At 42.5% G+C, this 71549-nt stretch overlaps 1 protein-coding gene across 1 annotated transcript; it reads left to right on the top strand.

The window, feature by feature from the left end:
- Positions 1–11601: 11601 nt before the first annotated feature.
- LOC114069309 (polypeptide N-acetylgalactosaminyltransferase 9) lies at positions 11602–26525 on the top strand. Its single transcript, XM_027906001.1, has 5 exons — positions 11602–11786; positions 15023–15160; positions 17793–17888; positions 24255–24422; positions 25392–26525. The coding sequence occupies exons 1-5, from the start codon at positions 11622–11624 to the stop codon at positions 25536–25538; spliced, it is 714 nt and encodes a 237-aa protein (XP_027761802.1). The 5' UTR covers positions 11602–11621; the 3' UTR covers positions 25539–26525.
- The last annotated feature ends 45024 nt before the right edge of the window (positions 26526–71549 follow it).

The following is a 71549-nucleotide window of genomic DNA, read 5'->3' as shown; positions in this document are numbered from 1 at the left end:
GCAGCAATAAGGCATTTAAGCAGAGTGAATCACTAGGAAGTAATAGCACTTTCCTCTGTGAAAATTCCTTTTCTCTGCTCTTTTTTTCCTTTAAGGTATCCACAAACCTTTCCAGACATGTACTGTCTGAAAGTCAGAGAGGTGAAGTCAAAGCATGTTGTAACAGACTCACCAGAGGGGGGTTATTTTTGCATTTTTTCACGTTCTTCTTGCAGCTCAGGAAGCTGCCAGGGCTCCCAGTGCCTGGGCAAAAGGGCAGCGTAGGCAGAGGCATTTTTCAAACCTCTGAGACACGTCTCAGGTACCTTATTCCTGTCATTTATGGGCAATGCCCCTCCTTTGGCACCTTCCCATAGCACTGGGAGCAGAATATTAATCATGGGGTTGTCATCCGAAGTAAATAAGCATTCCCAGTGAAAGCCATTCTCACACACATCTGCATCTTATGTTTATTAAGGATTTGGCACTTACTGTGTGAAACAGGACGTTATCTGAATTCAGTAATCATGTGTTGATTTAGCAAGCAGGTGCTCATTCCCACCAGATGAACTTGTCCATTATAAGCAGGTGATGATTTGTGGGTTTTTTAACGTAAATTGCATGTTTAGTTCGCTGATCTGATTTAGAATGGGTGTGTGGGAAAGGATGTCTGGAATTACTATAATGATTTGTTAGTGCTTCTGCTGGCAAACCGAGTTCTTTCTCGTTGCTCACCTCTGATATTTGATTCATTATCCTCCTAGAGATCAGGATAAATTCTATCTCCAGCTTGAGTCCTGCTATTCAGAGGACAGGGGAGAATGTTTTAATGCAGTGTCACTGTCCTGGCTGGGTTCTGAGTGCATGAGAGATGGGTTCACAGCATTCCTTACAGCAGGATTATCTCTGCTGTGCTCCTAAAGCACCGAGACTTAGCCAGATTTATAGAACTATTAAGAGGGAGCTATCAGGAACATCTCCTGGATGATAACACTCCTCGTTCTGTGTTTGGGAAGGTTAGAGAGGGGGGAACAGGATGGAATTAATGCCTTGAAAAACAAAGAGTACCCCCCAAGGGGGAATTTAGAGAGCTCCAACAAGAGCTGGAAACTGCCCCAGCTCCCAGAGTGCTGAGCACCCACCATGAGGACTTGAGAGTTGCTTCTGCTCCCTTCTACCACTTTCCCTGGTTTTGCCTTGCTTTCTTTCCTGTTCCTCTTGGCAGAAGAACCGCCCTGGAGATGGTTATGGAGCAGGGCTGTGGAGAACTCTCACCTCTCCTCTCAGGCATCTTCCTTCAAAGTCCCAGTGAACCAACATCTCTGGGGAGGCTTCTCTGCTGCCTGGGTGTGTCAGGTGCCGGTGCCTGAACAAATCAAGTCTTTGGCAGCCCAGCCACCGAGAAGCCAACTGACAAATGTGCCTCTTTGGATGGTTTTGGAGCTCTGTGACCATCCACTCTGTGACTGCTTTGAGTCCTCAGCACTTCTTGTAGCCATGTTCAAAGCTGAGCTTAAGCTGAGACACCAGATGTTTTAGTGGTCTAGAATATTAGTAATTAATCTGAGTTTGTGGTGTTCCTGCATTAGAAGAAGCTTTTACTGTAATAGCCTTTTTTTTTTCTTTTTTTTTCTTTTTTTTTTTTTTTGAAAATGTTATTCTAAGTAGATCAGCATGCTAAAATTTGCATTGTAAAAGATTGGTTTGGAACAAAGCAGGATCTAATGAGCATATAGTAAATCCCTTGGCTCTGCAGCAGAGCCACAATAAGCATAATAGCTCTCACTGAATGAATCCCTTGCAGCCTAAAAGCTTTTTTCTTTAAAATGAAATAGCAACCCTGCAGGATTTAGTGTAGACAATATGCAAAGATCACTTAAGGGGCTGCTGTGGAAAGAGAAAACAAGTGAGGATGACTCCACTTAGGGTCCTTTGAAAAGACCCTTTGTGATCACTTCATTAGTCAGTCTGTTTCAATATTTTCTTGCTCAAGAATGACTTTATTCTAATTGAAGCATCAATAAATTCCACTCTTTAGTCTTCCTCCCTGTGGTCTCAGCTAAAATGTCAGGAAGCATTTTATCATTTTTCAGTGTTTTTACTGAAGATTGAGCACACAGTAAGTATTCTTTCATTAGCAAAAGACTGAAAGTGTGAAGTAGTGGTACTGAACCAGGTGACCTGCAGAGGTTCCTGCCATTCTGTGGCTCTGTATTTCCCCTGCCACATGCACTGGTGTACAAGACTCTAAACTTGACATATGATTTATTTCTCTTGTTTATTTTCTGAGGTGAAAAATTTTACATTTGAAATTTAGTGATACGAATAAAACAACACCAGGGATTTCCAGAGTGGGCGTTTTAATTCCAGGACCTGGCTTTGGTCTTGGAGGCTTTTAATTTTGCTTCTGGGTTGAAAGTCTAATTTTTGCTTTAATTTGCTGGAGGAAATAATCCCTATTCACCAGAGATACCAAATTAAAATGAGAAGGGGTTTGAAACATAAACCAGCTCTTCCCCTCAAATGCTCAAGACTGTCCTCATTTGATCACAGATCCAAAGCCCAAACCTGAACCTAAACTAGGTGCATGCATAAATATCACAGTCTTTGGCTTTAGCTCTGTCTGAGATGTGCTTAAACTAGTTCATGTGAGGGGATTTAATCAAATACGGTCCTCTCTGCTCACCAGTTTTTTGTTTTTTCTTTTTCCCACTGGGGAGATGAGTTTGTTGAAGAGAAGTTGATTCCTGGAGGAGCTGCTGCTTTGTGAGCAGTGTCCATAATGAAAGCCCTGGCAGTGGCAAAGGTGGGATTGGCCTCAGGTCAGGAGCAGCTGCTGCATTCTCTGAAGGACTGATTGTTGTTAACACAGGGCCTTGTAATCCTCACACTGGGATGAAACCACTGCAGGGCCAAAGGCAAACGCTGGCCAAGTGCCAGTTGCTGTTTTTAGGTAAGGCTTTCCAAGAGGAAGCCAAGGGTTTGCAAAGCCATCCTGCAGTATTGGCACTGCTGATGGATTGAGTATCGCAGTTTGCTCAGGCAGCGATGGGGCAGCTGAAGGATTGAGGATTATACAATCCTGATGAATGTCAGTGGAAGCTGAGACAGCAGTGACAAGTGTGGTCAATGCAGTTGTTTTCCTAAGGGATGTGTTTTGGAAAGTGCCCCAGCTCTGTTCTCTGGGAGTTGGGTTTTCTTCTCTCCCAGATGCTTTTACAGAAGTGTCTTGTGAGCACCTGCGTGTCAAGAAAGGCATCCCCGCTCTGACCTTTGGTGTTCTGACTGATCTTCTCCTGGCACCTGGCAGAGAGCTTCAGCATGGTTTGGAATGCTGCCACACAGCTCTGCTAGTCTGGAGCCTCCTTCAGGGGGTGTCCAAGTGAGCACTGGCCCATGGCAGTGGGTCTGATGGTTCTTGTGCTTCAGGGGAACCTTCTGAGTGGTTTGGTGCAGGTTAATGAAGCACAGCCTGGCAAAAAGAGGTATTTTCCTAAGAACTCAAGTGTTGCAGGGGCTCAGCTGCAGATTTTCTGGTGTAAGCTTAGTGCATGCATGACTTTATCCCTTGCTGAGATGGGAATTTAGAGGGAGATTTTCTCTATGGTCCTTTGGGATAAGTGAGGAGAAACAACCCAAAGCAATCACAAGAAGGGCAAGTAAGGAACAAGAATGACAGGCTGGTGTTCGATGCTGTTTCATGTATCCTGTGTAAACTGTATTTTTGCAAGGCCAGTTTGTTGAATTCCAAACACCATCTGTGCTGACAGATTTACAGAAGTGATTGACAGTGATTCTACTGATTTGGGGAAAAGTTGAGTAAACCTGTACGAAAGCAGAAAATTATTCCCATAAACCCCATTCTTAAAGAATATGTTATGAGAAACATCTGCCTGGGACAATTACCAAACTAAATTAAGATACCAAATCGCATTTATTTCGTACGGGAAAAATGATTTGTAGTTGCGAAAACCAACATATCTGGTATAGACCAGAAGAGGAGATCTGCAGCCTCTTTCAGACTCGAGGAGAATTCAGAGAAAGTAGAGTTATTATCTCTAGTCTATGAAGTTTAAGGGTTTGCCTCAAAGCAGTCTCTTTTCCGTGCCTGTCATTTATGTGAGAGGAGCTGTTAACATCTCCTGGAGCATTTTGAGGCGCCAACTCTCATTAATTTGCCACGAAAAACAAGCCTTTGAAAATTAAAACCTTGCCCTTAGGCTGTCCTTTCTCCCTGTTGCCATCCCTCAGTGCTGCCAGGCCCTAATGCCATCCCTAAGCAACGGTGTCAGAGAGACTGAAGGTGGATAAACAGTGTTTATCTGCACCTGAGGTCCGTGAGACAGAACATCCCAGTCCGGTGATGGAAGTCTGGGAGCTGCGTAAACTCTCCTGACATTTCTTTGAGCACAGCCCTGGCTGTGTTACACCAGCACTTCGGCCTCGTGCTCACACATCAGCTTCTTCCCTAGATGTGCTTTTTTTCCAAGTTGCTTTATCCCTTTGTAAAAGTTGGGCAAAATACGGGTTTATGGAGATGGGATTAGTGGTAAAAGCATATGGGACATTTTTAAAATCATTTTAAATCCTGTCTCCTCCCTTGCATAGCAACTACCCTATTAATTTATCAGGCCTAGTTCTTTACACACAAAGTTTATCTTTACAGCCAGATAGCAGTTGCTGAGTGTGAGTTTCTCTGGAACATGTTTCAATTTCTCCATGCTTATCTATTTTCTTCTGTGGGAGGGTTAACAGAAGTGTTTTATCTTCTTGCTGTTGTCACATCTCAGATCTTAACTGGCTCGAGGTTCTGTGTAACCTCTAAGAAATATGTGAAGGACAGCCTCTAAATTTGCTACTGAAGAGCCACTGGAGAAATTTAAAACACGCATCAGTTGAGTGTCTCGTTGCAAGAACATTTATCATTACACTGCCTTTGTTTTCTGAAAGCAGTTCATCTGTAAATATCAGAAAACCCCAAGGGAGCACAGCTAAGAGGTCAAACTCCAATCAGTTCTAACTAACTTTGAAGGCTAATCAAATACCTGTGAAAAAATTGTTTTATTTTCCTATTAAAAAAAAGGTGCCGTTTTGAGTCTGCCATGAAACCTCACGTTAGGTGACTGTGCAAGAGGATCTAACAACACTGTTGTCATAATTCTGGGAAAAGAAGCAAGCTTCCAAGTATTCAGCGTTGGGGTAACTGAAATATTGATAAAAATAATAATCCTAAAGCAATAATACTGGTGCCAAAGATATTCTAAAGACTCGTGTGACTCCACCTACTCTAATCCTCCATATCTCTGCTTCTCTCTTCAAATTAAATTCTTGCTGTTTGAGCCAGGAAAAAAAAAAAAAAAAACAAACATGGGGAGAGCCCTAAGTGAAATTCAGCCCTCTGAGACCATCAGTCCAACCCTGCTGTGTGTTCCAGCCTTCCAGGGCAGCAAGAGCAGGGGGAGATGTTGGCACAACCAGGATAAGAAGACCTGCTTAGTAACAGAATTAGCATTTTTTTTCCCTCTCCCTTTACATCTGTTGTGAGCAGATCATCTGCAAACTGCTTTTAGCAGGAGTGGAGAGCAAAAAGGAAGGATTGTAACAGGGGCAGTGTCGGGATCAGTCAGCCAAGGAACCTTTTGGGTCCGGTAGTTTGAAAGCGTTGGTCAGAAGTTCGTCCTGAAACCTTTGACAAAACAAAGTTCTGTGGATCTTGAGATGTGATTTTTTTTTTTTTTCCTTTTTCCAACTCTTTTTTTTTTTTTTTTTTGGCAGCTGAAAGTCTCTCTGATGTAAGATGGTTTGTCCCAGCATGGGAAGATTATTGCTCTATAAGTGCACTATTAAATAGCACAGGCTATTTTGAGAAATGCGAGTTGGGACTTTTTTAAACCATAATTATGGCTGCCTTTAAGGATGGTGATAAAAATGTCGTTGATGAACAAAACAAGACCATGTGATTAATTTTTCCATATGATGTGTTTGATTATGACAGCTCCCCAGTCTTTAATAGCTTCCTATGTGAAGTGAAAAACAGAGAGAGAGCACTTTATCTAGCCCAGCTGATTAAATATGACTCTCTAGGCAGCTCTGAGAATATGTAGAAGCAAGAATATCCATAAAGACCCATTAGAAAACAAGAAAATGTCAGGCTATAAATTACTTTGAAAAATCAGTTTTCAGTGAACTACGTAAATTGTCCTTATCAGAAATGCAGGAACCCTAAATGTGCTATATTCATGCTAATTTTTTTTCTTTTATTTTTATCTAGTGTGGGCACTAGAAGAGTTGCCACATCCATTAAGGGCTGGAGGATAACTTCAGAGCTACTGTGTCTCAGATGGGAAAGGGGTTTATTGTCATTTTTCAAATGTGCTTCGAAGAATCCCTTCTGATTTAGACCTTGTTGGTTCACAGCTGACTGGGGAGAGAGGCTGGAACTGCATCATCATCTTCCTGGGCACATTTTGAATGCTGAGGGCTCTCTTTCTGTTTGACTTCATCACAGTAGGAATTTTCCTGCCCCTGCTGCCCAGGTGAATTGTGTTTTCCACTGTGGTGTCAAAGGGGCTGAAAAGGGCTCAGTGGTGCTGCTGCTGTGAATTTACTGCCTGGGCTGCACGTGCTCCTGCCCCTCAGGTACTGCAGCTTTTGTCAGAAATCACTTGGACTTCTTTCACCTTGAGGAGCCACAATTTAATCCCCGTGTCAGATCCCATCATCTGAATGGTCTGTCACAGTGATTTAAGGCATTTTTATCTCCAGGCCACATGCACTCTGAGAGGGCCTGGGAGCCCACTGGACCCCTTAAAAGTTTGATGGGCAGGTTTTTGAGGCTTTGCCAGCTGACAAATTCAAACAAAAATACTTGTGTTGAACAGGCTGTGCTTCAGCAAAATTTCTAAGTGAGAACGAATACCTGGTTTTAATCTCGTCAGAAGGTTGTGTCGTTCTGTTTTTACAACAAAGCTTTGGGTTTTCAGTTGAATCTGTCCTTTCAGCTTGAAATAAATTAAAGCTCTTGACATCAAGCTGATCTTCTGAAACTCATCAGCAACTCCATTTTGGGAAAGCATTTGAGGGGAACACAGATAAAGGTGATAAAGACCACGTGTTTCAGCTAGTGAAAACCTTTGAAATTGTTGTTCTTCTTGAAAATTTAGGTCAGCAAAATTTCTGAAACATGTGGAAATTCTTTCATAATAGAAAAATCTTTTCCAGTCCTGCCGTGGGTGTGTGTGGGTAGTCTAGAAGGCACCCATCTCTGGTAGGCTTTGCCTTGAAAACTGAAGAAAACTTGAGATCCCTGACTTTTAAGAATTCTCACACCGGGCTATCATAAACGAGGGATGTCTGAGCTGCTTCAAAAACTCCTCCATCTCTTCTGTTGCCTTCACTCAGAAGAGAAAGTTTGAAATCTGAAGGGCTACTCCTGTGAAATGCTGCTCAGGTGGAGTTCAGCACTGCTTCATAAAACATCAGAGTCCAGCTCTGGCACACGGATTTTGTTTCAGGATGTGCTGAACAGCTGCCACCGCAGGAGTGCCAGGTGACACACGCAGCTGGGGGTACCAGAAATGAGGGGTCCTGCTGCCACAGGGGTGTTTTGAAGCTGGTCTTTTCCATCTTCTTACTGCTGGCAGATGCAGGCTGTGGTTATTCCTTTCAGCAAAGAACCACTGAAATGTCCTCAAGTCCCTGGAAAAAGATGAAGCACAAAATGCTACAACGCCCTTGCAGGTTGTACAGAGCGCTTGCCAGCTATGAAAACTGGGCTCAGAGCCTCAGGTTATTGAAAATGTAATTAATGGAGGGATTTTTCTGTAGTATTAGAACAGCTGGATCTCCACTGGAGTTGCTGTGGTATCTATAAACTTGCAGCGCTCAGAGCAATGGACAGAACTGGTGTGTCCATGTGAAGTTGTTAGCAAAGGGTGTTTCTTTGGAAGCAAATCCACCCCACACTGAAGTGTCTTTCCTACTATTACACATTCTTGGATACCTCATTTCTCCAGCTGCTTAAATCAAAGGTGTACTTGAAGGAAAAAATAGTTGTGACAGAGTCTGAGACTTTTCTTTTTCTCTCTCACTGAGCACTGAGGTGTTTAAACTGCAAAATTCACAGCAAGGGACAAAGTTCTTAAGGCTCATGATCTTCCAGTCTAAGTTTTCAAAGTTAAAACTGTCTCCTCAGCTTTGCCTTCATTCTGATGCCGTTTTTATTTTTACCTTCTGATTCTGCTTTTACTGAGATCATCTGCACCAAACTAAGTAACCCTGTGCAGTCACTGCAGTGGATAAAATAACGTGGTACCCAATTTACAGGGCCAGAAGTCCACTGAGAGGGAAGAGCCCTCCCTGTAATCAGTGAGAGCCTCTTGGGAGCTGCAGCTGCCCTTGTGCAAAGGGCTCACCTGAAGATGAAATCCCAGGATGTTTCTGAGCTCTGAAATTCCCTCTGCAGGGCACGATGCTGTTGGAAACAGGTGTGACCTGCAGAGCTGGGGACCACGTCAGCAATGTTCTCTCTCTGTATATATATTGCCAAGACTTGGGAATTGATTAGCCCAGCAGTCCAGCCAGCTCTACATCCTGCTCAGTGGTGACCTGGCTTGTTTAAAACTCGTTTTCATTTATTTTTTTTTTTTAAATCCCATTAAAGGTGGTATTTTTGACCTTCAGCAGAAAGTACTCGTGGGAAAGTTTATGTCCTCGGAGAGTTTGCTCTTGTTTGTTGAGTGTTCAATCGTGGCACTTTATTAGCCTTTCTAAATAGTGCACCCAACCTGCATCCAGAGAGGTTTGCTCACGCACAGTTTAGGTCATGGTAGAAAAGACAAGTCCTCATCTCAGATTTTTGCAGGATATGATGTCTGGTTGACTGCTGAATAAATAAACACTTTCCTGTAGGACAGGCATATCTCAGGTGAACAGAAATAGCTAATAATTAGTGTCAGTAAATCATTGTGGTGCAAACCACAAACATTATCATTCAGTTTGTAATTTACTCCTGATGTGGGTACTTGTTCTTCTCAATACTTAATATGTCTGTTTATAGAAAAGTTGATTGAGATAATTAGCAGTAAAAATGCTAAGGTAACACGGCTGTGGTAACATTTAAATTGCTATCAATTTTGTTTATAGCAGCCTAAAGAGCAATGCTGAAATTAGAAATTAGCTACAATTAGCAAATAAATGGAGTGTCTCTTGGAATTACTTGATCATGTCTTAAAATATTGCAGTGTGCTGATGCTCAGGGAGGCTGCCCCGAGTCAGCGAGCACAAACTGTGCTGGGAAGCCCCACAGAAACCACGAACTGCAAGGGGTTTGCCTCTCCATGGGAGCAGAGAAGGCGGAGTGAGCTTTTCAGTGCTGTGCACCCTTGTGGGGAGCAGCTCAGAGGGACTGTAGCACTTCCAGCTCCTCAGGTAAACGAGCCCTGAAACACACATTTGGTGTTGGCAACTCCATAGGAGAGGGATAGCTTGGGTTGGAAATGTGTTGTTGTCCCAGAAGTCGTAGATCTGGAAGTCAGTTTTCTCTGATTGCCTGAAATGTGTGGATTTGAAGGGCCTTGGGCATCCCTTTATGCTCACAGTTAGAGATAGTTTGCTTCCCCCAGCAAGGCACTTTAAGGATTCTGCCTGATAAATGCTTTATAAAGGCATGTAATTATTTCCTGGCATAATTTCATGGTTTGATGTGGAAAGAGATACGTTGTCTGCTGCTGTTAAAGCTGGTCATTAAATGCAGTTTTGAGGATGAAAAGAGGAGGGGAATCAACCAATTTCAGGAGCACACAGGCAGTGGTTTTCTGCATCATGAATGTCTTTCAGTTCTGTGTCCAGCGCGGAGAAGGTGCTGCTGAACCTCCCATCCTCCTCATTCAGACACAAGCCCTGAGCATTTATCTCAGTCTCACGTGGTGGCTCTTAACTCCTGGGATCTTGAAAATTTCTTCTAAGGAAGAAAAATTTCCTTGACTATTTCCTGGCTATTTCCTTCCCCCTCTTCAGCAGCTCTTGCCTAACTTTAAAGAGCAAAGTGGGGCTGAGGGGTAGGGGAAGGAGGTGACAGCACAGGTCCATGCTGAGTGCTGAGCACCAACCTCCTGGCAGGGTGAGCTGCCTTTTTTGTTGTGTTTTCTTCAAAGCCAGGTGTCTGCTTTCCCTGTGGGTTTCCTCTCTGGAGAATTTATCACTGATGAATAACCGTTTGCATTGAATTTACAGATGAGCTAAACTGTTTTCTCTAATGTTGCAGTTTAGTAGCTTTTCCTTTTCAGGTTTGTACGAGCGCTGCCATTTGAAGGAAATAAATCTGTCACTCAGATAATATATTTGCCCTTGGTACCAGAATATATAAATAAGAGTTACAAGGTCATTAGCCATATCAAGAGAAAGAAAAATGTGCTGTGCATTAAATAACTGACTTGCAGGCTGGGTTGGGCAAATAGCAGTATACTAAAGTGTGGTGCTCATTTCCCCTTCTGATCGTGAAAATCAATTAACTCCTTTGGTTTTTTTGTAGCCCTTCCCCTTTGCACTGGAAACCCTCAGCATATGTCAGTCCAAATTTATGAGCAGTGTGTTTTTTCAGTGTACTCCATTTGTCAAATGTAAATTCCAGTGGCTGGTGATTTACTACAGAACTGTTTGGAAAGCAGCAAGTAAATATTACCTAACAAAGTATAAAAAAAAAAAAAAAAGGAAAAAAGAAAGCCAAACTAGAGGAGATTTTATCTTCCCAAGCAGTTTATCTTTGTCCTTGAGAAGGCAGGTGAGGTGGAGAACTGCCCCAGTATAGTTCTGGAGTGCATCTTGTATTGAAATGTGCTTTTATTCGCAGTAAAAGGCAACCTTGGAAAGCAATGAATTATTGCTTATATTTTAATACCTTTTATTTATTTCAGCTAGACTACACTACTGGGTGCAGACCTGAGGGAAATGAAGTGTGCATAAGCTTCACTCACCCTGCATCACTCCAGATCTCACTGATGCAAAGAGACAAGTGCTCGTTATTCCTCACTTCAGACAGTAAATAATCACCAGGGAAAAAAATTGCCCAGTGTGGGTGCAGTGGTGTCTGGGAAGGCTGGGTGATACAGTCTCCTGTACTGCCCCTTTTATCTATCTTCATCAACTCAGGGCAGAGAGATAAGATGATGAGAGAGCTCTCCTGTGGGGACAAGCTGAGGCAGCTGGGGATGTTCAGTCTGGGGAAGAGAAGGCTCCAGGGAGACCTTAGAGCCCTTCCCAGCACACCATTCCTGTGCCAGGCACAGACAGAGGACACAGCTGATTTTTGTTGACGTTTCAGTGACAAGCACTGGGTTAAAATAGTCCCTGTGGTAGAGGTCACCACCTTATAACTTATCCTCTGCCTGATGATTCCAAGAGCAGGGATACTGAGGAAGGGACTTGGTGATTTATGGCTTCTAAACTTACATACCCAGTGCAGCCATCTGCATTCACCTTGGACTCTTCTGTAGGCAACGTGCAGAGAGAGAAGGGTTGCTCTCTCAAAGCAGCACCTGAGAAGGGGCGGTTCTGTTGCCTCAAAAGGTGGTGGGGGGAAAAAAAAAAAATAATCCTGTGGTTGTTCTCTGTCCCCGTGGCAGGTGTGGCAGTGTGGAGGGAGCATGGAGGTGCTGCCCTGCTCCCGGGTGGCGCACATCGAGCGCACGAAGAAGCCCTACAACAACGACATCGACTACTATGCAAAGCGCAACGCCCTGCGCGCCGCCGAGGTCTGGATGGATGACTTCAAATCCCACGTTTACATGGCCTGGAACATCCCCATGGCGGTGAGTCCAGGTCACACGCTGCCTCCTGAGCAGAGGCAGCAGCGTGGAGGGCTGTTCCTCGTTAGCTTTTGGAGGTGGAGGGCGTTGCATAGGGAAGGAGCGCTCTCGGTGCGTGCTCAGGACGGAGAGTTGTGCTGTATAAACTCACCTCCTCGGTCTGGTTGTGTGCTGAGCGCAGGTTGTTGTGTGCTCAGTGACACAGGTTTATAATTCAGCTGCAGCAAACTGTTCCAGGGTTATGTGCTCCCTCAGAAGTCGTTAATTTGGGGTGCCGTTAAACTCCGAGGCGTTCACGTGCTCCGGTGGTGGGGACTGCAGAAATGTCCATAAATAAACACCATCATTCATCCCCGCACTCAGTAGACCTCACCAGCATAAAACACAAAGTATGCAATAAAAGAATCACATATTAACTGGCTTTACTGCCCACAGTCTGAGGGGTGCCATGTTGAACACGTTCTGTTTCTCGCTGCACACATGAATTGTAGATGCCATGTGGGGCTCTCTAGGAATCCATGTAATATAAATATTGGATAAACTGTAGGCTCACTTTATCACTTTATTCTGTGAGTGTATCACGTGCTGCATCTCCACTGAGCGTGGTTCTTGCAGAGAAGGGCTGTGTGTTCTGTCCCAGGCAGGTGGGAGCCGACTGTTGCTGGATTCCTTAGTGGTATTTGCATCCAGATGATTCACAGGAAGGGGGAGCTGAGGGGAAGCATACCCTGGTGTGTAGATAATGATTGTGTAATTAACCCTTATATCAGGGCTTTGTCCACATCTGATTGGAGCCAATGGAAACAGGAATGTTCCTGTCAGAACATATATTTTTAAAATGTCTATCTAAGCCTTCAGTGTTTCCTTTTCTCCCTGTGGTGTGTGAATATGTCAGATGTTCTCACACATCTGAATTTCATTTACTGCTGCTCGATACTGGGCACTGTGCAAGGTCTCTGAGAGGTGTTTTTGGTGACTTCTTTTTGGCATGAGAGGTAATTGCAGAGAATTATTTTGCCTTAACAAAAGGCAATACTGCATAACTCTTCCCACACAAGATTTCTGTGACAGTAGGAGGAAGACAAAACTGTCCATCTTAAGTTTTTAGGGGCATCTTGGCTCTGTCTGCATCCACTTGCTGAATTGGTTAGATTTCAAATAGGAGATGGAAAAGTAACCTCAGTAAATTTGCTTGCTTGATGACAGCTGCAAATGACTTCTGAGAAACGATATTTAAATAAGCATTTACACCAAAATATGATTCCTTTAATCTCCCTGAGATTACTTATTGATGTAGTTTTATGCACTGAGCCATACAGCAGAGCTTTAAAAAAAAAACCCAGGCACATCTACAATAAAAGACATAAAATCAGGAGCGGTACTGAACATTAAAATTTTCTTTCCATAAAACAAATTGATTGATTGATAAAATGAGCATCATAAAAATAACCCTATTAGCTCTCAGGAGAAGGAAGCTGCTGTTAGTTATTCCACTGTAGTATCCAATCCAGATGGCTCAGAAATCCTGGGCTGGGATAAGCCATTGCAAAAACCTTCTGCAGAACTGGAAACCTTGCTAGCTGGTTGGAAAGAATGTCTCCACTTACTAAATTCTGTAGACACCTCGTTCTTGTGCCATCCCTCTGTACCCTGCCCATGACTGCAGCTGGCCCAGAGGGCAAGCAGAGCTTTTTCACAGCTGCTCAATTTGCTGCCCTCGTGCTCTGTGAAAACAGAACTGGAAAAAAAGGGCATTTTATGGCCTCGTGTAAGAATAGGGCAGAAAGGAGGCAAGTAAAGCAATGTGCTTTTCCCATACCCCAAAACCGAGCTAAATTGACTCTTTTATAACTCCCACCATCCAGGTCACAAGTCACTCCCTTACCAGTTGTGGAGAATCTGTGCATAATGTGTGCCTAGGTCAGCAGATGGGCTCGGCCACATCTGCAAGGTCAGGTTCCTTTAACCTTCAGCAGCAGGTCAGGATAGCTCTGTTTTGATTAACTGCATATTCCTATCCCCCTGCTTGTGATCTATCCCTCGACCATTTTACTGATAAAGGAACCTCACCTGGCATGATTTATCGCCCCGAGTGCCTCGGAGGATTGCTCTCCTTCCACGTAGCCTGGAGTAGCACGTGAATTAACATTCATTTGAACGGATGCTGCGCTGGGAGCTCGTGACAGGGTGCGCATCAGCAAGCAGCAGCGAGCACAGCGAACTTTTTATGTGGCAAATAGAAAAAAACCTGTTCAGTGTTACACTTGTATTCTCTCCTGGAAACCAGGCATCTGTTGGGGGATTTTAATGAACGCTGAGCTAAGATTTGCTGCTGTCTCGTAACCCTGCGTAGGATCTGATCTGCAGAATGCACAGAAACCCTTCTGGAGGGGAAAGGGCGAGGCACTTCAGGCAGATTCCATGCAAAACTCCCCCAGTTTCAGTCCATTTGATTAATATAGTGTCGGAAAAGATTTTTAGATGAGGTAACCCTTCCTGTCTTACTGTTGAACTGCGATGATTTATAACACTTTAAATCAGCAGACTCCAAGTCAGCACCTGCCGTTTTTAAACGGCTGAGTTTGGTCATACTGGCTTGAGTCTTCCAACCTCTGCTTTTCATGGGGTTGTATTTAAACATGCATTAAATTCTGAAGCAGAATAATAAAGGAGGGTTTGAGTTTAACTGCGTTTTATGGCTCAAGTCTGCAAATGAGCTCCCAGTTCCAGTAAAAACTGAATGCTGATTTGTACGAATGTTTAGTGGAACTTAATGACTTTTTGAGCAGCTTTACTTTGAAGTTTTAACAGGTCTGTTCTGATGTCATTTACATTAGGGAATACCCAAAGCTCTTACTGGAGCGAACCATGACCAAGCTGCCATATTTAGATCAGAGTTTCTCCCAAATTCCAAACATATCTGAAAAGCAGAGGTTTCAGGATTGGTTGCAAACATTCAGAATTGCTGTAGGTGAAAACATTCTTGTTGTATCCTTGTTGTTTTGCTTTGTGTTTGGTTTTTTTTGCTTATTCTTTATCCTTCTTTTTCTACTGGCTTTCATTAATATTTATTGTCTACCCTCAACGGCAGCTGTTTGATGAGCTGCTGCTCACAAAAGAGAAGGAAGAGAGGGAAATACAGCTCGGTGTACCAAATGAACTCCAGTTTTGGTTTCAGTGAAGAAGGCAACCATAAAGTCAGTGCAGTGAGATCTCTTTGTTCATTTTCTGCTTTGCAGAACCCTGGAGTTGACTTTGGAGACGTTTCTGAAAGGATTGCTCTGCGACAGCGACTGCAGTGCCGGAGCTTTAAGTGGTACTTGGAGAACGTGTACCCTGAAATGAGGGTTTATAATAACACAGTCACTTATGGAGAGGTACTGTATGTCTTTTGAAAATACCTCATGGCTGCACTTGAGCAGTCCTTGCATTTTAGTGGTATCAGGATGTACAGAGCACAGTCAGCACGAGTTGTAGCCACAAAAATGCCCTGCCCTACTTTTAATCAACACTAGCAAGTGTGGCTTTGAGGAGCCCTGTCCCTCTCACTGGAGCACATCAGGTGAAATCACTAACAAAGATATGCAGCCTCCTTGGCTTTCATTTGAAAATAGAGCAGCTCTGAGGACATAAATTTGAGGTAATCATCTTCCCAGATAGGCTGCCACAGACATCATCAAAAAAACATCAGCAGTCAGGAGAACTAAAATAATTACAGTTAATGAGAACAGATGAGTTTGCTCAACTGTTTTGTTTTTAGGAAAAGAACAACCCCTTCTTTGAGTTTTGCTGAACTACTTGAAAGAATACATTGATTTTATTAATCCATTTTTGCAATTCTGCTTTTATCCTGTTCAGGATAGAAAGAAACGATATCCTTGTTCGGACTGTAAGGTGAGGATACCATTTGGCAAGTCTGTATCTCCTCATCAAAAAAAAAGTCATTAGAGGAAAACCAATTTTGCTGCCTCCTGGTCAGATTCTGTTTTTTTCTGTACTTTCATTTCCACCAGTACTGGGAAATACCTTGGAACACCAACTCCAAGGCAGCTGAAAGGGGAGGTTACTCTACCCTAATGAACTGCTGGATCCAAACATGTTAGAAATTGGACATTTCAGTTCATCTCAGCTCTCTGGGTCTTTTCTTTCTCTTCTGTGAACCAGTCCAATCTCCCATATTTGCTTACCCCCAGTCTTTAAAGAGGTCAGACGTGCCTGCTGTGACTCTTCAAATCTGCATCATGTGCCTGTAATAGCAGGACTGCTGGCATTTATGGTGGTGAACTGGGGTGAAGTTCTAGGAGCTCTCCTGCTGCATAATGTTTTTAAAATTTCCATTTAATTGTCTACTTGAACTCCAATTAAATCCACAGGCAATATATTTTCCCACAAGACAGCCAAGTGGACATTGTTCCTTCCCATTCCATTTGAGTGACTTTTTATGTAAAAATATGCCAGGCACTTGAGCTACTGATACAAAGTGCAACTTTTATTGCATAATACCACTTTGCATCCCGATATAACTATCCCCATCAGTAACTGAGAAAAGACATTTAATAAATTCAACAGGAGCTGTTGGTATCTGTCAGCTCTGAGAAAGCTGTTAACTGCGAAGAGCATTGGAAGAACTGCCAATGTTGTGTCAATTATAGCAGACACTGAGCAAGCTGGGCTCTAAAATGAAGTTTGTTTCTCCTGAGCGGCTGCAGAGAAGGTTCTTGAGTCAAACAGGGAGCTCAGTGATGCAGGTACCTAATTCATTAACATTTTTAATAAGATGGAGCCACACAAGCCATTGAGCTGGTGTAAACTGGCAGAGGTCCCTTCCAGTCTTACATGCCCATAATGAAAAAACTTTAAGCTTCATCCTAAATGGCATTAAGCTTGTTATTAAATACTTTCTCCTCTGGTTATTTTCCTGGAGGAAAAGATGTCTGGATTTTAGTGAGTTTAAAGGAAAATAAATGTATTGAGTAGATGTGAAACAGATTGAAACAGTAGTAAAAATATATTTCCTGGTGACTCAGTTCACATTTTTAAAGCCATGTCATAAAGCTGTCTTCATCTTCTTTAGCCTTTATAGTACTTGAGTCGTAAAATAAACCTCCTGAAATTTAGTTGTTGGTGATCCCCCTTATCCAATTGGATTCCCTGTTCTGCTTGTACACTGTGATATGAAGGATTATTTACAGATTTTTTCTGACACCTTGTGCAGCAGCTGTTTCTGTATCATGGTGGTGGCCAGGCAGACGCTTCACAGTCTAAACCTAAAATGACCTGTTGACTCTTTCGAAGTGTCTGTCTAAATAGCTTCTTGTTTATGATACCTGTAAAATTTTTCTATGTCCAAAATACCTGTGTAATACTTCTAGTCTTAAGAGAAGGGCCTGGGTTTTCACAAGAGCTCCATCTCAGTTTTTATAGAGTTGTAAATTCTCCTTTTCTGGGGAGGCACAGGGATTTTTTTACTTCGCTGGATCTCTGAACCTGTACCCTTTGATGAAGTGTGCTTTATGTCACTTCTCTACATAACAATGTACTATATTCTCAGTTCAAATAAATTTTTTTTCACATGCTTTTTTGGCTTTATATGAGCAATGGGAAGAAACAAAAGCTGAGTAGTTCCTGTGCTCTTCATTAGGTCACGTACTCAACACAACAGGGTCAAAATGTATGTTTACACAAAGAGTAATTTGGAGCAAAATCTGGCCTGGGTCAGAGTGAATTTTGTGGAGTTTTGATCCACGAGTAATTGCTGAAAATATAACTCTGACCCAAGGTCTGTGAAGACAGCAGGTTGCCCAAATAATGTCTTTTCCTGGAGCAAATTCACTGTTGGCATCTTGTGATATCTGAAGAATAAGCATGTTTTTCTCAGAGGAACAGTTTTACATACTGCTCGTGTCAATAGCTGTGGCAGAGCTGAGATTCAGCTGGCTTGGACCTGGGCCTTGGAGATTAATTTCTAACCAATCTGACCTAACTGGGTTTGTTCTGGTCTGGTTACAGGTGCGGAACAGCAAAGCCAGTGGCTACTGCTTGGACCAGGGAGCCGAGGAGGATGACAAAGCAATCCTGTATCCATGCCATGGGATGTCCTCTCAGGTAAATGGTTCAAATCCCATCATTAGTGAGGAACCTTTAACTTAAAGAATCTTCAGAAGAAACAAAAGGTGCATTTGAGTTGAGTTTGGCAGTGTATTCCTGAGTTGCCAAGGCAAATATCTGGCTTTACTCCAGTGTTTTTGGGTGCCCTCGCCAAGGTTGTTCAGCATGTGAATCTATACATTGAAGATGCCAGTTAGGAAAACAGAAGAACCATGTTAATTTGTTTAAATAAGAAGGACCCACTGAAGATGAATTAATGTAGGTGGTTTGTGTGAGTGAGCAGCTCTCCTTGCTGTGACAGGACTGACTCTGGGAGTGGTTCCTCTCTAAATCAACTGTTCCTTGGTCCAACAGGCTCCTAGACAGGAATTATTTAGCAAGCTGCTGATGCGATTCCCCAAGCAGGCCAAAAGTTAAGCACATATTTAACATCAACTTCAAAGGGAGTTAAGAATATCCCCTAAGTTAAGACTTTTCTAAAATATGAGATTTCTTTTTTTTTTTTGTCAGTCCCTGTGCATATTATTATTTTCTTACAGATGTCTGAAGATTTTCAAATGACATTTCTTCTTTCCACACTCACAGTGATTTCACCTGTTTTTTTTTTAAATCAAAATTGGATATTATTTAAATCCAGGACTTGAGCCTCTTCTGAATTGTAATTCTGGTTTCTTTTGAAGTACGGTCTGAATCAAAACTATGTTAATGAACATTCTCCTGTGTAAATAAACTCTGACCTTATCAGACTTAACAATTATCCAAAGCTCAGTCATACATACATTGATTTGGAGTCCCAGCTCGTGCATCACCATGGAAGCAAAGCGAGGCAGACAGTAATTCCTGCTGACAAAATGTCCACCTTTGGCAGCATCATTATGGAATATTTGACTGACTTTCCTAGTAGAGGTGGAAGGAGCAGCCTTTGAATGAGGTAACAAAATAGCATTCCTTAATTAGATGTAAATTACCTTTTCAAGAAGACTCTTGTTAGAGATGTCAAGGCACTCAGAGAGACTTTACTCTCTTGCTCCATTCCAATTCTGACCAGAAAGTTGCAAATTTGAGTCCTTCCAGAAGGTCCCTTAGCAACATCTAATCTCTGTCAGTGTGCTACCACTTGGAAGAGTAATGAAGTAAATGGTTCTGATTGTAATGTATTTTGCAATTTAAGTGCTTAACCTACTTGTTTGCCTCCATGACTTCTGTTTCATAGAATATGCTTTGACTTCTAGAAGAAAATAGGTGAGGGCATAAGTTCCTGTGAATTTATTTGAAAGGAAGTATGATATGCCCACCTTCTCCTGACTAACTCTTGGTAATTTTGGGATATAAAGGAGCTCACCTCTCAGCTCTGACCAATTTTATCCATTAAGGATCAGGTAATTTTACTTTTAGTGGGAGATTAATACATTGCCCAGTAGATTATGCCTTTTGGATTTTAGATTTTAGACCAGCCATAAGGCAGATCTTCTCAGGTGCAGACAACGACACACAAAGCATTTACTGCCCAGGAATTTGAAGTTGGATGGTGGCAGTTAAATCACTCCTGGCTTGCTTCTGCTACAGGTCTTCAGTTCCCTGAAATTTTCTGGAAAAGCCTGAAAAGCTGATTTTAGGCTTTTCAATGAAGCCACAGGCTAGAGCCCTTTTGTTACTAGCACTGTATAAACACACAAAAAGAGAAAGTCCCTCGTCCCAAACCCTTAAAATCCAAAGCATCCCCTGTGTCTAAGAACTATCAAACTATGGGGAAGGCAAAAAGTTAATCTGCCAAATCATCCTGCAGCAGTTTCCATTTCCCTTTAAAACAAACAGATGAACATTTAAAAAAAAAAAACAAAACCACAAAAAAAAACAGGAAAAAAGTTTTCATTCTGCAAGAATCACCAAGCAAAGGCAAAGGTGATGTTTTATCTAAGTTGAGTATTTCACAGACAAGCATGGGTTGGAGCCACTCAAATGCAGCCAAGTTAATTAATGATTACACAGCTGGAAAACTTCTATCATCTCACCACAATTTACAAAATTAATTCGGTGTGAGAACCACAGCTGCACAAACCCTAATCAAGGATATCCAAGCACATTGCATGAAAGGTGTTGACAGCAAGTGTTTTAATATATTAAATAAACATTTTTAGAGCCCCTCTTCTGATCAGCCTGGGTGAGCATAGTTGTCTGCTGCATTTAGCTTTCCGTTTCTGACATTTCTCATCTCAAGCACAGGGTATAAAATACCCCTCTGAGTCGGGATTTGGGTTATTTGTACACGCCTACCGACTATAAATGAATATAAATATGGAACTCGTTTTCCCCGCTGAGTTATCCCTCGTGCTTCATGTGTCCCACTGAGGTGAAAGAATCCCCCTCTGCAGCTCCAGCCTTGTTTGCCTTTCATGCTCTTCAGTTCTGACAAGCAGATTACTGGTGGGTTTAGTGTACACGTGGTTCCACTGAAACCAACACCAGTCAGGCGAGTGTTTAAAGAAAGCTGGGTTAGGAGGAGGATTACTGTTTGTCTGTGATAAAATGTTCTTTTCTTCTGCTTCTTACCCTGCTGTTTCCCTTGGGTATTGCACACCTCTGAGTGGTGGTGTCCTGCATTGCAATGGCAAAATAAAACCGCTCCACTGGGTCTGCTCCACCAACAAGGTGTTTTGCCCTGTGGGTATTCCAAGATCAGTTTTCACCGTGATAAATCACATCTTGTCGGTGACATCAGCTTTTAAATTTCTTTATTCAGACGGGGACAGACTCTTTTGTGGATGCTCTGGAATGCATTTAGCCTGAGTTTACATCAATTTAGTTTGATGAATTTGACTTGTGTTGAGTCACTGTAAGCCAACAGACAAGAATATCCGGGCGAGGTTTTGCATCAGTCCAGGCTGATTCGAAAACTCTTTTTGCAGAAGACTGGTGTCCTTTTCGTATGTGTTCATTGGATCTGAAGTTTGAGTCTAATCACTTTCAGGAGAAAAACTGTTGGCAAATGCAGCTGGGAGAAACAGTCCAGAAGATTAGTGAGAAAGGAATATGTTTGCTCGATATTTGGATTCCTGGAGCTCACAGCCATGCAAACAGATGGAATAAGAGGAGATGAAAGGCTCGACTTAAACTGTTGCTGGAAGGCAGATATTTAACGTTTTGATTGGTAGAGCTGTAGGACTTCCCAGATTTGCATGCCAGGGCAGCATGAACAGGTAGTGCCTTCACTTGCAGGCAGCAGTGGGTGAGATTCTGGAACAAACATGGAAAATTTGGTAACTCGTGAGTTGTGTGCCTTGTGGTGACAAGTATTCTGGAGACACAGGGTGTTTGGGATTCCTGTGGAGCTCGCTGTTTCACTTTCTGTGTCAGCTTTCAGCCTGCCTTAACCTGCAGGACTGAAGGATCATTAAAGATTTCCTTTTGACTGGAGAGCAAGAGTTGGGAGGGAGAGGTTAATTTTAGTGTTGAACGCTACCAGGCCCATCCATGTAACTGTTTCCTACAAACACTTATCTGTAATCATTCTGTGCTTTTTTCACTTGACTGTGAATTAGCGGGAATGGATTTTTTGTAAGTCAAATCCTTCAGTTAAAAGCTGCCATTTATTTACCCCGTTGATGTTCCTGAAGGATCACGTTCCATAGGCAGCAGCACTCACTGTTTTTGAACCAGCTATGGTGGCTTGATAAACAACCTTTGACATCTTCTGCATTCTGCTCAGATTTTTCTGAATGTTGAAGGGAAAACTCTCCTATCTCCTCATCAGCACAGCAGATGGTATCAGGATTAGATCTTGAGTGTGTAATAGAGCACTTGGCTTCAGTGTCATTTATGTGGCTCCTTCAGCTCTTCTCAGATAACAGAGAAAAACTGAGCAAAGGTCCATCCCCATGTGATGCATAAAACTCTGTTTCTGTTCTGCAGCTTGCAGTGGGAGTGTGTGGATACCTACAGACCTCAGCCCATCAGAACCCGCTTTTTTTTAATGTCTAGGATTTAATATTCCTTAACAAAGGGGATTTTGTCATTTGATTTTGGCTGCTTAGTGTGATGTATCATGTCCACAGTTCTGACACAAATTCAGAGGTTGTTTCTCTGTGGATATGATAGTGGCACTTAAGATCAAGTTTGAACATAGCAGGTGTAATTTTCAGCACTTCATTGACTGAATCCCAGTTCCTGCTTTCCAATCTACAGCAAAAAGCAACTAATTTTAATGCTTTTTTTATTTTCACAGTTTGTGTTGTCTCTAGGAAGTTAAGATATGAAGTCTTTGGAGGGGGATGCTACTAATCATATACAAGTTTCTTAAACCTGAATTTCTGCTCTGATTTTGCAGAAGCAGGCACTAAAGCTTTACTATGTAATATGGTCTAAACTGAGATAATAGTTTGGGGGTGGTTTTTTTTAGAGTTCTGTTTTATTGCAGGATAAGCCCGATTTTTTATGACTGCTGGAGTGGCCATAAAAACTTGACAGAAAGTACAGATTCAGGAAAATTAAGCCCATGCTGTTCCATTTGTCTGGTCATTGTACAGACAGCAGCTTCCTGCTCTGAGCCGTCTCTGACCCTGTCGAGCTGTAACACAGCTGCCACTTTGACTACTGGAGATAGTTTATAATAATGGACCTTCCACTTCTAAAGCCTAAGCAAAACTGGTGTTTCTGCTGGATGACAAAGTCTCTCCCAAGCACGTGGCTACGGTGAGGCAAAGCTCGTGCAATTCTGGCTGTTGAGGTTCCAAAGGCAGGGAATATTTTAGACTGTTTTAGTACCAGTGCAGAAAATGCTGCTTATCTTAAATCACAGGGGAAAACTGTTCCTGTGCTGCAGAACCTGTAGCCAGTTATAAACAGTGGTTCTCATTATCTGGATAAGGCAAAGCCAAAAAGGTTGCTGGGGGTGGCACTGGAGAAAGACAGTAAAGACTGCAAGATGAAGACATTTTGTGGTCAGTGTTTCAGCCACACCTGCAGTTCATTGGAAAAAAAAGGAAGTTTTGTTGCTGTTTTGTTTTTTTTTCCCCCAGCTCCTTTATACATGAAAAAAAAAGAAAGTTCATTTGTGTGACCTGACAGTCCCCTCATATTTTTAATTACTTTGCTTGCTTGAGCTTCTTTTACCTATGTCCCTCCTAACTTTACAGTGAAATAAAACTCCCAAAGTGTCTTGATTTAGTGTGTACAGGCAGTGTTCACACTGAGCATCCTCACGTGGTTATCCTTTTTGCTTTCTCTGATGTGGGCTCAGTTCTAACTGGCTGCTTCACGTGGCTGCTCTGAACAGAAGTGGCAGGTGGGAAAATGAACACGCACTATGTCAAAGAGCATCTGGTCTGGGACCAAGTAGACCGTGCTCTTTTTAGCACCAGCAAGAAGTGATTATTCACAGCATGATTCTTCTGAGGTTAATAAGGATGGTGGTAGAAAGCTGGGCTCTAATTTGAGTTTTTTTGATTGACTCTTAATGATATCTCACACAGTGGTCAGTGGCATCCAATAAATGGCAGGCACTGCTGACCTTCCTTCCCTTTCTTGTTAAGTAATTTCAGCCATATAACAGCAATGAGATCAGACAGGCAGTGAATTTCCTGGGTGGTAATTGCATTTCTGTGGTGCCTCAGATCTTCACCCTGCAGCATCCAGACTCACAGCACACAGGCCACGTAGCTGAGTCCACTTTGCAGTCTTCTGGCACCTGGGTGCTTGCACTTCTAGAGTGAGAAGGGCAAAATATTGTGCTGGTTTAATGACTCTGCATTTAAGCACAGAAGTGAGAAGTAGATAAGTCTGATTTGACGTATTGGCCTGTTGCCAAATCAGCATCGTGCATTCTTGCTTTAACGTGCTCCACAGTAAACTGAAATATCAGACTGTCATTCTTTATTATGTAGGCCTGAAGCATATGTTGGCAAATTTGCTGCCATTCCCCTCACGATTCCTTTTTCCCTCTCATATTTTTGGATCCTGGTTGCACGGTGGGATATTTTTTTTTTTTTTTTTGCAGCGGCGTTTATTTACAAAAACTAATTAGACTTGTTGCTATCAATAGCCTCTAACAGAGCTCCTAGGAACACGCTGCACTGCAAATTGACACGGTGTCCTTGTTAGATCGGCTCCTGCTGAGTGGGCATGATTTACATATTGATTACTTCGCTGTGCTGATTGCCCTTTTTTGCGGTGAAATAGCGGGGAGGGAGCGATGGGGAACCAGAGGCGTGAGGGGAGGGAACGTTGTGTTCTAGGTGAGACCCTGCTGGTTAAACAGAGTTCCCGAGCCTTGCCCCCCCTGAGCCACGTGTGCCAGGTGGGGACAGACCCCACGTGCAGCGGGACAGGGGACTCCTCACCACCTCCCAACTTCCCCTTCTCCCGCAGCTCGTCCGCTACAGCTCCGAGGGGGTCCTGCAGCTGGGACCACTGGGCTCCACCGCCTTCCTGCCCGACTCCAAATGCCTGATTGACGATGGCAAGGGCAGGACACCCACTCTGAAGAAGTGTGAAGATGTCCTGAGGCCAGCGCAGAGGTTCTGGGATTTCACACAGGTACGGAAGAGCTCGGGGAGCCTTGCAGAGATGAACTGGAGGAGAATTATGCTCTAGAGGGTATTGAATGAAAAACAAGGAGGTCTTTTAGAGGACTGTACTAGGAATTCCCCCATATGCCTTTTAGGAATAGTTAGATATGTTTTTCATAGTTCGTGTGCTACCTAGGAATATTCTATTATGATTATTTATTATTGTTATTATTATTCCTAGGAATTTTTTTATTAGGAGGAGGAATTTTGGAGCATGCTTTCTAGGAATTTTTAGTTATCCTGTATTGGAATATTCTCAATGTCTGTATTGATTGTCAAGATCATGCTTGTAGGGTGTTTTTTGTTTGTTTGTTTGTTTTTTGTTTGGTTGGTTTGGTTTTTTGTTTGATTGTTTGGTGGGTTTTTTTTGGTATGGGTCTTTTAATTATTTTTTAGAGTCTAGGAATTTTTTGGTTTAGAACTTTTTCTGGAACCTTTCTGGGAATTTTTTGATCTGGAGTTTTCAAATCATTTTTAGGACTTTCAAAAGCATTATTACAGGCTCTGGGATTTCCTGTATCTTGAGCTCTGTAGGGATTTCCTACTGTATTTTAGAGATTTTCTAGCGATTGGGGGCTATTTTTCTAGCAATTCCTCAATCTAGAATTCCCAAGTTGTTTGGGTACTTTTTATGTATTAGCTAGCTTCTCCTAGGAATTTCTGGCACTTTCTAAGGGCTTTTTATCACTTGATATATGTATGGAAATTTCCAGGCATTCTACATTCTACAGATTTGCAGATCTAGCACTATTTCTCTTCCAGACTTTTCCCCTTCCCTCTTCCTTCTTTTAATCCTTTGATCTTTTCTTTTGTTCCTTTTTTTTTTTTTTTTTTTTTTTTTTTTTTTTTTTTTTTTTTTTTTTTTTTTTTTTTTTTTTTTTTTTTTTTTTTTTTTTTTTTTTTTTTTTTTTTTTTTTTTTTTTTTTCTTTTTTCCAGAATGGTCCGATCATCAGCAGAGACACTGGCCGTTGCCTAGAGGTGGAAATGTCCAAGGATGCCAATTTTGGGCTCAGATTGGTTGTCCAGAGGTGCTCGGGGCAGAAATGGATGATCAGGAACTGGATCAAACACGGCAGACACTGACTGCTGGGGCTGGGTTGCCCCTCCTGCTGGTGTCCATTCCTCAGTGTGCCACACCTTGCAAGGCATTTTGTCTTAAAGCAGATTAGTTTGGACAGGTCTCGGCTCCCAAGAGTCCTCCTTAGTCGGGCATTCAAAGGGAAGAAAGAAGGAGAACAAAAAGCAGACACACACACGCCCTGTTTGACTCTTCCTTGCTCCAGTAGATGACGTGGGAAGCTTAACAAGAGTTTTCTGTTGATTTGGGAAATCTTGTGAAGATCAGAACACGACAGGAGGGCGGATTCCTTAAGCTCTCCTCGAAGAATTAAGAGACAGACCTTTCTGTGATGAGTTCAAAGGAGAGATCCCAATACTGCCTCATAAAGAGAGTTCTCTGATGGGTAGCTTTTTAGCTTTAAGTTTTTGACTGGTGCACAACTCCTATGGTGAATAATCATGTGCCTTTTTTATTGTACTTCGTATAAAAGAGGACTGGAAAAATCCTACCTTTTCAGCATGTCTGGTTCGTTGTACTAAAACAAGAAGATCTGTAAATAACACTGGAAATATAATATACTCTATGATACATTTCGAGGTTGATTGTTTAGGAGTCTCTGTTTCTAGAGAGAGACTGTTCTGCAAATGTTTACAGGTGGTTCTCAACCTTCAGGCTGCTGAAAAGCAGCATTTTAGAGACCTCTTCTAGATAGACACAGGTAAATGTTGAATAGGTAAAATAGCCACACGCTCCGTTATATTGCCACATTTTTCCATTTGTTGGCTGTGAAGGCATCACAAAATAGCACTTGCATATTTAACTCTTTGGAGGCATTGAATGTCCTGCTGGAGGGGGGGATTTCAAGAGGCCTCAGTTGGCCCCCCAGGCCCTGAGTGGGTGAGTGGGAGGTTCCCTTCCTGCCATGCTGTGCATGCAGGTGCCCTGCTGGGCTGTTCCAGGGGCTGCTGGATGCCCTTGGTACTCCTGCAGATGAGTTGAGTGGCGTCGGTGCCACCTGCGGGATTTAAAAACCTGAATCTTCCGTGTTTGTCACCCATGCTGTGAAAATGGCAAATGTGAGGAAACACTGCCCAGACAAGGTTCCTGAGCAAGCCAGCAAAGGCTTCCCAGCATTTGGAAAACAAACACGAACAGAGCGATTAAGAAGGCAAATTAGAGCAAGAGGGAGGGAGCCACATAGAAATATAAAATATAAATACTGTTACTCTGAAACAGGAATGTTTTACTGGAGCTGACCCACTGACAGCATCCTTGTGAACCTGGATTTATGTGTCCAGTGGTTCATGCAGGATGTGTGCACAGGTGGACAGAGCACTGACAGGGTTGATGGTCACTGTCGACACCAGCGGGTGTTGGGTGTGGGTCCGTGCCAGGCAGATTATTTCAGTACAGATTTGTCAGTGCAGGTTTTTCAGTGCAGCAGATTCGGTCACACGTGAAGGAGAGACGCAGATGGGATCTGTTAATTTCACCGTTTAATATTTTATATAGGACTTTAAAAACCAAAAATTGCTTTGTTTTCCTCAGCCAGGTGACTGCAGTCACTGCGGTGCCGTGAGTCTCGGTGATCTGTTCCTTGAAGAGCTTCTGCCGTTCCTATTTCAAGGCATGCTGAACAAAAATCGAATGGAAACAAAGTTAATTTTTCAAGGGCATGATATGTAATAAAATATTTACTTTTAACATGCAAAATCCATCAGTTCTTGTCAGCTCTTGGTTAGTGTCTGGAAAGCATGTCATTATATTTTGCCCTGATTTTATTTCTGAAGCAGAGTGTGGAAAATGCAACACAAAGCCAGTTCTGGAGTTTATTTATGGCTAATTGCTGATCTTTATTTATGTCAGGTGGGCCTGGTTACGCATGGATATTTACAAAAGAATAATTCTGGGTGAGATTCTAGATACAAAAATGCTTCAAAATCTGTGTTTACGGTTAGTTGAACACAACCTTTTGGACAGCGTAATAAGACCTGCAGGGGGAACAGCATCTTTAATAAATCAAGGAATACAGTATAAAATCACGGACAATCTCTGTATTCAAGCCTTCCTGCAGGTCTGAACCAGGTAGGAAGCTTCAGGCTAAATATAGATTGGGAACAGCTGCCCTGCATTTAACCTCCTTATGTTGACTGTTAGACCATTTAAAATTGCAGTTACCATCCATGGAACAGCTGTTGAAAGCTTTGTACAGGAGTGTGTTTGCAAGTGACTTCTCCTCTTCCGTCCAGACACAGATTTCCCCATTTTAAATTACATGAAAGCTGTTTTCTCCTTTTGTTTGCTCTGGTGGAGCTTTACTCCTTGAGGGAGGTGAGAAGGCAAAAGAAGGGAAAGATGACTTTAGCAGGTGAGTTTTCTGGGGAGTAACGGGTCATTCACACCATTTTCAGCCTTTCCAGTGAGCAAGTGCCAACTGTTTTACATGAACAGGGCTGGAAGTTGAAAGTAATTATGTATCAATGTGACTAGTAAATGCCTAACTCTTCGAGTATAAAGTTACAGTACTGAACAGAAGCAAATATGCCATGTGCTTTATTTCCCTCCCTTTTTTTTTTTTTTCCTTACCTTGAATTCCCAATCTACACTTGATGCTTGGTTAGCAGTGGGACAGCAAGCCCTTCACATCCCGGGTAAATGAAAAAAGAAGGCTGAGTATGCAGAGGAATACCAGGTTTTAAATTTCCCATCCCAAAAGGAGTCTTGCACGAGCTGTTTGGGAGCTTTGCAGCAGAGAGAGGAGCAGGTACAGGATGTCATTTGTCTGTGGTCACAGTGCCTGAAGGGGGGGTCAGTCCTGGCAGGTTTGAGGGCTGAGGCCAAAGGCTGCAGGAGGGTTGCAAGAACCAAACTTGGGGTAAAAGAAGGAAAGCAGATTTTTGTGCTAGATAAGTGGCTCTGAGATTTACAGACTAATAGAAAAGAATTCAAAGAACTCTTAAAGGTGGAGTCGGTATTTTCTGTGACTGTGCTTTTCTTAAGATTTGCTGAAATAATTTCTTATATTTGCAAAGCACATCTGTTGGATTATTTTTACTTTAGTCTTTATCTGTATGAACCACTGATTTGGCTCTGGTATTAACATGGTGACTCTGCATGTGAGAGGGCCTTAAATATTCTCTCATCAAAGGAATAATGATAAAAAAAAAGCCTTGAGTATTATCTGTTTTAACCAAAGTCTAGGGTTCTTTTGTCAGTATTTCACCCCTTAGTATTATCTGAAATCCTGCTTAATATTGTGCAGATTTTCAGTCCTTTTTCCCACAGTGCAGCAGTTCTAGATATTGAAAAGTATTTAATGTAGTGCAATATGCCTTGTAGAGAAAATTCAGATCAAAGTCTTCATTTGCTATTTTGTTTGATTTGGGAGATTATGGAGCTAAATACTAGGTCGGAGGACAGAAGAATAGAATGTGAGAAAGAACATCAGGCCTAGCCCATTATTGTCAGAGGCAAAGCAGTAAAAATAGACTTTTCTGAGCATGTCAAGATCCCTAAAATTTAGTTGGAGTCCTGTGGTAAAACAATACAAATCTTTCTCCTTTGAGAGCCATAAACTATTTTCCAAGGTGAATTTCTTTTTGGCTTGATTAAAGCTATTTTTTCCTCAGCCAAAATTTTCCTCTGGTCTTGCTGGCTCACTGGTTCCTGAGGAACAATAACCTCCAATGGAAGTAACTAAGAGAAAAAGAACTAAAGAAGGTGTTTGGGGAGGACCCTTGTTGACATTCTTATATTTCACCAGCCTGCTCCTTTTTAAAAGCTGCGGTCTGGTAGATGAAAATCTCACTTACCATATGACAAGGGGGTATAATCTGTCTGACACAGGACAGCTGCAATTTTAAGTACTTAAGCCAGGGCTAATAAGATTTAATGAAATAGCACCAGCCCTAATCTGCTCTTTAGATCAATTACGCAGCATGTAATTCCTTCAGTCTCCAGCATTCACTGGAAATGCTTCATTAACAGACATGCAGAAGGGCATTATGGCCTGGCTAGGGATCCAGCGAGTTGGGGTGTAAGAAGAACTTCAGCAGGAATTGCAGTTCAGAGGCAGTTTGGCACATGATCATCCAGTTAGGACACAGATACCTTTGGTTTCTCGAGCAAGGCTTGAGCAGGAAGAGCAACTGCCAGAATTCCCTTGACTGAAGGTGTTTCTAACCATGATGTTCCATTTCTGGCTGCTGCTGTTTTGACTGCCTGCTTCTTAGTGCTGATCAAAGCGTTTGGGAGAGGTCATGCCACAGATCAAAGGTGGTATTGCAGTTTAGCTGCAATAACAAGCTGGACAGAAATCAGGGAATGATCAGGTCTTCACATGTGTCTAGATCTACACGTCACTGCAGTAAACTTAATACCATGTTCTCTTTGGAAAGAATCCCAAACTTAATAAATGTTTGTGTTGGAAGAGCTGTTCGAGAGACCAGTCATACAATTTGATATTCTTTTTCTGTGTGTGACATTAGAGAATTTAAGGTGAGAGCTCTAATTACTGAATACATGGAAAATACATTAACTAGCACCACACATTTAGAGCTTCCTGTGAGGTAACCAGGATGTTCTGGAAACATTAATGCTCTGAGTGTACTCTGCCCACCTAGGGAACTAAGGGAACTCAAGGAATAAATACTGAAATTACATGGTTAATAATTATCAGTGAATTTGGCACGAAGTGCATCAATATTTACATCTTCTCCAAAATGTTTTCTAAACAATCTCCTTGTTCCTCTAAAGGTGTGGGATGCTTTTGCTGTGTGAAGATTTCAGGTGTGTCTTTACAATGCCCCAGCCATCAATGACATTAGAAGGAGAGATATACAGTGACTTTAGCACATTGTAATGGTTCCACAGATACACTGACTTATATTACAAAAGCATTAATGACTTGTAACTAAAGGTATGGAGCTGAGAGGTTGTCCTGAGTAAAAACGATGTTTCTTTGTCCAAGAATGCTTATTTCAAAACACCCAGTGAAGCAATATATGGCGACCTGCTTTTGAGGAGCTTAATTTCTGAATCGAGAGCATTCTTCAAAAAACATGTTAAAAGGACTGGTTACTTTTCATGGCATTACAGTTTCCTGTTGGCCACCAACAAGTGTTGTGCAGTTTTCAAACTCTTTGTAATGTTTAATTAAAAAAGGAAAAAATAACGCAGCAACTAGAATGCAAGTTGTGACTGAGAATAATTTTCCATTATGTGGCACATCATCAAATCAATTTGTATTCACACTCGAGAAGTTAATAAATTACTATGCATTTTACTGCTGACATGAGCTGCATGTTTTATCAGTGTACGTTTGGACACTTGTATTAAAATTCAAAGTTGTCCCACAAAGGAAAACGAGAAGAGCGAGGCATATGTGCATTTTAAAATTTAAATGGCACATAATCTGTTCTGAAAGGTAGTCAGCCCGTTTTTGAGAAGAGCACAGCAGACTGCGAGCTGTCCTGAAGCAGAGGAGCTCTGTGCCTGTCAGGGGAGGCACATCCCAAACTGGGCTGATGGCACTACAGACTGCTACCATACTTCTGCCAGAAGTCTGCGTAGCCTGTCTCCTCATCACTGGAAACAGTCAATAACTGATGGCTGGAAGAATGGAATAGGACACAGTGAAAATGCAGAATGATCCTTTCATCTTGTATCTCCCCCCTAATTTCTCAAGGTAAGGACTTCCCAAGCCAGAGGCTGCACACACCGACCCAACCACCAGATTTAACAACAAAGGTGGGCCCATGTGTATCTAATCCACTTACACCTCTGGATGTCTCAACATCCTGCTGTAATAAATAGCACAATTGCTGCGAGTCAGCATTGCTGCTTTGCATTCCGTGGGATGCCCTGTAGTTCTCTGATGGTAAAAAAACCTGTGAATAACTGCTGCCAGCTCTTTTTTAACACCCTTCTTAGCTTGACCTCTGTCATCCTGTTCTAAAATATATTTTTCTGCACTGAGTGTGGTGCTTTTTTAGTATCACTGGCAGACAACTCTTTAGCTGTGCAAGCAGATGCTCTCTGTCATCCGTGGGACTGGGTGACAGCAGGGTGAGAACCCGTCGGGCTCCTGAGCTGCTCTGTGGTGTAGAACATACATGGCTGGTTTTAACATAGATTTTGGATCTCAGCCAGGCTGAATCTCCTCTGGCAGCCCGTGTGACAAAGCGTGCAGTTCGCGATCAAAGAGCGCAGAGCATCCGAGAATGTATTCCATGGACATAGCCACCCTTCTCCTCTTTTTTGTTTAATAAGTCTTCATGAATCAACTGTGAATCATTAATATGTGCTTGTAACTGAGCAGTGAGCGGCAGTGATGATGATTTCTCAGCCTGTACGTGGCTTGGTCGGTTTTGTGTTTGGTTTTGGCCGTGTGTTGTTCCTGCAGTGTCGATGATCCCTTTGGATCCCTTTGCATCCCGACTGGGTCCAGTCTGGAAAGCATCAACTGACACACAGCAATTCACCCAGGGATAAGGCCCTGGGTTGGTTCTTCTCGTGAATAAATGAGCTTTAATAAAGGCATTTTAATCAGGATTCAGGAAAGGTTTTTCTGCTTTTTTGGTTTATTACAGCGAAATCTGCCTAATCTGTTGACAGAGCTCCAAAACACACAGGTCAGTGCTGTGGTGTATTAGCAGCGAAAACATTTGCCAAAACCTATTGCAATTCCCTGTGTACTTCAAACACTGGCATTCTGTGCAGAAACTGCTGCCACCTATCAGCAAGGAGGAGGAAATTAAGCAGGAAAACAATGTGTTTAAACAGAATAAATGGCTCTTTTCATTGCAAAGCTGCTTTTTTTGTGTGTGTTAAAAAGCAATTAGCGAGATGTTGGGCCTGTTCAGGATGATTCTGGGTCAGTGAGGTGCTGACCTGGCCACTCTCACCCTGCAGGGGAGGTCTGGGCTAGACAAGCACGGGGTGCTCCAGTCTTGCTGGTTGGGTTATGAGATGAGAATCTGCATCAGGGGTGCAAATGCAGGACAAGCAGATCAGCTGGGGTCCAGCTCACTGAAGGGAAGTGGTTAAATATTTTTGTGAATCTGAACCTAAATAGCTTTGGCTCCACTTTTTCTCCTTTTTGACGGTATAAGTTCGTTTCGAGTTGCTCTTGAGAGCAGAGTGGAGGCTCATTGAAGTGACACGGGTGTTTTGAAAATGTTTTCCCTTGTTTTTTGGATGATAACCCTGTTGGAGTTTCTTTTTTTTTAATACTCAGAATACATCCAGCATGTCCAAGCCACGTTTTTCCCTCCCAGTCTCAAACCATCTCATATTACCAAGGCCCAGGCTACTGCACCGTGCCTTCTTTTTCTGAACAGAAATGAAGTTCAAAGCTTCAGTGGGCTCCTGAGGGGCAGTGAGGGATTTGTGTTGTGTTCAGCCTTATCAGAAAAAAAGTCAGGACACTTTTCATCTCTTAGGAACCTGCTTTCTGTTTGATCCTGGAGCCAAAGTTCCTTTCTTAGGTGTGAATCAGAGACCCTTTTTGCTGTCCATCAGGCCAGGCTGACATGAGGCTTTTCTCCTTCTTTATGCTAGGGTTTAGTAGAAGAGGGCTCTGTGTAACTATTAAACCTGTTCAAAACCTCACCATTCTAAGGTTTTCGGAGCAAATTTTTAATTTCTTTGCCTGAGCACAAGTCAAAAAAATGAACTTTTAGGTTGTTTTTTTTTTTCTCCTATAAAATGCATTGAAAAATGCGTGGGTGATAAATTTAGTCTGAGGTAAACCCAGCATCACTGTGTCTCACAGAACTGTTCCTTCACACACCAGCTAAAGATTCAGCTTGAGCAAGTAGAAAAATGCTGGCTGCTTCGAAAAATTGGGCTCCTCATCAGTTGATTTGTGCCAGGGCTGAGGACTTTATGAAAATCTGGAGGTCTGATGTGCCTTGTATACATGCAGTGTGTGTATTAATAAGACATTCTGAAAACCCTCTTCCTCCTCCTTGTTAATGTGCTGATGAAATCTGATTCAACATAAGGTTCTGGGGGAAATGTCAATGTGACATACATCACAGAGCTTTCATGTCACGTAGAAACCAAAGAGCAGAAGAGCATCAGTACTGTCATAATAGTGAAAAAGGAGACGAGAAGTAAAGAGTGAGTGGATTTAAACTGTTTTAAGTGTATTTTTACAGTCCACAACTCCACTATCCATCCTTCCCTCCCTTCCCCAAGGTGAGACTCTTGCTGCCAGAACTAAGAAGTTCTGTTCTAGCGGTGTTTTGTTGTACCTTATCACATAAAACAAATGTTTTTTTTCCAAAAGCTTTCTTACATGAAGGCAGTGAAGTAAATCTAATCTCTAAACGTTTAGCCCAGGCTCACAGAAGGGCAAAGAGGACTCACTTTGGCTTGGATGGCATTTATGGTCTGCAGGCAGCTCGTGGATAGGAAAAGGCAGCATGCTGTTCTCTGTAGGGTATACAATGTGAAACAATTTTATCAGGGCTGCTAGATAGAGATCTTAATAAGCTGGAGTTAAACAACTGGGGTTTTTTATCTTGGAGGCAACAAAAAAAAATAAAAGAAACAGTCCATTTAAAATTCACCATATGCACAGTAACTTGCAGTTAGTAATTAAATTCTCACAACATCTTTCCACGGTGCCAGGCAGAGCATATTGGCTTAGGTTGGCCTGGTTGTCGAGCGTGAACCAAAATGATTTCTAACAGCAATCAAATACATTTGGAGACGTGCTGATAAAAAATGCTAGCTCAGAGGCTCAAAGCAATAATGATTCATGTATTAGCAAATGAACCTGTCCTTTGTAAGCTAGGCCCTGAAATGTAATAAGGGATCAGTCCAAGGAAAGAAAGAAGTGTATTTATTAAGATGCTGAGAGGTAATATTTTGTGATGGGAGTTTGGGGTGACATCTATTCATCATCTGTGCAGTAGCTGTGGATTGAGGTGTTGGACTGGCCTCTCCAAGCCAGTCTCTGTCAAGGATGCCTTTATGAAACCTATGTGCACAGAGGGATTTAGGAAATGCACGTGCCAGAATCCCTCTGTCCCTCGGTGGTACCCAAGGTAAGCTCTTCATGTGAGCCAGACTGGGAAGAGGAGGTAAAAAACAGCTGTCCTGTGTCTCCTGTGCTGTGAAGATGAACCACTCTGGTCAGGAAAGTCCTGTGTGTGAGACCTGGGAGGTTTCAAATAAATAACACAGCTCCCTTCCACTAAAACTCCTGGAGGTGTCCAAAGAACACTCTGAAGGGATCGTGAATTTACAGAAAATAGTGATAATCTCCCCTGGAGCCTAAAGGCATGAGCATGGCCAGACACCTCCTTTCTTCCCTGTTTTGACCATGGAAGAGGGGTGACATTCTCCCTTCCCCCTGAATGCTCATCGTGCTGGTCCTGGCACTCGGGAGGGCCCACAGAGTTCTGACCTGGGGTGCCACAGAAATGTGGGGTCCTGGGTGGCCCCTGGGCTGGGCTCAGCCATCATTCATCCCTGTGCTCTCAGGCAGAGCACCAACAGTAAGAAAACTGGAACCAGAGAGGAGCAGCAGCGTGGAAAAAGGATCAGTAAGGACTCGGGTATTTTACGGGAGAAGAAAAGTCTTAAATAAATATCCGCACAGAACTCCCACTCCGTGAATCTGAGATGATGGCCCATTTTATCCCACTGGTTTTTAATTTGTTGCCCGAGGCCACTCAGCTAACTGGCATTTAGCGAGTCAGGGATGAAGGGGACAGCAGTACAGCTTGCAGACTTCACAGAGCTCTGACCTTTCCGAGCTCCTCGTATAAAATCTGCCGATCTCACTTACGACAAGAGAACAAGTCCCGGCGCCGCGGGCAGAGACCACAAACCCCGCCACCGCCTCCATCTGCAAAACCAACACCTCATTAAACCCAGCCACAGCCTGCCCTGGGATTGTGGGGCAGGGCTGTACCCCAAGGGGTGGGGGGCATGGCTTGAACCCCACCAGGGAACCACCAGCTCTTGGAAACCAGGGCTGCACAAGAGACTGCCGAGGGCTTGCATTGAAACAGCCTCTGCTTATTCTCCACGGGGCGTGGGCTAGAGCAGTCCCAATGCACCTCATACGCTGAATTCACTTTTCTAGCATTCAGATATGTTTGTTTTCCTTTCTAAGGCTTGTGTGTGTCTTCTGTTCCTAATGCTGTTATAAAGCCTTGGGTGTAATATCCCTTTCGTTCCCCTGCAGGCACATCCACGTTCTCACAGGTGCTTTGGTGCTTTAGTCACATAAAGCTTCGGAAAATAAAATAAAATAAAATAAAATTCTTCCTGCATTTCTTCCCTCTCCCCAAACATTCACGATGGTTTCAAACTGCGAGACGGCCACCTGCTACTGGCAGAGCCTAGAATTTTCTCACATGAGGTGCTGCTGGATGGCAGGGATTTAATCAGGACGAGGGGCAGCTATCAGAGCAGGCTGTCATGCCCACAAAACCTCAAATTGTGCACTAATTATCCACCTACACTGCCAGGGAATAAATAAATAATGACTTCAGATTACTGGGCTAGAGATAGTTCCAGCTGTAACAGGTTTGCAGGCTGGGGTTTCCTCACAGAGTGTTGGAGCTGCACTAATGAGCAGTGGGTTTGCTCAGGAGTGGGTTGTGACTCCCGTGGGCTCTGGAGAAGTGGAATCAAAGCTCAGGGTGGTCACTTCAGAGGAGGTGGCTCCAGGTCGTTGCCTGCCTCCTGAAAGGGCTGTGTAATGGTGTGTGGCCAGGCAGCTGCTCTTTTCTCCTCCTCTTCCTTGCTATGTAGTGTTTGTGTTTAATCACAGGAAGGGAAAAACTGTTTTGGGGAAGCAGGTTTTGTCCTCACCTTGACCTTGCAAACAGAGGAAAATGCCGACAAGGAGGTGCTTTTCGAGTCAGGAGGTGAGAACTGTTGTTCAGAGCTGTAAACTTCTAGAGCTCTGGTCATGCTAATTCACGTGAGTGAAAAATAATGCCAGAAAATGTTTTACAAGGGATTGATTTCACCCTCAGACCACCTCAGAGAGGTGGACTGTAACAAAAAAAAAAAAAAAAATCCAGACGTTTTGGCTTCTAAAGGCTTTCTTTTCAGAAAAGAGGATTTGACCCTGTAGGATCTCCCAGAGCCTTAGTTATGCCTTGCAAAAACACCAAGAAGAAATAAGAGGCTCTTCCCTTGTTGAAGCCAGTCACGGGCGTGGCTGCTGCAATTTTTAGTAGTACTTCCATTTTCCATAAAAATATCATTTTCAGTGGTAAAGATGGCAAAAATGGTTTAAAAAGAGGGGGTTTAAAACTTGTAAAAATAATGTTTTTAATTGCAGTTCTCCTCCATTAACTGAAGTCAGTCCTCAGTGCCTGTAGTCGACTGTAATCTCATACTCAGTCTGAGCTTGGAAGCTCTTTATTTTTTAATAATACTTCCCTGTTTATAAATACACTCAATGTACCATATTGCTGCAGAATGTTGATTTGCTTGTGTTATAGTAATCACTTTCTCCTCCTGAGACTGAAAGCCAAACCAAAGCCAGGATTAGCGTGTCCAAAGATGATTTTTAATTAAATAATTGAGGTGTCCCAGGTGAGATGAATTTAGTGTCTCATTGTTTCTTTAGCTTTAACTGGAGACTTGTTTACAAAGCATTTGAGAAGGGAATGGGGGTGGGTAGCTCTTACAGCTTTGAGTGGACGCTGAGATTTTTTTTATTTTTTTTTTGGTTGATGTTTGCATCTGTAAGAATTGGTTGAAGTGTTTTGCTCATCATTTAGAGTAGATTTGGATCAAAGTTTTTTAAAATTGCACAACTTGCAAGCTCTTCTATTAAACTTGTGAAGCTCAGGGAAAAAAAAAATGCAGCACTTGGTTTGGGGAGGGGGGGAGAAAAATCCAAAGCAAAAAAGACAACTTAAGTCTTTCAGAGCAGTGGGAAAAAAGAACTTAAAGGCATGAACCTCAAGCATGTCGTGTTGTGAATGACCAGACTGTGTTTAGCTGCTTACCTGAAGACTGATGGGAAGATGCCTTAGTGTGTCCAGCAGTAAAACATTTCCACAGGGGTAAAAGGCATTCCCTACAGTGCCTGCATCATGCCATGCAAACCATCCTTCATCTGGAAATCCCAGCTTTCTGTGAATTAACCCACTGTTGGACCTGCAGCCTCCTCTGGGACGGTTGTTCCTGTGGGATAATTTATGCAGGCAGGGATTTTGTTGCCTTGGCTGTGCAGAGATGAGTACCTGCTCAATCCAGTGGCCTCCATCTCCTGCATGGCAATGTGGGCTCTCACTTCAACAACAAAGTCTGGTGCTTCTCCATACTGGTAGGAGTGGGACAGCCACTCACCAGAATAACTTTCTGCTTTAATTAAAAGAGAGACTGAAGTCTGTCCCTCATTATCTTTCTCAGAGCTTCCAAGATAAGACTTTCTTGATGGGATTCTGCACAGGCCACTGAGAGATTATTTGTGCTCTGTGTGGAAATGTGGCTGAAATCAGGATCAGGATGAGGGAGGTGAGAGCCCCAGGGACTGTGGTGTGGTCACTCTGTACCTGTGCACTAAACTTTCCTCTGCATCCATCTTTTTTCCTAAGCATTTGAAATGAAAGCTTGTTTGTTTGCTTCTTTTAAGAAGCAGGAAAAGTAGCAGCTTTTCCGTTCTAGGAGTTCTGTGTTCATTTTGCTCAAGTACAAAAGCTGTTGGCAACAAGTGAAAGTATGAAAACAACAGTGAAAATAATTAAATTGAGGCTTCAAGAAAATACCAATATTGTTGATCTCCTCAAAGCAGCAGCATAAAGCAAACTTATGACATTTTGCCAAATGTTGTTTTTTTGTGAATAAAGCAAACCTAGAGGTTTTGCTGAACTCTGAAACCTGGGGGCTTGGTTTGATACACACTTTGAGGCTGAGTGTTTGTTCAACTGCAGGCAGCTTGGACATATTTCTCCTTTCCTGTAGCTGTCAAATAACTAACTGCTCCTGCATGGCATTTTTATTAATGAATTATCATTAAGACTTAAATTTGGAATCTGACATAACTTGTTTGGTTTGGGTTTTTTTTAAAAAATGATGCTATGAAATTATGCTTTGAAAGCCATACAAATAAATCAATACCAGTTCCTTAAGGGTCCCAGACGTTATTAATTAAATCTGAAAGACATTTATCTCTTATTGTTGCTGTTTAAGTGTTTTTGTTTCCTTTCCTTCCCCCTGTTTTAAATTTGGAATAATTAGCTGAAGCTGGTGAATTTAATTAGCAGCAGGAATAACTCTATCTGGATTTGAGGAAGAAGGGAAGCAGGGAAAGACTGAGAACTGGAATGTAAGCAGATTAATGTCGGTAAGAAAAACTGACCATTCCCACCTTGCAAGTCATGGTTTAGGGTGAGGGTTTGTTTTGTTATTTGGGTTTGTGTGGGTCTGGTTTTTTTTCTTTTTTAACAGTAGCTATAGAACACTGACATCTTTTTCTACATAAGCCCTTTCAGTGGTGAAATTCAGAAGCTTGTACTGAGCTGTGCTTAGGGGTAAACAGTATCTGTTGGATGAAACTCACTCCTGTGCAGAGAAACCAGAGCAGGAGTTCAGAGCTCCAAAGCAGGGCAGGAGGAGCAGATGAGTTTTAACGATGGCCTTGACTGCAGGGGTGAGTTTTTTTCATGCCTCGTGGATTTGGAGACCTGGATTTGGCCTATAAAGTAACGAGAAAAATGGCCCACGTGGGACAGGGTTATTGATTGCTTCCTCTGCCCCTCAGTGATAAATATTGCATGGCTATCTGCTCATCCTTTGCATTAAAGGAACAATCCAATATCCATTTTTGTTTTCCACGCTGTGCCAGAATGACAAACTCTTTTCCTAGTCTTCATAAAAAGCAAAACCCAGAGAGGTTTCTTCTGAATGCTGCATGAAAAATAAGAGAGTAATGCCTTCCACAGGAAATCTCTTGTGCTTGGCTTTGTATATACTGTCAGGATTTTTATTTTTAATTTGATAGTGGAGAACATTTCGAAGCCATTAATGTGGGGGATAATTTTGTACCTTGAATTTCTTCTCACCCCGAGGATCCCCAGGTCAGCTTCTGGAAAACACTTGGAAATGTTTATTTTGTTTGTCTTGCACGTTTGCAAGCAAAGCTGCAGAATCCTCACCTGCAGGCATCTTCTTAAAGCTTTTTGACATATATTGACAGAACAAAAGCAAAACTCGTTTTTCCAAACCCCAGTGCCAATCTGAAAGTGTTTTTTTTTTTCCTTTGGAAAAATCTAAAGGATCTTGGTGATCTCAATGAGCAAAATCTATACAGTAATTTAGGGGGATTTTTTTTTTTTATTCCCCAGAACACAGGCCAGCTGTTTAATCTTAAACCAAACATTTCTTTCTGCCACAACCCCCATCTGTAATTTCACAAATCGTCATGACCTACCCAGATTTTATACTTCAACAATAAGCCATAAAATTGCTCAATATTTTCCACGCTCTGAAAGCATTAACAACTGAAAACAAATAGGACACTGACAGGTGTTTTTTTTTTGAAAGCCCCATCTCACCATTTCACTGCATTTGAACTGTGCTTGTAAATCTTCACTCCTGGGCTCCTTTGGGCGAGGGGTCTGTTTGACCTCCACGTGGCCCAGCTCTGACCCCCATATATTTTCCTTTTATTCTCCCATCTCCCGAGGTGCTCTGCACGTTTATTATGCCGTTCTGGCTGGGTTCTTAATACCATCCACATTGATTTCTGGGAGATGAATGTCAGGCACGGTCTGTGTTTCCCTGTGATCTCGCTGCTGAGCTCAGGTGAACAGCAGAGAGGGGAGCAGGAGCGTGACAGCCCTTTCTGTGACCTGCTCCTTCCCTAGGACAGATGCACCAGGATGATCAAACAAACCCTATATGAATAAATTAAAGAGGTTTTAGGGGGGTGTGGCTGGTGGGAGGCTGCTGTAGAAAACTACTCCTTAACCTTGTCCTGCTATTCCTTCCTGGTGTCTGCCAGCAGTAAAGTGGGGAAAAGGCATTTGCTTTGTAAAATGATTTCAAGGCTTTGGAATAAAAATGTAAAAGTTAAAAAAAAATAAAGAAAAAACCCACATAAAATGCCATGTTGTGCACTTCTGGGGGCTGGGAGGGGGAAACTTATGCCGTATATTCATTATACATATATTCATTATATGTATGTTCTTTCCTTTGGCCGTTAGAATACAAATATCCAAGGATAATAGCAAGGGGAAATATTTCAGCTGTGCTAAATCCCAGTGTGTTGTTTGATAAGGACAAGGCCTCAGCATAACCAGATGAATTTTTAACAGCAATGTATCATTTTGGGAAAAGCTGGTTGAAAGAGAGGACTGTAATATTAATCTTGGGTTAGTTGCATCATTTTATCTTGTCAAGAGTAAGAAAGAAAAGACTGTGCTTCCCTATTATGCCATGTAAAAATGCATAATTTAGGAGGTTAAAAATACATTTGATTTCACTTAACATAAATATTTCTTTTCTTCTGAAACTGTTTTGCAGAGTATAGCATTACTGAGAGAACCTCTGTTCTGGCTTTTGTAGCTCTGATCTATTCTTGGTTTTGTTTTGGAATTGTTCTAAAAAAAAAAAAAAAAAGGAAGGAAAGAAGGAAGGGAAAAAGAATTGAGCTATGGTTCATGTATACCTGTTGAAGAGCAGAGCTGAGATGGTGGAAGAAGACCTATAGGATTTTTCCACTCTAAAAAATTGTATGAATAATTAAATGATAAAATATTTAAAGAAAATGGAATTGCTTATGTTCAGGCAGTGTGTCACTTTGTGAGTCATTCCCGAGATGGTTGTTCCAGGATAGGTTTTTCCACCTAAGCTTTACCCCTGAGTGAAAAGGAGAGAAGGAGAGAGAGTGAAGAGTCAGAAGCGAGAAAAACTTGGAGAAACGAGTGGGGATTCCACTCTTGGCTGTTGTACTGGCTGTTCTAAACAGCAAGAAGCATTTATAGTCAATAATTGTATGTTACTGTTGGACTAGCAGTTACAAAGACACACTGTTTCTTCAATACTGCCATTTCTGAGCCATCTAATGAGAATGCGTTGCCATGGCAACCAATGGCATAAGTACTTTTTTTAAAAAAAAGTAATTAAACTCTCTAAGTCAATTTGCCCTTACTTGTCAGGTTAGGAAATAGAATGTTGTTTATTGCTTTCTGCTGAAGCAATGAGGTGGCTGGGAGGGCCAGCAGGCTTGGAGCTACCTGAGGGGATATCAAGCTCTGCAAGCCCTTTTGTTAATAAATTATTCTTTTCCTGGTGCGTGGCAGGTGTGGGAAGGCTCCATGAAAACTGGTGTGGGTGTTGCTAAAAGGGGAGGTGCAGTCAAACACAAAGCCTTTGCTGGGTGAGCAGGTGGAGGCACAGAGCAGGATGCTCAGATGCCAGTGAGATGGATTTGTGTGAGCACGGTCAGGAAAACAGTATCTTTGCCAGACTGTCAGTGGAACGAGCCAGGCAATCCTGATGCAAGCTCTGCTTGGTGCAGTCAGATTTATTTACCAGCCCTCATATGTTGTACAACACGGGAGTTTGTTTCCAAGGCACAGAATGCCCCGAGAACATAATGGAGGGAGGGGACCCAGCCTGCTCAGTTCCTCCCAAACACAGGGATCTGAAAAAAGCCCAGTTTCCTCCTCTGCAGCACGATGCCCAGAAATTATTGGCTGCTCAGGGCACTCTGTGCTCGGAGGCAGCTTTGGGAATACCCAGAACGTATGGGCCAGGGTGGAAGAAGGAGGCCCATCTCATGCTTCCTTTGGTTTTGTTTGAATTTCCTGAAGTCACTGAGAGCTTCTCCCAATCCCTGTCAAACCCCATCTTAAAAACTCCAGCTGTCAGCTATCAGATCCTGCGAAGTTTAGTTTAGCACACTCTGCTTGTGCCCTTTAGCTCAAATGAGAACGAGGCTCCAGCAGAAAATGGAACGAAGAACATCTTGCTGTCATTTTTAACTATGAAAAGGCTCTGCTCAAGCATCAGGGAGAAGCAACAGCCCAACAAGCTGCAGAAAGTTTAAAACATTTGGTTTTTATTGGTCCTGCTACTTGCTGTTCCACTGAATTCATGTGAAATAAGGTATAGAGAGATTTTTGTAGAATATTTGATAGCTGTTTGCTCAAGAACAGAAGATCTATGCAAATAACATTTTTTCTTTTATGTTTAGTAACTGAAACTGGAAACAAATTTTCTTTTCAGCTTTGCCTGGATGCCACATTTCAGTTTTTCATACCAAACTGAAATTAGAGACAGGTAGTCTCGGTTTAGAAGGAATTTTCTTACTGTTATGACTTCTTAATATAACACTGAACGTGGCTATTCAAAATTACAAAGCCTTCTTATTTTCCTTAAAGTGCATATTTTTCCTGCTACCTAATGAGTAACTTTAACTGTCCAAATACCTTTGAAGCCTTATTTGTATATCCCCAACCTATGGCACTTGTTTCCTTCTCCCCTATTTACATGTGCTGATACGTGACAGGAGTCTGGCCCCACCAAAACTTCCTTGTGCATCCCTTAGCTATTCCATTGAGGAAAAACAGATGAAGAAAGTAATAATAATAATAATTATATGAGTCACAGATATAAGACCCAAATAAGTAAGAGTGAAATATGGTGTAATTTGACAGCAGTGAGGAAAATAGTGAGAGATCTGTCATGTCTGTGCTGCTGGTGCTAAGGAGGCAGAGAGAGCTGTTAGGAAGGCACAGAGCATGAACTCAAAGCACTTTTATGCAAAGGCTACAGTAATGAATTCCAATCTTGCCTGGGAGCAATTCTTAAGGTAAGTACAAAGGTGAGTTTGGAGAATTGATTTTTTTTTTTTTTCTTCAAAAAGACAAGGAATTGGAGTGAGTTGTAAAAAATTAGTGCTGCCTGGAACGGTTCACATTAAATCAGGAGCAGGCTCAAAGGGGAGTACATCAGGATTGAATTTTGGATCCTGGAATCACTGCTCAGTAGGATCACTCCTTCTTCCCCCCACCCCCCCCAGGTCCCTTTCCCCTGCCTCCTTTGTTGTAGTAACCCCCGTGGATAGAGCTCCAATTAATAAAACTTACCTTTATGTGTGCATTATCATAATACAAAGGCTCAAGGGGCACACAATCCCTTCATGCCCGAGCAAATTTAAAACTCACGATCCTCCTGGGACGCTTGCTGGGAAATGGAGAATGGGAATAAAGGGCATTCTAACATTTCTGCTGAATGATTGCTGCTCTTTGCGAAGTGCTGGGAAGCCTGTTAGCTTGTGAACATTTATGGGAACCTTATTGCTATTAGATCCTGTGAAACGACTATAATTAAAAAATTCTGGTCCTTTTTACATGGAAGATCTGCACTGTGTGTTCAATCATTCTCTTGCAAGAGCCTGGGAGAAATTGGGGTTGTGATTGGTACAATAAGAGCAAATGGCCAGAAATATTAAAATTACCTATATCTTTTAATGGAAAATACTGTGAGTGTCAGGTTTCAATGCACATCTACACTGGCCCACGTTTTATCCTTGGGACACAACTGTGTGCTAATGATTACTGTTAAAAATTCTACTTTTTCATTTGTTGGCCTGTTGTGGGATTGGAAGACTCAGGCCCATGGTAGCTTGTGCTGTACAGAGCATTTACAGGCAGGCAGCTGCCCCAAAATGCTGTCAAAATCCATCAGGGATGTAATGACAGAGTCAGTTAAAGAGGTGGGGTGAGGGAGAAGTCACTGGCCCATAATGCAATTATGGCAGAGTTATAATCAGCGATCAAAACCCTCCAGCTTCATTGCCACGTGGCCTTCAGTGTGCCAAAAAGAGCAACTGTGAGCCAAGACTGGAACAGTAACTTAGAGGTGCTGGAGGGTCTGTCTGAGTGTGCATCTCACACACCCACACTCAGTGCAGATTGCTGTCCATTAACAAGATTTAATAATGCTCTGCAGCTTTCATGAACAGGCTTGGGGTGCCAAAGGGCCAAAGGACAGGATGAGCACATTAAATAAAAAAGATTTTTACAATTTGGCCTTCTGTAGGATACAGTAACTTCCCACTTCTCTTTCTCCAGGAGTGAGCACAGCCAAGGAATGCTTGGGGCTGGGAAGAGCCTAAAGGAGCACGAGTTGCTGGCTCATGATGCTGAGTGTCCAACTACAAGGAAATCCTCTTTTGCCAGAAGAGGAACCTGTAACCATTTGTCACCAAGTACTATTTGACCAAGGGAGGCTCCCAACAGATAGCAAAGAGTTTTCACTTTGATCTAAACCCCTGCACACAAACAAAGCATCAGCTCCTCGTTTGTAATCCCACACTGAGTGAGAAGCCAGCCACAGATTTATGGCCCAATTTTTATTTTGTTCTATGTTTCATCCAGTTCTGTGTGAATTTATTTATAAAAGTCCCAAGTGAGAGCGTGGGGATATTTCTTCTTGGTTTTATAAGCTGAGTCTATGAAAGGTTTTTGGCCCAATAATTTTGAAAAAAAGACCCCATAGAAGGTCCTTCTTCACAATCCCAGACCATTCCTAGAAAGACAAGGTCACTCCTTAGTGAAATCCTGTAGACATTTATTTTTAGCAATACTGGATAAATTCCCACAGGGACAAGTTTAATTAAACTGCCAGTCTTGCTAAGTCATGTAGTTAGTAGCAAGTAGATAAATAATGTGAACTCAGACTTATTTGTTATTTGTTCTCAGTCTTTAATCACCCAATAGTAATTCCATAATTGAATCAAAGTACTTAACCATTCTAATGCAAATTGTCTGGCTTACAGTTCTTCAATGAGTAAATTATTGCAAATCAGGTACCCATGACATCAACATTATTCACTTACTGTTAATTTATCTTCCTAATAATTGAGCTAATTTTTATTTATTCCAGAACTGGATGTCTTTTTATTTGTGAAGATGGAAAATTTAGAGCCAGGATGGCTTCGTAAAAATAAACTCTCACTTTATTTTCTCTTCTTTTTTTTAGTTTTACCAAAAAAAAAGACAAGAAAGAGAAGGTCATAGCAGTGGGCCAGTTTTAATAAAGTGCAAACCAGTGAACTGTAGACAACAAGACCATTGACCAGTCAGTAAGGCAGGAGTTAACTTCAAACAGAAAGTCAGCTTCTTCCCTAGTTAGAACAAAGTAAATTGGATGAGCTACAAGTGCTGGGGATTTTGATCTGAAACAGGTGAAAATGCAGGTTGTCATAACTGATGTCTGATTAACTGCAATTAGCATTTGCTCAACAGGTGCCCTCAGCCACACAGAAAGGTGGTGGAGGGGTAATGGTTGTGCTGCTCTGTGTTTTCCACGTCTGTGAAGAGCTCGGAGAAGCCTTCTGAAACTACAGAGAGAAAGGTAATTGGTTTTTGTTCAGCTCTTGTTGTATTTACGAGCTCTCTAGGCTTTGCCTCACAGAAGTAAAATAATGTAATATTAAGTACTTTTTGGAATTAGAAAATTGCGAGTTGCTGGCTGCTCTTGAGGCAACTCCTGTCAGCTGTTCAGAGGTCTGAACTGTCATTCTAATATAGGGGAATTGTACTGATAAACAAGTTCATAAGAGCCGCAACCACTTGATTTTCTGTTATAGTTGTTTTGCCTGGTTTTTTTGCTTTGTTTATTTCGCTTCTTATCTGTTTGTTTTTGCAAGTTTGTAGGCCCTAAATTTACCTTATGTGTCACCTGCTTATGGACACATGAGGGAGGAAAAAAAAGCTTATTTGTTCTCTAAGGATGGCTCAGTCTTATGATGACCCAAGTGTGATGTGATAGGAAGCTGAGGATTGCTTTATGTGATGATAGCAAAGTACACATGGTCTCGCTGCTCTGTTTGAATCAAAGTGAGAGGTAACTTCTGATGTGAATTCAAAGCCTCCAGTGGAAGTTAAGATACGGGGGTGGGAGGCACGTGGTGTTTATGCACTGAATTGTGCTTTAAAAGCTGGGCCTGTTCTGGGGTGCTCTTTGATGCCTCAGTGCTGTGTGTGATCACTGTCGTGTGCAGGCTTTCAGAAAAAAAAAAACAACAAACTGACAGTGAGGAGCTTTGTAGATCCCAGTATCTGTTGACTTTTCACTGCCTCAGAGGTTTCAGACAAACTCGCCCGCAGGTTGGTGTAACTCAGGTGTGAATTTCCGACAGAATTAAACAGAACTTGCCTTCACAATTTCTGAAATAGTAACCGATTGAATTTCATCGTGAGAAGGATACAACAGCTTAACATCTTCCTTCCCCTGTTCTCTTACAGTTAAATGCTGTCACTGTCTGTTAAATGATTTGGGCAAAACAGTTTGAGGCTCCAGAGCAGGAACCTGTCAGTCTGTTGACTGGCTGCTGGAGCTGGACTGCTGATGGGAGATGACTTGGGGCTTTTTTTTTTCTCTTTTTTGCTCCCTTGCTGGGATGACTTGGAATATTCTTAGCCTGCTCCTGCTCTTCCTGAGTGTCTGAATTCATAGCAGACTCTTCCCTAACAAAGATCCCTGTCATATGATTGCTCAGTTATCCTTGTCTGTACTAAATCTACAATGACTAATCCAAGGGAAGCCTGGAATGGGATTGTGAATGCTGTTGCAGTTATTAGCTGCATTTGTAATACTCTTACTTTTTTCAGCTCCCAGAGTTACAATATGTTGGTTTCTGGTATATTTTGACAGCGATAAATAAATGCCAGGCACGGCGGGAGCTCGGAGAACAAAGTTGCTTCCATGAAAGAGTTTTACCCGAGGTTAGAAATTAAGGTTACCATGAAAGGCAGCTAATTGGATTGAGGGGCTTGTTTCCTGTTTAAGCAACATCAGATGTGCAAATCCCCCCCATTGTTACACTTGCCACGTACTGACAATTAAAGCTTTTACCTGAGAATGCCAGACAATTGCAGGCATGTGAGAGGGGGAGAGGGGAAATCTTTCTTTTTGCAGTATACAGGGGAGAAAATGATAGCTGGTACCTGATGAGGGTAACAAATGTACAGGAGCTGTAAAACTCAGCTTCTACTTTGTCTGGATATTCTAAATGAATGGCTTAATTTGAAAACGTTGTTACAAATCTGGCTGGACTTTAACTCCCACTAACCTCTGGCTCCTTGAGTCTCTGCTAATGAGGTGCTATTCATCAAACTCTATCACGAGCTATACTTTCCTTAAAATGGTACTGCTGGCAATATGATTATTTGATTCTAAGACTGTCACCTCTGCAGTCCCTGATCATTAGAATTATCCTCTTGTCAGTTGCTTTCACTTTGCAGTTAAAATATAATTTCTGTCTTGACAATGGATCTGTGTTGGCTTAACCCAGAATGCCCTAACCAACAAGTCCTTGAGTCTATGCTCTTTTTAATCCTATCTGAGAATAAAACACCTCAAATATATTATATTCTTAGGATCTGTCTTGGCTGGGAATTTTCTGAAGATGCTACTGCTGTGACCTTACTTGAAAGTACCAGCAGCCTGTGGAGTGGAATGATGGGAAGTGGGTGTTGAGCATCTCCCAGAAACATGGGATGTCAATTTGTTAAATGTCTTCTGTTATTTCAGCCCATCTGAAACAGTGAAGTGTTTATTCATTCCCAGTGCTTCTGTTTGTAAGGTACAGCAAAAAGGTAATTTTTTTTTAACCATTGAAGGAATGGAGCTCTGAACCAGCCTTATTACACCTTCAGTGGGGCAAGCAATCTGAGTAGCTCTGTCTCCAGGCAGTGCAAGTAGGATGGTAATTCCTTGTCAGTTAAATGGAAAGAAAAAAAAAAAAAAAAAAGGTGGCTTGAGATCTGCAAAGGGAATTATAAAAAGCCTAGGAAAAAAAAAGTTGTAAGAATCTCCTGAAAAATCTGATGCAGCCTGTTCAGGATCTGCCAAATATGTTTTTGAGAACAGTGAAGATGGTTGTATTTAACCAAGCATTAGCATGATCTGTGAAAACAGATGCTCTCCCTCAAGGACAATGATGAAGCATTAATTACAGGTAGAGATGATTTGAAACCAAGCCTGGGAACCTGCTGCTACCCCAGCCTCGTCTTGGTAGAGCTGATTTATTGGAGCTAACTGTGGAATACAAGTCCTAATGAAGATGAACCTTGAAACCAGGCAGGCAAATGTGTTCTTCTACGGCCCAACATGATACATTGAATTTACATCATGTTGGAAATTAGGCCTGGTATGACTTGCAGCTCTAATGAGTAGCTTGCCCTGTGATTTCAGTGAAAGCACCTCACCGGTGATAACTGCCTCGCAAATGCCAAGGACTCTTAACTCCTCTTCCCAGCAAATGACTCCCCAGACCACATCAGTCACAGCCAGGTGGAGGTGCAGCATGCCTGGACCAAAATGAATAAATGCAAGTAGGTGATTGAATGTTGCTGCCCGTGGTAACTGCAAAGCAGGAGATTTGGCTTCACTGAGACTGAGCAGGTCGATTTGTGGCAGTCAATAGAGGCAGAGAACACTCACACCTGTACTTGGAAGCACGGGGGGTGGTGGGCAGTGTGTGCATGTAAATGAGCACTGAAAGGTGCCACTCGAAGCAGAGCAACTGCAACTCTCTGGTAACCAAGGCAAGATATGAAAAACATAGAAAATAAGAATATAAAAGCTTTTCATCATCCCCCTTTAATTACTGTACAGTTTCACAATCTCCCCGTTGCTGATGCAGTTCACTTTTGAAACAATTGTTTATTTGCTTAATTGCCTGCTTGAGCTATTATCTCTCTAGAAAGCACAACTCCAAGTCTGAGTCTGTTCTGTACTGCTCTTGTTCTACCTGGCACGGTGCTGTGACACTCAGAGGGATGTGAGCATTATTTTTGGACCTCAACACCAGCCTGCCCTGTCAGTGCTGGGGCACCCTGGAGTGCAGTTATCAGGCCATGGGGTAACGCTGTGCTGATGCAGACGTGCAATTTCCCTGCCAGGGGGACCATGCTGGGTCACACAGCTGTACCTGCACAAAAACCTGGCTTCTTCCTTTCATTGTTTGGTAACCTCGTTATTTGATGCAAATTTTATTGTTTAAAATGCACAGTAGTGAAGAAATTCGGATGACCCTGTGAAAGAAATTAGGTGTATCAGCTGGGCCTTAAGAAATGGGTGTGTGCTGGAAATAGCTGGGAGCTTCCTGTGGTAAAGGATGATAATGCAAAGTCAAAATAGCACAGAGTTCATCTTTCTCCTATCTGTAAAGTAAATAAATAAAGGCAACTCAGTCTCTACAAAATTCCATTCTAGTCTCTTATATTTACTGCAGTCATCTATTGAAGTTATTTAATATTCAGATCGAGCCAGAGTGCAGAAAGAGTGAGACATGTCAAAATAAGAGATTAAAAAGCAATTATAATAAGTGAGGCACTTCCTTCACTTGTTTTGTTCATATAAACTTGGCTCCTGCATGCCTTGCATATCTGATAAATATCCATTCATGTTTACCAACTGATTTAACTCTGAAATATAATCACATGGAGTGATTCTTTCCTAGAATCTACTTGCTTTTGTATTATGAAGACAAAAGGATTTTCAAGAGTTTCTCAGTCATGAAACCATTTCGTAGGGAAAATCGAGGTCCTGGTGGGAATTTGATATCAGTCATGTCAGTGACTGGGTGTGTTGCGTGTGTAACCATCAGCAAAGTGTGAAAGGCTTAAATACAGGCATTGATCATGAATCTGGAACTATTGGCAAAGCTGATTGCAAGGGGACAAGGGCCGTGTATTGATCAGACTATAATGAAGATTTATTGTGAAGAAACTGGGGAGAGTAATAATCAGCTCTTAAACAGAGCAGGTGATTCTGGGGTGAAGGAATGATAATTAAATGCTGCTTAAAAACCCTTGCACTTTCCCGTGCTCTGTGATTCCAGGCAGTTCAGTGCATCACAGCTCTCCCCCTGGCACTGCAGGGTGTTTATGCAGCCAGCTTTCCAGCTCCTACTTGTGATAAACGTAAGGGCACTTAAAATTCTTCCAGCACGAGTGCTCTGGCTCCTCGAGGCCTGTGTGGTTCAGGTTACACGACCAGAGGCACCCAAATTGCATCCCTGGCAGAGCTAAAGCTGAGCTACCTCGCTGTGGAGACCCTTCAGAGTGTCCAGGACCAGCAGTGCCCTCAGTACGGAGGAAGTTCATGTTTGTCCTCCGATGGCAGGCACCGAGCTGAGCATCAGGTTGAGCTGTTTTCTCTGAGAGAATTCCCAGCACTGACTTAGACAAAATTTTCCTCCTGAGAAGACAAAAGCTGCGCTTCTCCAAAGCAGATCAGCAGCTCCTTCAGAAGGGAGGTGGGCTGAACCTCCCTTGCAAATCCCAGTGATTGATTTCCAAGTGGTTGAAAACGGATTAATGTTATTTCAACTCCCAGTGGGGTTTTTCACGGGAATTTGAGTTTAGTTCAGCTCAGTGCTGTAATAGCTGCCTGCTCTCTGCTTCTGCTCTGTGTGTGCTCCTGTAACACCAGAGCTCACCCCTCCTATGGGACCAGAAGAAGGAAGGGTGTCAATGGAACCCCTTCTACCTCTTTTAATATCTCTGGGGGAGATTGAGCTGAACGTGCTTGCTGGGTAAGAAAAATCAAGGGTAATTTTAAATAGAACTTTTAATTTACGGCGATACAGCTTGCAAATGCACCGGAACAGGTCTCTAGGCTACACTTGTGCACGTGTGTCTTACTCTGCTTTCTTTCCAGCAGCTCCTGTGCAATTGTGCACTGATTCCACCAAGTCACAGATCTAACTGAGACAGGCTGGAATCTCTTTTTGCCAGGAACTGTTTGTTACAAGATGCCAAGATCCCACGGGGGGGATTTTAGAGTTCACTACAACAGGTTAAGACATGAAGACGGAGGTAGGCAGGAAAAGAAAAATGGAAGATGACAGCTGTCAGATAGAATAGCTTGCCTGCCTGCACATCTGCATTGGTGTACTGTGGGGCACTCCCCAAATAAAAGCTGACACTGCAACAAAGGATTGGTCATTCCTAGAGGAAAACAGGGGTTCTTGGCTGATCAGCTGCCACAAAAACACCGTTCTTCTGAAAAACCTTTTGATGAGTATTTACACTTTGCAAAATAGGATTATGGAATCAGGCTTGGCTGTCATCTTTAGCATCTCCCATGGAGAAAGTTGAAGACAATCTACCTCTAAACCAGCCTCAGCCCCAAGGGAGCAGCACTCATTCCATCCTTTTGTTACTTTTCTTTGCTGATTCCTGGATATATATATAAACATTAATTTAATTTGTAAACACGTTTCTGCAGATGTAACTGATTTTTTTTTCGTTTTGGGTTGTTTGTTTGTTTTTCCAGTTGACACTTCTGTGAATCTTTTAACTGCATCAGTTGACTGTCAGCCAAATGCAGACATTAGTTGTTCCCAACAAGCTATTCCTGATTTTTAGGACTGCCAGTTATGTTTTGTGAGATGTGCAGTTTGGATGGAAGCAAGATGGAAAGGCTTTAGATGGGAGCAGCCAAAAGTTGAAATGTAAGCTTTCCTTTTTTTTTTTTTTTTCCCCCCTAAGTGAACAAGAATAGTTCTTCCTAGAATGTCTTGTTTCAGGGAGCAGCATTCTCTATGGAATGAGGGGCTGTCCAGCACTGCTCAAAAGGCAGATTTACTCCCAACCCTGCCATTTCCATCACAAATGGAAGCAGATGGTGCAATGGTATCTCTGGACCATATGTTCTTCGTTTGCTCAGTTGGTTCCTCCTTTGTCTGTTTGTGTGGGTTTGCACTGGTTTCTCCACCTGCTCATTTGTGAAAGATGAATGGGCTCTTGGCTGAGCCTTGCCTGTTGTGTTTTTTTTGCTTTATTTCCCCTGGACACACTTTTAAATGTCACTTTCTTGGAACTGCCAAGTAGTGGCTTTCTGAGCATTTGAGTCAGAAAGACATAACCAAAGCAGCACAAGTTATTAGGGATGCAGATGTCCAAGCAGTTGCACTGCAGTCCCTTCTGACTGCTGATTAGTACATATTTTCACTTATGCTGATTTAATTTCAGTGGCTTTGCTGTAAGTGCTCCCAGTTTGTCACTTGTTAATGTTTCAAGTCTAACTGCTGATAGATTGAAAAGAATTGATTGTAATTGTTTTGGGTGGCATTTTGCTCAGCTACTCTAAGTTGAGTCTGCACAACTTAGACATCGTTAAAAAACCGAAATCCTGTGTTCCATAAATATTTCTATTAAAGCTTTATTCCCCAGCTGCAAGACAGAATTACCACTCTCAGATAACTGACAGGCTCAGTGCTAAATCAACATTACACTGTCAGGATAGAGAGATAAATTTACTCATAATAGGCTGTTGCTACTAAAACACTCCCATTCTATAACACAAAGTAATGTATATTCCTACTAACATTGAGTGAGCTCTTAAGCAAGTAATTTCTTTTAAAATTCCAATTAGAGTGCTAAAGATGCCCTGGTTTATCCTGTAGCTGACAAGCAAAAGAGAGACACAGTTTATCACATAATGGAAGTGAGCCCCTGAGATGGAGCAGTGGGTTTCTGGTGGCCTGTAGGATTCCTTTGTTCTTCTCTGCTAGGAGACATTAATAAACTGCAGCCCTGCCACAAGGCAGGTAAATCCTAATCATCCCGTTGGTTTTAAGCAGGAAAGGAGATGTGAGAATTAGCTGAGGAAGTTATGCAAAAACTGAGCCAGTTTGCTGTGTCCAGTGGCTTCTCTCCAGCATTGCTTTGGTACTTGCAGAAATTCAGCTCTGAGCTCCCTTTGTTAGGGTTTGGCTGCTGGTGTGTGGCAGGATTAAACATCTTTAGCACCTCCTTTAACTGCTTTAATCACTGTTAGGTTTGGACTTGGGCGTTTATTCTCACTGGTACATCCTTGTTAGAGATCACGTCCTGCTGCTGCTGGCGTTGGATCCGCCTCAAAAACTTCTCCTCAAAAACTTGGCCCTTGTCTCTGTCTCAAAAAATTCTCCCTCGTGACTCTGTTCTGTGTCCTCACACAGGCATCAAAAGGTGGAGTTAGCAAACCTTTCCAAGTGCAGTCAGAACTGGCTGCTGCAAATGTGCTTTCTGGAGGCTTTTCTACCTCTGCCAAGCTGGAGGCAACCAGAGAGATTGACCGGCGAGGAGAAGCTGAGTGGCCATGAAACCTCCTCTTCCCTTCAGCTTACTTGGGGGTGTGACAGATGTTTTACCTACAAAGATTGATGAGCAGGCTCATTTAGAGAGATTTGATCTGGCACTTGAACCACGTGCAGAACTGGGAACATTCTGGAGGACAAGCTGATGAATAGGCCTGTTTGCTGAGCCAGATAGGCTGTGAAAAGTAGTTTTAAGGGGCAGAAGATTCATTAAGAAGGAACTACAAATGTAAGAAATATCTATTTGAGCTAGACAATGCTAGACAACAAACAAAAAAAACCACCCTAAATTATATATCAGCTGGCTCTGGTTAAATTTAGATTGGATTTTGAAGACTTACTATTATATCATGGTTTAAATTGAATGGTTCAGTTTAGCAGGGTTTTTGACAAAATTGGATTTTAGAGAAAGAAGGCTGAAATCAGTCTACTTGACAGAGGAAAGCTCATGTGACACCAAGAACAGGCTGCTGTTCTTTCAAGCAAGTCCTCCAGAACTTCCAAGACTGCTTCAAAACTCACTGGAAGGTGCTATTAAAACCAACATTTTAAAGAGAATCAAGAGAGAGTAGCAGAGAAATCAAGGCTCCAACATCCCTATGATTTAATCAAATTATGCTTATGTTGGGACAAACACTAATTCCTCTATAGTTCTGTGATCTTTAATATGATTTCATTTTAGTGTATTCTACTGGACAAAAATTATATCTTTTTGAACTTAAAAATCACTACCTGATGTTTGCTGAACTTCCTTCCCACCGCAATGAATTTTGGAAGGCACTGTTTTATGAGTTTCAACGACTTCAAAGTATCTCAGTTTTGCATTTTCCTGCTGTCAAAGCTAACATCTTTCCAAAGTTTAATTGTATGTTAAAATGGACTTCCTAATAACTGCAAAAACCTAAGTAGAGACTTTTATGGTAAAGCAAGGCTTTTATCTGAAAAATGTCATTTTCCACATTTTTCCATTTGGGTCTGTAGAGTTTGAAAACATCAAGAAGCAGCCAGCCAGTTCTCCCCACCACCCCATGAATGGAAACCAGTGGAGAAAATTAATCTGCTTTTATCGGCCCTTATGTACCCTGTGCAAGGTTAGGGCAAGTACCTTTCAAAGGAAAAATTCTTCACTGGGATATGTTTCTCATAATCTTCATCCATCACCCCAAGAGACGAGGAACAAATAAAGGGTGAGATATGAATATCAAAATAATGTCGAGAGGATGTTCTTGCACGGCAGTCCAAGGGAGGCTTTAATACCCTCCATGTAGCTGGTGATGTATGTTGATTAATCCACATCACTTCGCTCACAGATGTGCAGAAATTCCATCAGATGCTTTATTGCCTACAGAGGGAGTTGCAGTCGGAGTTCACCTGTCGCCTCTTCAAAATTTATTTAACGAGAGGAAACAACGACACTTCCCCGAAGAGCTGCAAAAGTTGAGGCGGGTTCTGCGAGCAGTCAGTCCCCTACCGACCATTAGCATCCGTTAAGCACGGTGCCATTGTCTCCTGTTTTCTTAAGGAGAGGATTTTCCCAGGCAGGAGATGTTGAAAGGGGTATGGAAATAAGCGCCACCCTTGCTGGAAAAGAGAGATTTCCTGCAGGCCAGAAGCTGGGCTAAAGGGCAAGTTCAGATGGATCCTGAGCAGGGAAGTTTCCAAAGGGAAGGGAGTGTGGAATTGTGCAAAAGGCATCGAGTAGTTCTGCGTTGAGGTGCAGGCCTTCCAGATCCCACCCTGGGTGGGTGAATAGAACTAATCAAGTTGCACACAGTCACAAAACCAGAGGGAGGACACTCAGGTTAAAAATGGACTTCAGAGCCAGCTGGGTTCACCTGGTGAAGCACTGATTGTGTTAGTGTTGAAGGGGGGGGGGGGTGTTCCAGGAGGACATTAATTTTAGGCATTCTCGTTCTACAGAAAATAATTCCTGTCGCTTTGCCGAAAAATTTGAGGATTCGACTTTTTGTAACCCAGTCTCTACTTCCATGGTAGAGAATGGCCCACCCCCTTCACTTAGGGAGACAAATTAATGCCAAAATAATACAGGGAATTGACATCTGACATCTGCACGCACAGACCTTGCCTCGTGGGGAGTCAGACTGAGCCCTCTTAGCCCTTCCAGGGAACTGTGGGGCTGAGAAGTTGCTCTGGGTGTTTTTTTCTCCTCAGTCAGTCACCAATACTCATTAATATTTCTAATCTAAGTGCCCATAGTACGGCTACCAAGCTAAGCTCGTATGTTTATTACTTTCTCCACTTTCCTCTCTTCTGGAGGAAAAAGGGACTTTCATCAGGGTAATTGTCATGAAGGTGAATGTCTGAGCTGGCAGTTTCCTTTAACAAGCTCTTTTCAGAAGACTTCCTTGTTGTAATAATGAGGAATCAATAAAGATGTTTTATGCAGGTTGAGCAATTCTGGCTGATGGTTTCCCCTAGAACAGAATGACCAGCTTGTTAGTTGATGATCCCATTCCAGAAGGACATAACTACAGATTATTATACTGAAGTGAGAGAGAAACAAGGCAGGGTTCCCTGACACTCGTGAATAGATAACCCAGAGAACTTGTTATTTCAGAAGCAATTCAGACACAAATCTTCCCCTTTTTCTCAGCTGAACCTTTTCCTGTGCTCTTATAGCTGGGATGGGGATTGTCTGTTATGTTTGGGGGGTTGGTTTGGGTTTTTTTTTGATCTTATCAGGGTTGCACTTATTCCTGGCAGGCAGAGAGAACCAAGTTTTTGTTCACAAATAACTTTCTTGTCATGCAGTGTCTAATGACCTCAAGTGGTCACAGGCTTCATTTATATTCTATAAGACTGTCTACCCTAAAGCTAACTTCAGAATTAAAATAATTATCATAAATGAAAAACTAGACAGCAAAGGCAAAACTTCAGATGAGACGCAAAAAAAGGGCAGTATGAAAAAAACCTGCGTGTAAATAAATGGCTTGTCACAGACATAAATAACAAGAAATTATTCTTCTCTTGCCAGCAGGGCAAGGAATTACTGAAGCTGCAGATATTCATGTTCCTGGCTGGCACACAAGGATTTATGTGAATGTGGGTGTGCATATGTATGTATGCAACTGAATTTACAGGCTACCTTCCCATGGAGATTGGAGGATTAAATGATAGTTGCTCCAGTGAAAGCAGTGTTTGGCTGGGAATTGGTTGCATCAGTGTCTGATTTGCTTGGGATTTTGTGTTTGTTTCCCTTCCTCCTCCATTTCCATCTGCGAGCTCTCTTGCATCCACCCTTTAGTTTAAGTTGTCACCTGCTGAGAAAATACCAACTGACCAGCTTGCTATGGAAATGATGGTAAAATATCCCTGCCTTTTGCATCTTCATGTTTGTTGTTGTGGCTCCCAGCCCTCGTGGTGCTGCTTGTGGTTTCTCACTGGGAGCTGTTTGTCTACAAGGCAAAATGGGGCAGGTGGACCCAACTGACCCAAGAGCCAGGTGAGCCTCCTGACCAACTTGTTCCCAGTGCCATCCCTCTGCTGCTCTTGCTGGCACGACTGTGCTTCATCCAGGAGCAGGAGTTGCTTCCAGAGGTTTCACTCCTCCTGTGGTGCCCCTTTCCTGCAGCCCAGCACGTGTATTCCTATTTATATGGAATCACTTGGTTAGAAGCTTCTCTTTCCAGAGGGTGCCTGTGAAAGTCTCTGCCTTGTTTAGCACCAGCACCTGTGCTGTGGACACAGGAGAGTCATTTTCTGATGTAACTGGGCAGGGAAAGAGGCCACAGAACCACAGGAGGCTGCTGGCAGTCGTGCCCCCAGGAACAGCTCAAGGTGTGCACAGAAGTGCATTGCTGTCATCTAGTGATGAGCAATGACAGCCTTGCCAGTTGCAAATTAATTGCACGGATCACAAGCTCAGCTCAGGCAGCTGTCACCAGGTTTGCTGGCCAAATCTGTTATAAAAGAGCATCAGTGAGTGCATGCTTTTTAACTTATCAGAGTAGTATCCTGACCTGTGACATGGCAGCCTAGAAGAAAACTTCCTTCCCCGTGCTAGGAAGAGGAGGAACCTGTACTGCCTCTTCCCTGCCTTTAAAGCTTTTGGCCAAATGTCTACTCACAAAAAATAATTGGCTTAAGGCCAGCAGTGGAGATTTAGTGGTCCTTTGAAGCGTTAGGGTCATCTGCACTCACTGCATAACTGTCTGATGCCCACTCCCTCTTCCACTGTGATTGATGATTCCAGCCCTAATGAGCATCCAGTGGCCAATGAATTTCTCAGCCTCATTATGTGCACATGAAGTGCCTGCATGTAGGTTTTTTAGTTTATTTTTCTTTTACTCAGCCATCTTGTGGCTCTGATTAGTGCTGGCCACCACCACTGACTGTAGGATTGGTGTATGCCAGCCAAAGTCTCAGAATCAGAGGGGTCTCTTTTGTTCTTCCCCTCATATCCCAATTTTTGGAAGTGCAGTTATGGTAGCATCTTTATGGCTCTCAGGCAAAAGCCAACCTGCCCTGGCTCCTGACTGCAGGAAAACTCATGGCAACTTTAGATTTACAGCAGCAAAACCTCTGCACCCCAGACATCAACAGTGTAATACAAATCACATCCAGGAGCCCTGGAAAAGCTTGATTAATACTCTGATGTCTCCTGGCTTTCTGTTTGACAGGGGGATTATCCTTTGGTGACTGTAGCCTCATCATAGCTCTTTCTTGTCTATTAGCACTGTTTCCCAAGGGGATGGGAAGAGAACTTTATCAGTTCTTTCATCTCTCCTCCAAGCATTATTGATTATCACTTTCACAGGGACTCTGAGATTTGCTTTGTGAGGAAGGTGACCCTCACAGAGAAAAACCTGGTGAGATTCTGATGCTGAGCGAGGTCTGATTTGGTCACCAGCTACCTTTTAATGTTTTGGGTTTGCTGTGTGATGTGTCAGAGGAGAAGCTCCTGACCCTCCCGTTCATTCCCTGTGCTCACACATCATTTCTGTTCCATTTCTGTTCAGTGGGGGGGTGTTTCTCCCCAATTAGCAGGTGTAGAGCTCTGCATGATTCGGTCTCCCCACTCAATCCATACCCCCCAGATCTTAGAAATGAGCCCCTATAACAAATGCTGAACACTGCTAGGATTTATATACCATAGTATTTCCTGCTTTTTGACCCATGGCTCAAATGATTGGGTGGGAGCCTAAATTGCAATAAATTGTTTATTAAGAATAAACATTCTTTTTTCTTCTTTTTGCAAGTTATTTATATCAAGTTTAACAGTCTAGATACTGGCTGTGAGAATAACTCTCAGTGCATTCTGCTGTGTTGTTCACTGCTCATTCTAAAGACACCTCGCACTTTCCGTGTTTCTTATTTTCTTTTTTTATTTTTATTTTTTTTAATGTCATAGCTGACAGTATCTCCTGACTGAGTTACTTCAGCTGCACTCCAGCTTCTGGAGCTTGAGATCTACAGTCTGGGAGTGGAGCCTAAAGGAGGGAATTGATTGTGGCACAGCCATATAAAAAATAAATTTTAAAAAGCTACAAACATGAACCTGTCAGAGGAGAAAGTAATAATCTTCTTCCATCTCCTCGTGTGGAATCTTATGTTCTTTATTGAAATGAACAAAATATGCTTTGCTTCAAGGTCTTCTGTTTGATAACTTATCCTCTGTGATCTCTTATCTTGTCTAAGCTTTCTTTTCGCTCCCGGTTTGCCTTAGTTGTACATCAAGTTCTCTTGTTTATTTAACATGAAGACCTCAACTTGTCCCCTTGATCATTCTTAAAATTTCCCCTGCTGCATTTTAATGGAGACAGGTACCTACCTGCTGCCAGTATCTTCCCTGGGATTAAATGGTTTGGGGCAGTGTAAAAGGAAGGGATAGAACGTCTTGTCTAACCCACTTCCCCTTTTTAGCTTTAATTATTGAGTTGCAGCGAGAAGAAGCTGACATTACTTAAAGTAACTGTTGCAATTATGAAAACTTGTGCTTTGTGACCAGTTTTCTGGAAGTGTGTTGTGCATTGGGGCTCTCTGTGCAAGCAAAGGTTTCCCACGTTACAAAACCACCACGTGGTTTGTTTGGCAAGGCACAGACTTTTTTTTTTTTTTAAATTTTCCCACTTGAAAAATACTACCCAAAATTATTTTAAGAAATACTACACAGCCCATTTTCTGATGGGAAAAGCTATGTTTTATTTGTGGTCGATTTAGTGTTGTTTATATCGATAATTCTAGTCCATAGAAAGAGGAGATAATGTTTATTTCAGGATTTCTCTCAATGAAAAGCAATGCATAAATAAAAGACAAAGCTTATGGTTTGTGTTTACAGACTCTCAGCTCTGTGGGGAGGAGAGCAGTGTTTCCATATGTTGTTGATTTAGACATGATATCTAGCAGGCACTTTAATCACCAGCTATTTATCTGGAGTCAGTGCTGTCCACTTCAGGTTTCAGGTAGAGCTGTTTTGAATTCATCAGATGAGAGATTTGAGTGTCATGTGAGGATTTTACAGTTCATAAGAAATTCCCTGAACTTGAATATTATTTTTTTAGACCACCATATGAAATAAGGTCTTTGCAGTTGTTCATATAATGCTTTAAAAGAGGACTCATGTCAACTGAAACTTTTTCGCTAAAAAAGTAAATTTTACTTTCTCATTTTAATGTTTGTAAATGGACTTTAAAAAAATATTTTATAAGATTTCAAGTGAAAAATAATTTTATAAAAAGCTGAAAAAGAAACTTCAAAATTGACATTCAAGGCTGGCGTCTGTGTCTGGACCTGTCTTTAATGAGAAAAGGTGAGGACAAAAGCAAGAGCTATGATACATCTTAAGAAAATTGGACCATCCAAGTGGATAATAGGATCAGAGGACAGAAAATTTTATACTTCAAGGTCTAGAAGGGGAGAAAAGCCTTCAACTGATACTTGAAAAGAAAAGTGGGGAGAAAAAAAAAAAAAAAGAAACATGCGGCAGAATAAGAGTCTTGCCCTGAAATTTGCTATTAAATGAAGGATGATAGTGTGGAAAATGGAAGAGGAGTGCTGCAGTGTGATCCTCGGTGGAGGAGCCCCTGCAGAGCTTTGGCAAGCAAACCGATTTCAAGTTTTGGCCCTCGGCAGAACAGGAGGCTGACAGGAGAGATCCTGGGGGTTGCTGTGCAGGGGGGAGAAGGGAGGGCTTGAACCTCGGAGGAAATTTGAACTTCAGCTGCAGGGGAGGGTTCCAGAGCTCTCAGCTGGCTCTTCACTGTCTGCTGCAAACTGCAGAGCTCAGCCCCTGCTGCCCCAGGGTCCTGCATGTTTACAGGACGTGTTTTACCTCTCCAGGGGGAAAGGCTGGAGGAAGGGTGGGAGGTGTGATCCAGCAGCAAAGATTGATCCACCAACGAAGATCTGCTGCCCCAGCACACGGGAGAAGGAGTGGAAAGAGCCTGAAACCTTCCATTATTGTTTTCAGAAGTTTCCCACATTGATCTCTGCTGTTTAGCACTGGTACCTACGCGGAGTTATCAGCTCTGTGGGAAGCCCTGATCGATAGCTCAGTGCAATGGCCTGACAGTTATTTACTCATCAGCTCATTAGGGTGGGAAGAGTAGATTACATTTCTCATAATTTCGCTATTGACTGGCACGCTGCACTATGGTTTTGCTGCCGCTTTTTTAAAGCAACCCTGTAATGAAGATGCCTGAAGGAGGGGAGCAAAACCACAACCTTTTAAAATAAGAGATGCTTGTAAAAGCTGAGGAGATTTTTCCAGGGCAAGGCAAAAAGCTTCAGCCGTGGCAAAGGACAAACAGGAGAAGGGAGGAGCGTGGGTAGCTCAGCCCTGGGTAGAATGAAGTTGCTTATTTGCATTGTGTTGTGCAAACCAGAATCCCTCCTCGTCCAGTGCTATCAGCTGGGGTGGGAAGAGGTGAATTGGAGTTTGAAGTCAGTGGTGTGTAACAGTGCCAGACTTGTACTGGCACCTGCCTGGAAAGGGTCCAGCAAGAACAAGTTGTTAAGTCATAGGTGACTTCTTTTCTCTCTTCAAGCCTTTGAGACACTGTGGCCTGTCTGGCCAGTTTTGGTTTAGATTTAAGTCAACAGAAGTCATTTGACCACTAGAGGAATAACTGAATTAAATTCTGTTCCCATGTTCCTACTAGTAATTGGACAAATATTGTCTTCTGGAATCAGACTCTATTTCCATCATGCCATTTTTCAGGGAAATCTGTCAAATTTTTAATGGAGTTTAGTCACACTGACCAGATAGAGCCAGGGGATGTGACTGGTAGATGTGACTTCTGTGGGTGAACTTCTCATCAGTTGTCAAATCCAAGTGGAGGTGTGGAAGGATTCCTTCATTAATTCATGATCTGACAAACAGAGATCCCTCACTGGCTTTGATACCTCTGGTTCTGTGACCCAGCAGTTGTTAGCAGAGGAACAGAAGCTGGTACTAGTGAAACAGAAAATGTGACATTTCCAAGGCTACCAACTAGTAAATTTTCTCTAAACATTGAACTTTTGCTCTAGTCCAGATCAATGATTTTTGAAGTTGGACCATCCCCCCTTTCCCTCCCCAAAAAAGTTTTGTTCACCTCCCTGACACCCTTGTGATGAAAAACATGTAAGCAAGGGCTGCATCCTGTCAGAAAGCAGGGGATTTATACCCACATTTCTGTACTCCAAGGAAGAGGAGCCTCATTCTTCTGCTGAGCCAGCTCAAGCAGATCCATAAACCAGGGCCACTCTTTTCTTGATTGCTTGCCAAGTTGCTGCTTCTTCAATTGCCTGTAAGGGAGTGTTTTCATAATTTTTGTACCTTTATGATTCGAGGCATTAATATTTTAGACTGGCTCTCCTTGTTCTGATATGATCTTGCCTTTTTTAATTGGCTTTCTGTATGACTCTTCTTGGGATGAGCAGGTACATTGTCTTTTAGGGAGTGACTAAAATGTTGGATCCAGACAATGCTAAATCTTTTGTGAAGCAAAGCACTCCAAGAAGCTAAAAAGCTAATTTATGAGAGCCATTCAGAAAGGGAAAAGTGTCAAGAGAAGTGTTCAGCCCTTGCATTGATTTTTTTTCTGTAGCTGCTTGCATTCTGAACTGGTGCTTCTATGCACTGCCTGAAAAACTGTCTCCTTTGCAACTCTCCTCCAAGGGTGTATTTTTGATTGTAGTCTTATAAGATCCTTTTCTCGTCTGTCTTTCATTGCCAGGAAAGAACCAATTTCCCCATTGTGAGAACTAAATGGCACTAAGGGCTTTTTTTGTAGAGGCATTAACCACAAGTTTTGCTCACTGGATATTGTGAAGTTGGCTGATTATTGCTTGCCTTGAAAGCAGCCTTCCAAAATTAGACAGCAGGCTACTTAAATAGGCAGGTTCATTGTGAAAACACCTGAAATGACCCAGCAAAAAGAAGCTGTCAGAGGCAATTTTGCCATGAGTTTCAGTAAGCCCTAATCAAGCCCCCGTAATAACACAGCACTTGTGAAACTCGCTGCTTCAGGAGCAGCTGTAGCCCATTCGTGGAGAGCTGGATAGCAAAGATTAATAAAAAGAGTTAATCTGTGAAACATTTCTGCAAGCACATCTGTAAAGCAGCGTGGTTTCTGTTCAGAGCCACTGAGGGCAGGAATTCTTGCCTGTTGATGCGCTGTGGTCTTCTGACAGCTTAAAAAAAAAGATAAAATATCCAAAGGAAACAGCCTTGCCCTGCTCCCCAGACAGAGCAGAGCTGATTCTGCCTCAGCAGAACACTGCACAGCTACCCCCACTTCAATTCACCGTGGGCTAAAGGCTGGCATCTTTATTTTATACAAAGAGAGAGCCTTTAAAACTCAGGCAGCTTCAGGTTAAGCACTTCAAGTCGTGTTTTAGCGCCTAAAATGGAGCCAAGTTTACTGGCTGTGCCTGAAACTAAAAGGAGGGAGGTTTGGGTTCTCAGCTAAGCTGTGTGGCTGGGGCTTCTGGTGGCTAGGTTTTTTGGGTTTGGGAAGAGCTCAGTTGTGCCAGCACTTGCATGGGGTAAAATGCATGGAGAGGACTCCTATCAGAACATTCTGCTGATGAATGGCAAAGAGAGACTCTGTCCATCCTTTCTATTTGCTCTCCTTTAGCACTTTGAAATGCAAAACCTCACTCTTCCTCACAGAGCCCCTGAGGGGTGCCCTGATTGACATCACAGAATAAATGTCAAATTCCAGGACTGGTGACAGGTTAGCAGCGAGGCTGAGGAGGCACAATTGGTGGTTAATAAATTATGAACATGTTTTATGAGCCCTAGTTACTCTTTGATCCCAAGATCACCTTGCCAGGATGCTTTTAAGGAAAAAAAGAGCTTGAAAAGTAAACACAAATGGCAAGCAGGGCTATGGTCTTTTTAGAAAATATGTAAAGAGAAAGATTGAGAGCATGAGTTACCAACAGGAGCGTCTGTGGGGCTTACAGCAGCATGACTGTGTTTGTGTGGTTTGATTACCCTCTTGTATATTAATTTTTGAGAAGCAATCTCTCTTCTTACTTCCCTTTCCTATTATTTTTTTTTTCTGCTCTCCTCTTCTCTCTTCCAATAGTTAAATAGAAATGAATGCCTGGAGCTTCTCTGCTCAGGATTGGTGACATTCACAAGTGAGAGAAGAAGCACATAAATAGAGCAGTCCTCAGCTGAAGAGTCCTGAGTGTGGTGGCCAGAATGCTGGTCTCTGTACCACTTCCCCACTCATCATCCCCGCTCATTTTTCTTCTTTAGTTCAGCATGACCTTTAGTTTAAATTAATATTGTGCAATACATTCTGGAGGAAGTGTCTTCTGAGCGTTGATGCCATGGCAAATGCGGTGCTTGCTCTGGGAAAGCTCCATAATTTAAGATCATCTCTGGGAGCACCAGACACTTTAATTTTTCATGGGTTCTTTGTCTCTTCTGCCGGTATAAATGTGAGGCAATGACTGTAAATGCTCTGGGGCGGAATAACAGAAAATTCCTGGAAAATGCGGTTGTGAACAAGAAGCACAGTGGGCCGGTGACTAAGAGTATAACCCAAGAAGGGCAAACCTCTTGCCAGGAGCCAGCTGCTCCTGCTGGATGAATTCACCTGAGCGTGCAGGAACCGCAGGATCTGGTGGGAGGCGGAGTGAATCAAATTCAGGATCTAATCTAAATGTTGCTGCACTGCATGTCCCTGCCTGGAAGAGCTGTTGTAGTGCCAACTCACGGGAGCCCTCAGACACAACACTCAGCTCCACTGGTGGCAATAGCTGTCACGTTCAGTTTATGAGACACAGCTCTGCCCACCTGTTCTACCCTGGGATGAGGCCCTTGTGCAGCATTTGTGATCCTGCTCTTAAGGATCTTGTGCTGAATTCCTCTTATTAGGTTATTCCTGTCGATTTTCCCCTCAAAATCGAAATAAAAAGTGATAATTTAGCCCCGGTCAGGTCGACAAATGTCACTCAAGAAGGTGGGGGTTTAGTAATTTTTTCAAAACTCCTCTGTGTGAGATGCTGCAAAGGAGACAAAAAGATAAAAATAAGTTGCACTCCTTGTATGAAAGGACACGTAAATATATGTTGCTGTATCCCTTCTTTGTGCCATGGATGTACAATTGTAATGCTTGCAGGGCTAAAGTGCTTGAATTGTTCTCAATCTGCTGATGAAGTCAGGGCTTGTTCGCTTCCATGCCCTTTGTAAGTGGCTGATAAGCACATTCACCAGAGGTCTACAGCTCTGTTACACTTATCATGTGTGCAGTCTCTAAAGAAATAATTTTTATTAGCCTTTCAAAGCAGGAGAGGCAGACAGAGCAGACAGCACGCTGATCAAATGGGTGACACTTGCTCCAAAGCTTTCTCCCTGAAGGAAATGTTATCTCTTTATTACCATCTTTCAGTTTTGAAAAAAAAATTGCTTTCCCAGTTGGAACTTGATTTGTAACTTCTCTTCTGGACTCTCAGCAGTTTAGGTAGAGATTCTTCTAGTGACATGATGAGAATGGGATGGTGAGTTTGGCTTTGTGAATGTGTGGCATTTAACCATTTTTGTACGAGTTCTTTACCACCCCAGGGGAAAAAAATGGTTTGTTTTAAACCAAGGTGATTCTGAGTCTCCTGGAGAAAAAACAGTCCAAAATTAGGTTGTCTCTTGACAAAAAATTGCTTTGTCCTCACATAACCTGGAATCAGTTTGTCCAAGCAGATTTGAAGAAGCCAACACAAATGTGGAGGTCGTGGTGCCCTTTTAAAGGTTCCCTTTTGAAAGCTGGTGAAACCAAATGAAGAGAGAGAAATGGTTTGCTCGAGGGGAGGACCAGGAAAGAGAAGAGAGCTGTAAACGAAGCAAACTTATAAATAGCTGTTAAACAATCAGTTTAGAAGAGGAAGTGCTCAGCCCTCGGAGGGCAGGGCACTCGTGGTTAGAGTGGGGACAGGGGGTTGCAAAGGATCTGCTCCTGCTTGTATCTTTTGCTCTCTGCACACTGTAGATGAGAGGGGCACAGAGGCACTCCAGATGAAGTGCTGTCTTCCCCGAGCTCCTGTTCTGTAGGCAGAGCTTGTGTTCTGCATCTTCGCAGTCACCTGATGCCTCTGAGGTGCAGCTGACAGCGAGCACCACGAGAGGGCTTGTGAACTATTTCCAGCCATGGCTTAATGAGAAGGTGTTTTGTTTTTTTTCTGCTTCAGTTGTAACTTCCACAGGACAAAGAACAGTTGAGTTTGAGCAAAAGTGAAAATGTAAGCCCCAAAGTATGATCCCTCTTGAGTTTGGTGCAAAGGGAACTAAATCCAGTTAATCTCGGTGCCGATCTTACTCAAGGACACTGAACCTCCATCACTTCTGACTGATAAACACGAAGAGAATTCAATGAGCAGATAGTGAGGCTGCAGTTCAACAGGCAGTATTCTCTACCACCACTAAGGATAGTTTGTTTTTCCTATAGCTACCTAATTCCCTTAGCTCTTGACCAGCTCCAGAGCTCTGAGGAAACTCTGCCCTCTAAACACATTCAGCCACTGCAGGATGATCCACAGGTCTATGTCTCCAGCACCAGGCCCCTTTCACCCTTCACACCTCTCTTCATTCTCAGTCCAGGTTTGTGATGCTGATCCTCAGATGTATCATCTTTGCCCTTGTTCCTCTCTACAGCCCACTGTGCTCAGTGACCAGTTGGCTCTTTGACTTACCCAGCAGTTTCCCCGGCTCCCACACCTAATGGCACTGAAAAAAAAACCTCCCAGGGTTGGCTCTAATTCCAAACATGTGATATTCTGATACCTGAGAACAGACTGGGGCAGACAGGCAGATCAGAGTGCTGGCATTCAAGGCTTTTCTTCAGCTCACGTGTTTCTGAGATGGATGTAGGTCAGCACCTCACCACTCACGATTATCAGTGATGCCTGCCAAGGGCAAAAGCTTGCTTCCTGCTTATTGCCCTCCTGGGAACAATTCTGAATTTAATCTTGCTGGTGCTGGCGATGCTGCTGGGTAACTGAAGGATAAGGGCTGAGCAGGAGTAGGATTTATTAATGGACAATTACTAGGATGTAAAAAAGTAGGGCAATCTGTTCTGATTTAGTAAAATTAAGTGTTAGGTTTGGGAATTGCAAGTGTTGAAGGTTTGTTTTTTTGTTTTTTTTTTTAAATGCAGCAGGGAAGCAGTGGTGTAAGTAAAGCTCATACTGAGCTCACAGGGGAAGGTGGGAGCTGTCTGTGCTCCTGAGTGCCAGCTTCCAACTTTGTAGCTCTGGGAATGGGATGGGAAGAGGAACGTGGGCAAAGTATGAAAGGGCCAGCACAGACTGGGGCAGATTATAAATAGGACAGTGTGCAACTTAGTACTTGATCATTGTTTTTAAGTTTTCTTGAGAAACTTCTCTTGTTTAATGTGGAAGGTGATTCACGTTCAAAAACAAACTGTGATACGTAAAAATGTGTATTACTCACATTTTGTGACAGCACAAACTGATTAAAAAACAAACAAACAAAACCCCCAAACAAACAAACAAACAACAAAAAAAACACATCCCACCCTAAGCCCTTGTTAAATGGATTTTCCAGATCAAGCATTACTTCTTGCATCTGAATCAGTGGAAAATCAATCACTGTTGCTGCCAGGGAAGATGTGATTTACAAATGTAGGTGGAACAGAGTGAAAGAAAACATGGCTCTAACGCTGCAAAGACCCCTTTTGCCAGAGCAGCTCGCTTTGTTTTGAGAGGTGTATCCAAAACTCAACACATAATTCCATATGGGAGGTGAAATTGTTACAAGAACAGTTATGGAAATAGCCCTCAACATGGGAGGTCAGAACCCACCCACCTTCCAAATGCTTTGTTTATGGATTATCTGGTGGACTGAAACCACACAGACAGATGCTTTTAAACGTGCTGAATTATCTACTATAATTAATCAGATCTGGTGACTTCCCTGCCCTTGGATAGGACAGCCCATGTTTTGGTGAGGTGAAATTCTGGCTCATACCAAGGTCATCCTTCCTTCCTGATGCTCTGCTGTCTGCAGACTGTTTTTACAGCTCTGAAATAGTTTCAATTACCGGCTCCTGTCAGGTTCGTGCCTCGTTAGGCTTCACAACCCATTGCCTGGGAGCAGTGCCCTGCACTGCATCCCCTGCAAAGCAAAACTTTCCCCAAGTTTTGTGCCTTTTTACACAGACTCGTCTTAAAAACAACCCGCTGCTCTTTCATTTTCTAAATCAAAGCACAAATTGCAGACGTTTTTTCCAAATTACAGAGCTGAGCATGTCAGAAAAAGTCCTTATTTTACAGGTATCAACCCACTGTACAAAGCACACAGCAAGCAGAACGAGCAGGAGAGGCAGCAGGTCAAACTTCCAGCTCCATCTGCCACCTTTTGCTGTACACAACTGCAATCCTTGCAGTATGTGCTTTCCCCCTATTCTTTGATATTGAACCGAAATTTTACAAACCATTAGTCCTCAGGGAGTTTTTAATATCTCGGAAGCAAAAATCAGAAAGGCTTTATGTGTTGTATCTCAAAAAATAGCGGGTGATTGTGTACAGAAACAACTCTTGCATAAGTATTTTATAACACTGAACTGTCTCAACCTGATAGACTGTAAAGTTTATTAAAGATAAATAACCTGTGCACTAAATGGTTCCTATCTACTGATGAGCGTGGTGCATACTAAGGATCTCTGCAGTAGCTTATTTCCAACAGGAAAAGTTCATGACATGAGTTTTCTCAGAGGGAAATGAGGGGGAATTTCAGATTTCATGTGGGATAGTTAGTTAGTTAGCTAGTTAGTTAGTTACTGAGTTCTAGAACTGTAGTTTTAGAAGAAAGTACCCACCAAAGTAATAATAGATGAACACTTACAGGCTTGCTGACAGTAAATGCATAAAAGCCAATGCTTAAAGGACAGACCTAATTTAAAGCAATCAGTATTAAGCATTCCTTGGCAAAGGGCTGGATTTTCCAGCCCACTAGGTTCACTTATGTCGTTGAAAACCTAAATTGTCCATAAATGATAGCCCTAGAACTGGCTCTTACACCGGGCACTCACCACACATCTCGCTGTTCCCTGCTTCTCTACCACCATGTAGGACATCAGAAGGGAGAAACCATTGCACCAGTCACTGCCTGGGTGTAATGTGGGGCTGCTGGAATATTATCTTTCTGCTGTTTCCTAACTAAGTAGATGCCTTTTTAACCAGGCTCGTGTGCACAATCCAAATGTTCTTGACACACTCCATCACTGTTTTATGGATGCCATAGCTGGGACTTTGCAAAGTCTCTGAACACATGGAGGGATTTGAGCTCTATGGTATATCATCTTCTCCTTCCACCTGTTCGTGCAACTGCATTCCATTTTATTTTAATTAAAACCCAGCAGATGTTTCATTAGGGCTGATCCAAACAACAAGAATGCCAGTTTCTCAGCAAAACAAACCCAAAGTAAACTGCGACGTCTTGTGCTCCTGCCACCCGGTCCAGAAAGCAGTATTTTTGTCCATAGCACGGATTATACGTCTAGAAATTGGTAGATTGCAGAGATTTTGTTCGTGACAGCTGGTTAACACCTCGTGAATAACTACCCATAACCAGTAACCGAGCAGCAGAATGTTCCCCTCTGCTGAAGAGCCCCAGCAAAGCTTGTAGCCATACTGTTAGCTCTGTTAAATCATGACACCAAATTCTCTCCCCGCATTTAGCTTGATGTGAGGAATAAATAATTTAGGAGACAGTTCTGGGCTTGTGAGGTGTGGGGCCCTGGGTTCTTCCAATACCTGCCTGCCTCCTGAGGAAAAAAAGCTCCATGCAAACAGTCACTTTCGGTATCAGTTCACCTGGCAACAAAGATAAATAAGCTCAGAACATTGTTTTGTTTCTCTGTGCACACACTCTGTCTCGTTTTAGTTAAGCAAAATTGCATAGCACGAGTTTTACAGGCAGGGAAAGCATTTTCCACCTGATGTAGTCAGCAGCAGATTTTATAAAATAATAGAGGGGGGGATTTTTTTTTTTTCAATCTTCCATCAAACACATGAAAAGGCTGTGTAGTGGCTGCCTATATTTAATATTTTAGAGGTTGACTGTATTTTTGAAAGCATCCATCAAAACTGGGGGAAGTTTCAAGCAAGGCTAAGCATGATTTCCTAGACAAAATGGCTTTCAGTTGTCCTGTAATTTCTTTAACCATCTATATACTGATAAAACACAGCACCCAGCAATAAAAATGGTATTTAAATATGAGACTGCCTGCTGTGGTAGCTGAGGAAGAATCAGACCTAGAGGTTTTTATCTGATGTGTGAATCAAATTGGTGAATTATTTGGTATTCAAATGCAACAAAAAGAACTCCTCACAAAAGTTGCTCAGATTCCCACTGGATCTCTGTGAGCTGGAAGAGAACTCTGAAATAGCAACCGAAATGGAATTATAAGTTGGATACCACCTCTGCTGCTGGGGTATCTATAATTCATGAGCTCAGGAAAATTCAGTTCAGATACAGCATCTGATTCTCATTAAAGTTCTTCCCTTAACTTGGTTTTCTAGTGTGGCTACTCAAAGGTCAAGTGTCTCCTTCAAGGTCAAGTAAAAAGCAGATCCTTCACTCTGGCTTCTGCCCCAGAAGACTGAGTTTGTCATAGGAGTTATGCCAAGGGTATTTGCTCTATGGTTTGGGGTTTTTTTTCCCAAAATAAACAATAGGCAAAGCCTGGAGCACCATGCCAGTACATCCATGGACAGACTCATAATCACCACATAATTAGGGTTAGTCATCTCATAAGGAATTCTGCAGTTTTAATCTGCAAAGGAGGCATGGATTAAAAACAATGGCCACAAATTACAGTAAAATTCTGGATATACCATGCATTCCTGGTTTGGAAAAGACATGTGTCTTGCAGAAACATGATCCCCTGTGTAAATATTTCTTTTCAGCTGAGTAGAGGCTTAGATCTAAAGCCCCGTGGTAGAGTTGAAATCCAGGTTTATAAGACCTGAAGAGCACTTTTCTCTGGTTTTCTGACAGCGTTTTGGAAGCCCTGAACGATCATACCTGAGACTGTAGTGACAACCTGTCATTTCCATCAGCTCTGGAGAATTGTTTTGACACCAAACTTACTTCTCCCTTTTACAAAATTCAAAAAGGGCAGGTATATGTATAAAGAGCAAGTCCTCATGCTTCATTGTGAATCTGAAATCTTTGTTGCACTTCCACGAAGACCAAGTAGAGCAAAAACCAACAAATGCCAGTGAGGAATAGCATCAGTTTGCCACTCATGAGCAGTGTTTTCTAAACCTACAGAGGATGGAGAGTGCTTTGCGCCAGCTTTAGATGTTGCTCCCACTATTTTGTTCCATTTCTACTCAGTGCTGCTTCTCTTTCCCTGCCAGCTGGAAAGATTCCCACCCAGGTGAGGATGATACCTGTGTAACTCAGCAAGAAACATCAGAAAATTCAGGAATTCAAGAGGGGTTCGCTGTTTCTAGAGGCTTG

The sequence above is a fragment of the Empidonax traillii genome, unplaced genomic scaffold (genome assembly GCF_003031625.1).
Source record: "Empidonax traillii isolate 1590-97213 ecotype Southwest subspecies unplaced genomic scaffold, ASM303162v1 scaffold1233:size172748, whole genome shotgun sequence".
NCBI classification, from domain to species: Eukaryota; Metazoa; Chordata; class Aves; order Passeriformes; family Tyrannidae; genus Empidonax; species Empidonax traillii.
Note: the sequence above shows the minus strand (reverse complement) of the source record. Positions and strands in the feature narration are given on the sequence as shown.

Bases quoted from the DNA above. Each gene is read 5' to 3' on its own strand.
- LOC114069309 (XM_027906001.1), top strand. From the start codon at position 11,622: ATGGAGGTGCTGCCCTGCTCCCGGGTGGCGCACATCGAGCGCACGAAG. The intron at 15,161-17,792 runs GTACTGTATGTC...GTCTGGTTACAG, and splicing joins ACACAGTCACTTATGGAGAG to GTGCGGAACAGCAAAGCCAG. The intron at 24,423-25,391 runs GTACGGAAGAGC...TCTTTTTTCCAG, and splicing joins GGTTCTGGGATTTCACACAG to AATGGTCCGATCATCAGCAG.